Source organism: Arachis hypogaea, chromosome 17 (genome assembly GCF_003086295.3).
Source record: "Arachis hypogaea cultivar Tifrunner chromosome 17, arahy.Tifrunner.gnm2.J5K5, whole genome shotgun sequence".
Taxonomy (NCBI): domain Eukaryota; kingdom Viridiplantae; phylum Streptophyta; class Magnoliopsida; order Fabales; family Fabaceae; genus Arachis; species Arachis hypogaea.
In genome coordinates, this window is record NC_092052.1 from 213,634 (window position 1) to 285,722 (window position 72,089).

The 72,089-nt window shown below is 35.7% G+C and overlaps 4 protein-coding genes and 1 non-coding gene across 13 annotated transcripts; 3 read left to right on the forward strand and 2 right to left on the reverse strand.

Moving 5' to 3' along the window:
* The first annotated feature begins 2,349 nt into the window (after positions 1-2,349).
* On the forward strand, positions 2,350-5,592 carry LOC112765251 (monosaccharide-sensing protein 2). The gene is made up of 5 exons (XM_025811167.3): positions 2,350-2,570; positions 2,651-3,217; positions 3,450-4,390; positions 4,615-4,802; positions 4,888-5,592. Exons 1-5 carry the CDS (start codon positions 2,492-2,494, stop codon positions 5,330-5,332), a joined length of 2,220 nt encoding a protein of 739 aa, XP_025666952.1. The 5' UTR covers positions 2,350-2,491; the 3' UTR covers positions 5,333-5,592.
* Positions 5,593-8,827: 3,235 nt separating this feature from the next.
* On the reverse strand, positions 8,828-12,704 carry LOC112764506 (glutamate receptor 3.2). Its single transcript, XM_025810153.3, has 6 exons — positions 12,112-12,704; positions 10,669-11,996; positions 10,294-10,571; positions 10,140-10,171; positions 9,650-10,044; positions 8,828-9,559 (listed from the first exon to the last, which is right to left on the reverse strand). The coding sequence occupies exons 1-6, from the start codon at positions 12,377-12,379 to the stop codon at positions 9,020-9,022; spliced, it is 2,841 nt and encodes a 946-aa protein (XP_025665938.2). The 5' UTR covers positions 12,380-12,704; the 3' UTR covers positions 8,828-9,019.
* Positions 12,705-13,719: 1,015 nt separating this feature from the next.
* LOC112764505 (uncharacterized) lies at positions 13,720-23,686 on the reverse strand. Of its 9 annotated transcripts, none has more exons than XM_072222120.1 (16): positions 23,472-23,598; positions 22,673-22,804; positions 21,898-21,957; positions 21,205-21,380; positions 19,799-20,972; positions 19,315-19,524; positions 18,952-19,178; positions 18,260-18,334; positions 17,377-17,448; positions 17,201-17,299; positions 17,054-17,125; positions 16,870-16,984; positions 15,754-15,822; positions 15,184-15,538; positions 14,557-14,686; positions 13,720-14,303 (listed from the first exon to the last, which is right to left on the reverse strand). In XM_072222120.1, exons 4-16 carry the CDS (start codon positions 21,343-21,345, stop codon positions 13,872-13,874), a joined length of 3,171 nt encoding a protein of 1,056 aa, XP_072078221.1. In that variant the 5' UTR covers positions 21,346-21,380; positions 21,898-21,957; positions 22,673-22,804; positions 23,472-23,598; the 3' UTR covers positions 13,720-13,871. The 9 variants fall into 9 exon arrangements, with proteins under 9 accessions (XP_072078221.1, XP_072078225.1, XP_072078222.1 ...); XM_072222124.1 differs by having other exon boundaries at positions 17,072-17,125; positions 23,472-23,563; XM_072222121.1 differs by having other exon boundaries at positions 17,072-17,125; positions 22,908-23,562.
* A 5,940-nt stretch (positions 23,687-29,626) lies between these two features.
* Positions 29,627-32,290, forward strand: LOC112764787 (probable serine/threonine-protein kinase PIX13). Its single transcript, XM_025810562.3, has 6 exons — positions 29,627-29,925; positions 30,007-30,386; positions 30,503-30,638; positions 30,722-30,861; positions 31,076-31,199; positions 31,285-32,290. Exons 1-6 carry the CDS (start codon positions 29,835-29,837, stop codon positions 31,683-31,685), a joined length of 1,272 nt encoding a protein of 423 aa, XP_025666347.1. The 5' UTR covers positions 29,627-29,834; the 3' UTR covers positions 31,686-32,290.
* Positions 32,291-55,913: 23,623 nt separating this feature from the next.
* On the forward strand, positions 55,914-56,021 carry LOC112768058 (small nucleolar RNA R71). The gene has a single exon (XR_003185498.1). It is a non-coding gene; the product is annotated as a small nucleolar RNA R71 (small nucleolar RNA).
* Positions 56,022-72,089: the final 16,068 nt, after the last annotated feature.

The following is a 72,089-nucleotide window of genomic DNA, read 5'->3' on the forward strand; positions in this document are numbered from 1 at the left end:
ATAACTCAAATGCCATAGTTTTCCATACTCATTTAAGAAGTCGCGTGTTCTAGTTTTTCTGTCTTTAGTAAATATATATATATATATATATTAAAATTAATTTTTTAAAAAATTTTGATAAAACACTTAGATAAAATATTTTTTCTTTAATATTATATAGTTGTCCTAAATTGAACTCGATTATATATATGTCTCTTGTAAATCATTTCTATATATAATGATTTAACAATAGGTGTGCACACTATAGATTAAAAAAAACATAAATCATTCTAACCCAAAATAATTTAAGATAACAGATGCTTATATAAATTGTTCTAAGGCACAAGCCTGCATAAATAATAAAAACTACAAATAACACAAAAAAAAATTATTATAAGCACTTTTATAAATTTAAAAGATTTTTGCTATGTTTATACAACTTACATCAAGTACAAGTAAAATAATGAGTACAACTAAAAATTTTATAATCATTATAATTAAGCAGTTTGATAAAAAAATTTAAAATTTTTATTATATGTATTTGTTTAATTATTATAAGCACTTTACAAAATTTAAAATTTTTTATTATATAAATAAAATAACGTGATTTAATTAACATATATTTTTAACTCTCGTCTCTAAATAGTAAATCCTAAACTATTTAATAACAAATATAGGGCTATAAATAACATATTATATTTTTATAAAGTTGAAAACATTTATTTTGTATATGTAATTTGTTCCCTTATATGTAATTATATAAAGATTTAAAGATGGGTCCCATGAAAATTCTATCAAATTTAGCTGCTCATAATTTTACAGTAAATAAGTCAAAACAAAAAAAAAAAAATTAGAAAAAGAACCCAAACGGGGATTATTACGGACGACAGAGAATGATGATATGAAAGAAGAAAAACTAAAGTACAAAACCCAACCAACCTAGACTGATCCCATCCGGTCATCCCGATGAACTTTTCCCCATCACATATGAGAATGCTTAGGTGCTCGAAATGCAAATTATAATGTTTGTACTAATTTATTAATTGTATGGTAAATTATTATTGGATATTTATAATAAAAATATTTTAATGTATAATATACAAATTAATTAAAAAGAATGAACTTTTTATTTATTCTGAAAACACTTCCTTCTTTTTAATTTAATTCTTATTTTTTAGACTATATTATAAAGTTCATATTTTTCAAAAATATAGACACAAAAAAAATATAGGTTCACCGTTCACTTAGTTTTAATATAGTATTATTTCTTAGATCACCCACTCAACCTAATCTTATTCACTTGGGAACAATATCTAAAAAAAAATAAAAAATTCATAAATAACACTTAATTGAGAGCATGATAAGTATCTTCAAAGTTAAAAGTAATCACTCCAATTCATGGACTTATCAAGTGATCATGAAGAAAAAAAATTAACTACTAATGTCAATCATGACAAAATAGGTATACTTTTGTAACCAAAAGAAAAAAAGAAACCATGACTATAAGTTTTAGATAAACAAAATAAATAAGTACATTTAACATGATTCTTTAATTTTTTTTTTTGGTGACTACATGATTCTTTAATTAACACAATTAGATAAAGGATATGAACGAAAGAAAAATGTTTAATGCAATTTATATATGCTATAAACAATAATACAATAAAATATTCTTAACATTTTCAAGAAGACTGTAAAAAAGAAAAAGGAAAGTTAAATTAAAATAAAGCAAATAAACTTTTTTTTAAATTGTTATTTACAGTAATTATAAAAAAAATAATCTAAAGTTATTTTATTTAATTTAATATTTAATAATTATAAATTAATTATATCTAAAATTTTTTAATTATTTTAACAATAATTAAAAGATATAAAATAATTTTATATAATTTTTAATCTTTTCTGGACGTTATTATTTTATTATTACTTACTATTTTTGTAAAAAGCAAATTGCGTTTGAAGGGGAAGCGCGAATGTGATGTGATCTATCTTTGTCGTATTGCTAATAACTGAATGAATGCCGATTGAGAAGCGAGTAACAAGGGCAGGTATCTGGTGGAGAGCATCTGTTGCAGAAAGAACAGGGCGACTCATCCGATAGAATTCATTACTTTTTCCCAGTTCTACTTTCTTGCTGCCAAATAGGAATACCATAGCTAATACTACTATTCATTGGACAAGCACTAGTGTGGAAATGCTCTGCTCTGCTCCACTCAGTATTACTGTTATGATTTCTATTACTATTTGTTATTAGTTAATGATAATAATAATTGAATTAAAAGAGCGAGCTCATACTTTTTAGCATTTGAGCTCATGCTGTTACTATCGTGTTCTTAATCTGTCTATATGCTTACATACATTTATACATCATCCCCTTAGCATTAACCCCATCCCGAATTGGTTTCTGATATTGATCCATCAACCTAGTTATCTATTACTATTATTTTGATCTGCTCTTTCTGTTAGTTCCGTTGAGAAGCTGATCGATTAATTACCAACTAAAGTGAAAAAAATGAGTGGAGCTGTTCTTGTTGCCATAGCTGCTGCTATCGGTAACATGCTACAAGGATGGGATAATGCTACCATTGCAGGTGAGCTCAATTCAACTTGTCTTTCCCTTCTTGCAATAATAATAATAATGATAAATTGAGACGCGGATTGATGCATGTAGGATCACTTTTGTACATAAAGAAGGAGTTCAAATTGGAAAGTGAGCCGACGGTAGAAGGTCTAATCGTGGCCATGTCACTGATTGGAGCGACACTGGTGACCACATGCTCTGGAGCTGTGTCGGATATGTTGGGCCGCCGTCCTATGTTGATAATCTCCTCACTCTTTTATTTTTTGAGCTCTCTCGTTATGTTGTGGTCTCCAAATGTTTACATTCTCCTCTTTGCAAGGCTCATAGATGGCCTGGGCATTGGCTTGGCTGTCACCCTGGTCCCTCTCTACATATCCGAGACTGCTCCACCTGAGATTCGTGGACTGCTCAACACGCTTCCCCAGTTCACTGGCTCCAGCGGAATGTTCCTCTCCTATTGTATGGTCTTTGCCATGTCACTTACCAAGGCACCAAGCTGGAGACTCATGCTCGGTGTTCTTTGGATTCCCTCTCTCATTTATTTTATGCTCACACTCTTCTTCTTGCCCGAATCTCCAAGATGGCTTGTCACCAAAGGCCGGATGCTTGAGGCCAAGAAGGTTCTGCAGCGGCTTCGTGGCAGGGATGATGTCACCGGTTGGTTGTTGCTTTTCTTCCTCTTTTTTTTCTTTTATGAATTATTTCTGAAATCACCCTTACATCTCCTTCCTCCTTCTAAGCCAGGTAGGATGTTTTATAGTCACTTAAACTCTACATTCATCCCGGCAGATGCTGGACGTTCAGTTGTCATATTTCCAGAGTAGTATTATTTAGGGTTATATATATGCACGATTTTGGTGGTAACTTCCTTGTCCTTGTCCATGAGCAGGTGAGATGGCTTTATTGGTTGAGGGTCTTGGAGTGGGGGGTGATACGACTATAGAGGAATACGTAATTGGTCCAGTCAATGAATTCAGTGATGTGGAGGATCCATCAGCCGGAAAAGAGCATATCAAATTGTATGGGCCAGATCGAGCTCCATCCATGATTGCGAAACCCGCATCTGGACAAAGTTCCATTGGCCTTGCATCTCGAAAGGGAAGCATAGTAAATCAGAGTGCTCTAGTAGATCCTCTAGTGAAGCTCTTTGGTAGTGTCCATGAAAACATCCCAGAAACAGGAAACACCCTTTTTTCCAACTTTGGAAGTATGTTTAATGTTGGAGGAAATCAGCCTAGGAACGAAGATTGGGATGTAGAAGAAAGCCTTGCCAGAGACGGTGATGATGTGTCCAATGCTGCTGCTGGTGATGCCGATGACTCTTTGCACAGTCCACTCATCTCACGTCAACCAACAAGTGGTATGGATAAGGACGCACCTGCTCCTGCCCATGGTAGCCAATTAAGCATGAGGCAAGCCAGTAATTTGCAGGGGAATGCTGGAGAACCCGTTGGTGGTAGTACAGCCATTGGTGGTGGTTGGCAGCTGGCATGGAAGTATTCTGAAAGAGAAGGGCCAGATGGGTCAAAACAGGGTGGTTTTCAGAGAGTCTATTTACACCAAGACGGGACCCTTGGATCCAAGCGCGAGTCTCAGCTTTCACTTGTAGGTGGCGGTGATGGGCTGACAGATGGCGAGGTTGTTCATGCGTCTGCTCTGGTCAGTCAGCAAGCCCTTTACAACAAAGAGCTTATGAATCAGCAGCCAGTAGGACCAGCTATGATTCATCCATCTGAAACAGGTGCAAATGGGCCTAGTTGGAGTGATCTTTGCGAACCTGGAGTGAAGCAGGCGTTGATTGTGGGTGTGGGGCTTCAAATTCTTCAGCAGGTAATGACTTCATTCCAGTGCTCACTGCCGTTATTTACTTATTTATATTTTTCTATTGCCTTGATGCGACAGCATTACACATTACACTGTTTTGTAGCAAAATCACGCTTACTGATGCTTCAACAGCGCAGTTTGACGCTCCTTGAACATGCATGGCTAACCAGTTATACTGTGTGTTTGTAATGAAAAGTGAAAAGCATCTAACTACTCTTTGAACATTGCAGTTCTCTGGTATAAATGGGGTTCTCTACTACACACCTCAGATTCTTGAGCAGGCAGGAGTTGGTTATCTTCTTGCAAGCTTGGGCCTTAGTTCCACTTCTGCGTCGTTTCTTATTAGCACTGTGATAACCTTGTTGATGCTACCTTGTATAGCTGTTGCCATGAGGCTCATGGATATATCGGGCAGAAGGTATGTCGACATGGTATTCATATGGTTTGTCCATTTTTGTTTTGCTTAAATTAAATGATAAGGTTACTGTTGAATATTGGTTTAGGGCTTTGCTGTTGAGCACAATCCCGGTCTTGATAGCATCTCTTCTGATATTAGTGCTAGCGAGTTTTGTGGATTTGGGGAGTGCCGTGAATGCAGGAATCTCAACAGCAAGCGTGGTTGTGTACTTCTGCAGCTTTGTCATGGGATTTGGACCGATTCCAAATATCCTCTGCGCTGAGATCTTCCCCACGCGAGTTCGGGGTCTCTGCATTGCCATATGCGCTCTTACCTTCTGGATTTGTGATATCATCGTCACCTACTCTCTCCCAGTTATGCTCAACTCCTTAGGCCTTGTAGGTGTTTTTGGTATCTATGCGGTTGTGTGCACTATAGCCTGGGTATTTGTCTTCTTGAAAGTCCCAGAAACCAAGGGCATGCCACTAGAAGTCATCATAGAGTTCTTCTCTGTCGGGGCAAAGCAGGCACAAGCTGCCAATAATATCTGACTTCCCATCACCGCATATGAGTTGATCAGATTCACAAAGGAGAAAGTATGTTCATCTTCAAAACGTTCATTTTATTTTTCTGGCCTTGTAGGCATCAACATACTAGCTCAACAAAGAATTTTAACGAGATTTGAATACAATTTTTAGTTCCCGAAATTGTGATTTTGTTTACCAAAAGAAATTAGTTTACCTCCAAAAACAAAAAATTGATAGGTTCCTATCTCATTATCCTGTATTAAAGTAATGTTTGATTTTTTTTTTAATTTATATTAATTTCTTTATAATAGTAGTAGTAGTACTAGTTTGTTATTTTTTTGGACATGGTAATTTGATCATCTTAAAACTAAATTGTTATAAGAATTCAAACTGACTAGTTTTTAATTTCTCATATCAACCAAAAATAAACGTCACATCTTCTTAAAAAATCCACAACATGTCTAAAACCCAAAAACAAAAACAATATGAAAAAGAAATTTCTTGATCGACCAACGAGGGAAAGCGCAATGGGTATCGTAATGTTTCGGAAGCCTTCACATATTTTAGCCAAGAACAAGCGGCAGATGGGAATGAACTATTGGTATCGGAGATAACCTATAATTTCATTGATTGATACAAGGAATAATTTGATCTATAATGCTTGCACAGTTAAACCACCGTAAAAAATTACTCAATAGTCAATAACGTCATGTTTACAAATTACAAATCTTAGGAAGTGTTTAGTGGAGAGACAGAGACGGACAAATTGAGATTGAGAGACAGAAACTAAGAGATAGGGATTGAAATAAATTTCAGTATTTTTTTTGTGTAAAATGGAAGACAGGAATTGAAACAAAAATGAAACTCTAATTTAATTTGCACAAAGGGTAAAATTGGAATTAATTAATTGAAATAAAAGTATTTTAGGTATAAAATGTTATTAAAGTTTCCGTCTCCATCTCTAAAAATTCCAGTCCCATATGTCCCTACTTTTTTGAGGTACTGAAATACTGAAATTTTAGAGACAAAGACAGAAATTTTAGTAACAGTCTCTGAACTAACAAATACAATACTGAGTCTCAATCTCTCAATCTCTGTCTCAGTACCTCAAAACAAATACTATCTTAATGTTTTCGATAACTAAATCAGTTGATGATTTTCAGTGGCTAAGAGAAGGGAGGTTGAATCTTAACTCCTTTTTCACTTCAGAATATTTGCTAGTCTTTGTAATAGCTTCTGGAGACTTTTTGCTTTTTGTCTTGTCCCTAACCACAAGACTTTTTCTTTTTGTCTCGTTAGTTGGCACGAGATATTTTTCGGTTTTATCTCCTGTGCAGCAGAAACAGAAATGGAGTAGAAAAGAGAGAGAATTACATTCAAATATATCCTGATTCAGCTACTAAGTGCAGTGCAGCCTACATTCAGTCTCTATCACAAAGATGATGAAATTTCACTATAATCATTCTTGATTACAAACACTATTTCTCTCTAGGAACTACCCTTCCTATCTGAGACAAGTCCAGAATCTAATCCCAAACTGAACTTGACTTGGTCACTGCCAAGCTTTCAACTGCAAAGTGCTAACCCAACTTACAAGGGGATTCCCACAGAATCATGAAACACAACACAGATGTACAAAGGACCTCTAAGGACATTTATGCCTTTTTCTTTTAATTTTGCACTCTCTACCTTTTTTCGCTCTATGGCTTTTTTCATACAAACCTCACTATTTGCCTTTTTTCCATGAGACTCAAGACATGGCAAAATTAAACAGAAAAATACAAAACAGAATACATTGAAGGAGAAAAAAATCTGTTAGCTTAGGTAGCTCTGAAAACTCTGTGCCTTGCACTCTCACTCCTTACTTCAAGCCCTGGCTGTTCACCCTTACTTATAGGGAGAAGCCTCCACGGTTGAAACCAAACAAACCAAACTAAACTTCTTCTTCTTCAAGCAAACCGGTTCGGCCAGAGAGAGAAAAGAGGTAACTGAATGCAATGACCAACATGCAATTACCTCTAATCCTTCCTTGGTCACCAATAAGCATCAATCCGAGCCATCTATCTTGCCTTGCACTTCAAGATGAACTTCTAGCCATTGATGCATACTTGATGATGACAACTCCTCCTGCTCCACTTTTGCTTCCTCCTTCACGTAGCCATCCTAGCTATCTTCTATGATGAGTGAACCCAAAAGCAGAGACGAGCCATCCCACCAAAGATCTTCCTCTACTGACCGAAATCTTCTTCATCCATTTTTGGGTATGGAGAAGCCAAGATCTCTTCACCAAATCTTACCATTCATGGTTGAAGATCTTAGCCACTACATACTTTATGTTTTCTTTTTCTTGCCATCATTATGATGGTCTTGAGATGTGCTTCTTCTTCTCTGTGGTAGCTTGCTATAGCTTCCATAGTTGCTACGGTGATATGACCAAAAGAGAAGAGACATTAGAGAGAGAAGAGAGAAGATTTTAAAATGCTTTTAGTGAAGCTAGGAAAGAGAGTGAAATGAATTAATTTGTTTCGAAATCCAAGTCTAGGAGCGCGTAGTGCACTTAAGGCTATCACATCATTTCTTCACTTTTTCTTTCTATTTTCCAATGTCTGCATTAAGTGTAATAGAACAATACTTGAAATCCATCCAAAGGTAAGTTTGACTTCTGTGGAAGTATGCATGGATCTCCTTCTCTCTTTTTATCAATTTGAACAAGTTAATGGATCTTTCCATTAAATTTAATTTGGGCTAATTTAGATCAATTTTGCCCCAATAACAAGAATAACAATTTAGCTACACTTAGTTGAATATTTTTGAACCAAGGCTGAATAAAAATTCACACTTGGACTTGCAACATTTTCTTTCTTTTTCGGCCCATTATAAAATCTGCATCAACAAAATCATTAATTTAGCAAATATTACATGTAAACTAAATTAATAATTTTGTAATTAATTATATTAATAATGTTTGATCATCATCAATTTAAATTAGAATTTTTCAAACTCATCATCGGTCATTATATAAAATACATATAAAAATAAATTAAAAATATATATTTATATATAAATATATAATAATTAATTTGATGACTAATTAATTGACTTGGAAACAAGTTGAAAAGACAAAAATTTCTATAAAAATTATAGTTAAGAGTAAAGAGTCCAAATATGTGTATTTTATATATACTTGTGTGTTACTCTGTGTCTCACCAAACAATGACCACGTTGTGCATGTCATCACTAGACAAACGCTATCCATGTTACCTGACCTATACACACCCAAAGTCCTTCCCTAAGTATTAGATCAAGTAAGACCTATGCAAATTTATCAACACAAAGTTTTAGAGTTATAGAAAATCTCTCTAGTGGAAACAAATAAAAGTTAGAATCCACCTAAACTTTTTAAATTAATAAAATAAAAGCTTTGCTAGATTGACCTAAAATATAAAGGAAGCTAGAGAGAACATTGTTCTACCTTCTAAGAGTAGGTTCTTGGTAAATAAGTACATGGAAGATTGGAAGTTGAGTGAAGGGAAAAGATAAAATAGGAAAAATATGAAGAATAGACATTACTTGGGTGCACTTTAAGATTAAAATTAGTATACAACCCCTGCCAGTCTGCTACCCTGCTGCGATGTCTCACAGTAATATAATTCTACATAAGAAATCGAGATAAGAGGAGCAAGAAACACACAATGACATCCATTATCTATTCTAATTGATTGCTTGATCGGTGGAACCTGAGTATCCGGCATTTGGTCCTGACTGTTGAGAAGTGCCTATGTGTATGTGTAATTTCTTGGGCATGGCCATGGTCCTTAAACGGCTGATTCTGGTTCTGGATCTGGATCTGGAAGATGAGATATCCTCAAGTTTCCTTTTAAACTTGCTGTTGTTGCGTGATGTGTCTTCCTTTTCATCAACGAAGCTTAGAAATGTCTGTATGCGTGCAGAACGTGAGGTGCTGGAATGACCAAAAGGATGATTGCGTCTCTCTCTTTCCGGGGAGTTCTGACTGAATTGGTATGCCACCGAGGGCAAGTAGATAAGGAGCGCCGCCAAACACGCTATCCCGCAGATCAGGAATAGGCCCCGGAAACTGTTAAATTGAAGCTGCTCATCCTGTGCACCGCGAAAACCACAGGCCTTCTTTGAAAGCCACTTATCATGGATCTTACTAAGTTCACCGTTCTCGGATAGACTCAGAATGGCAGTTGACATGTCAATGGCTAAAGGAGAGTCCCTCCGGAATGCCTGCCACCCAATAGCAGCTCTCATCACAATTTTTAACTAACCAAATTTAAATCCAAGGGAATAACAAGAGAGATAGAGATAGATACTCACAAATCCCCATCCACTTTTGGTGAACTCTTGGCCCCTAATTGAGAAATGGCAGTGTTCTGACAGGAAGAGTTCAACATATGGGCGTTCATCTACCACAGCGGCAACAGTTCCCTTCTCAAGGGCAGTAGCATATTCTTCTGGCGAGCCAAGGGGAACAAGCCTATGTTTTGGGATGTTCAGTTCCTGAGTGAGATAGTTCTCAGCAAATGACCCTACCTGGAATCCTATGGGCTTGTTGCTTGTTATCAAGGTGTCAATGCCCGTTATGGGTGAGGACAGCTGCTGCACAGTTAGAATTGACGTCAAGCTTGCCGTGTAACTTGAATTGATTATTAGAACCACAAAAAGCCATATTATCAGCACAACACGACCAAGTGGGCTAACTGTGTTCTCTCCTGAAACAATATGCAAGCTAGCTGGTTTGTTTCTATAGTTTAATTACAGACATGCACTATATATATCTTGGATATGATTCATCAAGTGGACTTACTGTGCGCAAAGAACATAGTTGAGAAACTAAACCTGCAACAACATACAAAGATATGGTGAGGAGGAGTTACATGAGTTATGTTGACAAACTGAACCGACTAGTACAAGCGAGGAAGGAATGTATGACTAATAATTTAAAAGCCAAGCGTGCTTGCCAAAGAACAGTCACTATTTGCGTCTTTGGAGGCCCTCGGAACTCATCGTTGGTTCGGTGTTCAAGAATCCAGATCACTGCTCCAATAAGAAGGAAAAAAAGTGCAGTGACACCCCACATGGGTGCAGTAAATGGTCTCAAGAAAGCCCAAGAACTTGACTTCAATCTTTGAACCGGAGCAACCACAACTAGACCTGACTCTATATATGGTTGAGTAAAATCCACGATCTTTGTTCGGTCAGTGACAATTGCAATGTCACCTATAGCAGCATCAAACACCTGATCAAGGACGCAAGCACAATACTATCAATAAAGAGCAGGATATTTAAATTATGACAACTTCTATGCCGGAAAAAAAAAAAACAGCGTTGCTCACATCCGAAGCAATCATGTTGACAAGATCATAGTAGCTTGGATTCTTATGTCCTTCTCCAAACAGAATGAACCTATATTGAATTGGATATGGAAGCAATTTGATGGCAGCGAGGAATATGTCGATGCAGTATCCTTGAACTACATGGGTGCCATTTATTTGTGAGACGATGCCTTGATAACTGGCTCTGTTGGGGACCCCGATTCTGAGTTGCCTCCCACTATGGGGGAAAACCCATCCACGAGGCCTTTCCCTTGTATTTCCAGGCCACGTCACATTGTATAGATGCTGGTTTGAAACAGAGCGGATGGATGTCTTTCTGTGAAGTTTCTCGGGAGTGGTGACAGAGAGGCCAGAGTAATTGGACCAGTATCCAATAGTCCTGTAGCCAGTGGCATGTACATTAAGGATGTCATAGGATGGATGCAGGGGGGATCTGTTTGAGCTAACAAATTGAATCGGCCCTGTCAATCCAGTGGTGTTTATGCGAAGTATGTTATCGAGTAACTGGTTCCCACCATCAAAGATGCTCAAGGAAGCAAGACCAGCCATACCACCAAAATTTGTATTATTGGAGAAAGAGATGGTCCCATTCTCAGCAAAGAATAGTTTCAATGCGTGGGCAATGGTCCAAACAGCATCATAAGCGTAGAGTCCGTATGGGTTTAATCCAACAGAGCCATTACTAATGTGCTTCCACCTTGAGATGAATGCCTGTTTTGGTCTTGACAGAGGGGTGTGAGGGCGAAGCGTGAGAACTCCCCGGATATCCAGAGAGTTGGAGGTGTTTGAAGTTGAATCTAAGACAGTTGAAAGCCAAGTAGTAGCTATCCACACATAGCCTTGCCTCATCATCCCTAGTCTGTGAGCCACATCAAAAACCAAGAGACCTGTTTGGGCAAAGGTGTGCACTACAACCACCCGAGCTTCCATACTTTGAATCTTGGCCAGCTCAGAGGATACATCGCTTGCGCTGGCCGTTGGATCAGGGGGCAGTGCTGCTTTATAAGACAACTTACAGCGTTTCTCTGCAAGCTTATCCCCCAACACAGTTATGCCATTTCGACTCTGATCATCGTCGCTGAACACCGCAATGACCTCTCTCCAACCATAATAGCTAATCATGTCTGCCACCGCAGTCATCTGGAACTGATCGCTGGGTGCAGTTTGAACGAAATAAGGGTACTGAAGAGGCGACAGGGTGGGATCAAGAGCCGTGAAGGAGAGTAGAGGGACGTGGAGCTCATTTGCAAGATGCGAAAGCACATGGGCCATCACCGAACTTTGCGGACCAATTATTGCTACAGTGTCCGTCACCAACAACTTGAGGGCTGTCATATATTTTACACAATTACGCAACTGTGAATGATGCATGAATCATGATGATGAGTGCTAGCTAGTAGTAGTGAAGAAAAATAAAGATGCAAGTGATTGGTGGTACGGTACCCCCAATGAAGCTAAGAAAGCCACTGAAGTTGGAGTCATGGACGGTGATAGACAATTTACGTCCCCCCAGGATGCGAGGATCTGCATTGACGTCCCTCTCAGCAGCTTGGATCGCAATTTTGGAAACTCTCCCGTTTATAGTTTTTAATGTGAAGATGGCACCGATTTTGACGACTTCACTCTCACTGCTGGATGCTCCGTCTCCATGCAATAATAGAAGCAGTATTAATGTTGTTAATGCATGGCATTGTGGCAGATGATTATTCATCGATGATATATGAAGGCGGCACTGTTTCCGATGGAAATTAGTGATGATTATATTATAGCTAGAAGGAGGCAGGGGTTCGGTTTGTGATAGCCGGATAGGTCATAGTAAATTTAAGTATTTAACAACACCTGACCTTTCAAAGGAAAGACAGAAAAGAGAAGATAATAGTCTACACTGCTCTATTACTCAATAGTGCTCACTAGAGGACCACCTATCCACTAGGACCTACTCTGCTCGTGCACTCCACCACCACTACAGTAAGTGAGGCACTGGCAAGTCGCACTTGGAGATGGAGTGGACCGCACCACTTGGAACTATGTTTTCTAGTCTCTCACTAGGTAGGAGCAATATATGAATGAATAAAACCCAATGGAGAATCCGAGAATGTGTCGAGAAAATATGCCAGACATGCGCGTTGGATAGTGGGTCATGTTTTCATTTCATTTTTCACGATTTCCACGTGGGAGTGCTGTTTGTATCTACAAATTAAATACCTATGTGACTGCCATGGACGATTGGACGTCGGATTCTATGCTTTTCTTCCATAATGCTATAGAAACCACCGTTCATATAACAACATTATTGGATAAAATAGATGAAATTCATTTTATTATTTTTTTATTCTCGTTATCAACAGTAATTCTTTAATTTGACTACTGGTATATCATAGGAGTAGATTTTCTTAATTTTTTTTAATTGTTTGGTAAAATATAATTTTTTATCATTAAATATCTTCTTATATATTTTTTCTTAGTCCTACTCAAAGAATGTAAAATAAAAAATCACACTTTATAAAATAATTGAAAAAAAAATTTGAAAAAATCCATTCTTATATATCATTTATTGCTAAAATTTTTCAAAAAAAAAGGGAATTTCTCAATTTTATTCAAAAAAATGCAAAAACACATAATAGATCAATATGAACATGATGGCTCGGGAGATATAGTTCAATTGGTAGAACTCCGCTTTTGCAATTGGATTGTTGCGAATGAGAATTTAGAATAGATAAAAAAGAGGTTCGTGAAATTGACAAGAGAAAGGAGCTATATTTCTGGAAGGGAACTCTAAGCGAATATGAAGCACATGGAGAGTAAGAAAATATAACCGTGTTTGGAAAAAGTTAGATTCAATTAGATGGATTTGAGTTCAAATTATATTTAGCAGTATGAAATAAAACGCAATCTTTTTTTTTTTTTTTGGTATACAAATACAACGCAATCTATTACCCCAAAAAAGCCGAAAACAAAGAATCACAATGAAACTTCCCTCAGCAGACAACAATCCGATAGTCATCGAGACCACAATCCTCTTCAAGTGGACAAAGGTACCCTACGGAAAAATTACGAACCAACATGGCAAAATTATAAACAGGTTCAGAATAACAAAGAATACACAGGATTAATACAATGAATACAAATGCCAGGTTCCCAACAATGTGACAGACAACCCATTCCATCAGAGGCAACACCGCAAATAGGAAAGAACCACAAAACTAAAAAGCACTCCACTTATCAGAACCTCTTCTGTGAGCTTCGTTTTCTGATGAAGTCCTAAATGGCCCAGAGCCAAAGGGATCTGAGTCTTCAAATGCCGGAAAGCCTTGAAGATGATCAAAGTCCATATCTCTGCGGACTGAATCAAACCGCGCTGGTGTCTCCCGAGTAGATAAAGTGCCACTATCCTCTGAACGGAAAGAATCAAATCTAGAGAAGTTGTCAAAAGAACTGTCCAACCACTCTTTGGGCCTTTGTGGAGAGCTGCTGGAGCTGAAAAGTGGTGTGTTTGGAACAGAATCATCAAAACTGAATCCGCCACTCTTCAGGAAGGGAACACCACCCTGTGGTGAACCTGTTTTAATCGAGCCAAGGCCCAGATCCCCAGAACCAAAGAAATAGTCATCTCCAGCTCCCTTAAGATCTCTCTCCTGTAAACAAAAACACTCAGTGTAATCAGCACTCAGCAGACTGCTAGAGGAAAAATCTCCATTGCTCAAACATGTGGCAGCAAATGGAAATCTTAAATTTAAGAAATAACAAGTAGACATAGAGATGACGGGAATTCAGCAGAATAGAAGGTAATTATCATATCCAAGTTGAAACCACGTGTTGCACGGCTAATGAAAATTTGAAAAGGAAAGAATTTTGCTGTGACAATAAATAAGTTGAGAATTTTCATACCTCGTTTGTGGTGCTACTGGCATTGAATCCCCAAACTGAGTCAATATCATCATTAGCGTCAAAGGTTCCCCAATTTGGTTCGTCAAAAATTTTCTCACCAGAAAAGACAGACTTGACTCCACTATGATCACTGCACATGCAACATTATATAAGCAATTATTCTACAAGATCATAACATTGTATCAACTGAAACAAAGAAAAAATGAAATAACCCATATAAGTATCCGTTTGAAAAATAATATTGTTGGATTTAAAGTCCATAACACGCACAAAATGTTAATAAAATTCACAGCAATTAGCAATGTTGTGAGAGGTGGAATGCAAATTGAAATAGCCTGAAAAACTGCAAGGCTAAAAAGTGAAGGTTTTACGCCGAAAGAATACTTTCATGACTTAGTTGTTAATTGGAGTCCATGGAGCTAACAATAATGTACACAATTTTGCTGCTACGTAGTGATGATGAGGATGATGATGGTAGTAGTAATTGTCTATATAGCAATTACCAAGAACTTCAAAGGCATAAAACCATCATAATCATCGAAATTAAGGATACATCCACTAATATTACAACCCAATCACCAATCACAAACTGACCAACATACGGAAAACTAGGATGCAAAACCATACCTTTGGGTTCCTTGTATGATATCTTGATCACAGGGTGAGCGATCTTCGCCAGCAGCAATCATCCCCATGCCAGAGTCAGCAAAGTCTCTCTGGGGGCTTCCAATAGAACTCCTAGAAAATGGACTGTTAGGAGCACTTTTTGCAGACCCATCTTCACTTTTATTATGAATATTGCCAACTTCTTGCTCATCTGTGTTCTGGGGATTTTCAGACTTTTTATCACTCTTAGGTGAAGCTGCAATTCTGGAACTATCAATTTCTGAATCTTTCTGTTTCAAAGCCAATGGCAATTTTTGTTTCAGAGGTGCGATGATGTTTTGCACATCAAGTGTGAGTTCTTTGACAAAGGCGAATTCTGCAATGAAGAAATACAGTAATAGCCGTTAAACCATAATTCTATTTGCAGTCACTTGAACTGTATAACTGCTTAAAATTAATCCCACCGAACACCCCTCAGAGAAATAATAATCAGCAATGACCTTTAATAACGTTATGTAAAGAATTCTCAAAAGTTTAATGGAAGGTGTTATACGTTATAGACAGCAATATATATAGGGTCATTGTGGATACCTTTATCTTCAAGCTTATCCCAATCTTCATCCCAGTCAGCAGCTCCTTCTTGGATACCAGGCTGCCAGCCTTAAGGGATAAAATTGCATGAGGCCAGAGAATATAAGAATGACATAACATGAACACAATGCAACTGGTTTTTCGATATAAAAAATCTAGTTGAAGAAAGCACATGGAACTCCTGGCAACCACAAAGCGAGGAGAAATAACAGGATGCAAACAAAAGGAGATTACATGATACTATCTATGTATCAATAGGCCAACAATAAATTAAGCAAGACAGCAAAAACTTAGCAACTTTTTTCAACATGGACGGAATCAGTTTTCTACTCTTATTTAATATAGCAAAAGAGAAATGCAACTGCAAAGATTCAGAGAAATACAAAGGATGAGCAGGACACGACTTTACACATGAAAAAGTAGGAAAACACTGAAAAAAATTGGTACAAGTGAGAAAGTCAGTGCAACAAAGCTTCAAACTCAATCAGCATCTGTTAAATAAACCCTATATAAAAGGTCATGAGCTTTGCACCAAATAGAGGGTCACTATGCTACTTTTAGTTTGTGTTTTGATGCTTTTTAAGAGAAATAAATACAAGGTGTGTAGCTTATCTTGCATGTTGTCCCAGCAAAGTTAGTGGGTTACAAGTTGCCCTTCTTTTCATATAATGAATGCATTTATCCAACATTTGGCAACAATTACAGCCGCAACTACAACAAAGAACCACAAAAGTGGCAACACATCATATTTCTTGTTTAAAAAACAACCAAAACACAAGAAAACATTTTTGTTTACAACAAATGAGAGTTTAATGAGATTATATTGTAATCTGTCCATGCATATCAATGACAACAATATTGATAAAGGATACACAAGAAGAGCTGAAAAAATATATGCTAAATACCACTTGATTGGGAAACCTATTTAAGTCTCAATGATTTATGTGATACTCATGCTGAATCAAAAACAGTATTCAACAACTAAAAACCATTTCTAATATTGATACAACAACAAAAGAACAAAATAGAAGCAACAATTCCAAATAACAAAGCTATAGGCATCCAAAAGACTAGGGATTCCTGAAACGAAAAAATAACATATAAATTAAAAATTACCAAAGGGTAGTTCCACAAGTGTTGTTGGCTTTGCACGTAATCCATACTTCTTACACCGGTTGTTTAGAGATTTTACCATTTCATCAAGGTCTGATTGGATACAATCAGCATGAGCCTGAAAATTGTGGATGACTTGATTAGATATGATTAGAATTTCTCAGGATGGATATAACGTCAAACCTACCAGTAAAGAATCATCTACATTTCCATCTTGTTCCATCTTGGCAATTGCTTGATACACTTCAATTTTTTTCTCCTGCAAATCAAATAAATATATAATTTGAGAGTACTTAAGAACAGGCTGGAAATAACAACCTTTTAACATATGCACCTGTATGTCACGAAATGTGGCTTCCTCAGTAGTTAACTTGGATGATACATCTCCAACTTGCTTATATTTATCTTCGTACTTTTTTGCGAGGATCTCAACCTATGAATGATAAATTGAGAAAATGATAAATATGGTTTGGAGGCAAAAAGAACACAGGTAATTCTAAAGTACGATACCTCACGCTTGTCAGCTGATGTCCTTTCTATGATCTCATTAAGACGATTGTCACATCTGCTCTTGTACAGAACCTTAGCCAGAAAAGAACAAGAAATCTTTTCAAAAAGGGAAACAAAAGCAAAAAAGAAAAATTAAGATTTCATTTATCTTAAATTCTTAACCACAAATAGAATGTGAAAGTGGAAGGAGTTTTCACAAATTCTTCTGTTCTTAGTATCCAAATTTTTCAAATAGACACAAAGGAGAGCAACCTGACATTCACACCATTCTTGTCATCTGACATTTTGAGGAAACAAATGATACGTAATATCCGTCATCTCCACAATCCAAATATAACATATCAATGAAACATTTGGGATTAAATTTCCAGTTTTACCATTCATAATATTCCAAACACACCAACAATCAAGAAATGTAGAGAGATATTAATAGAATGAATTAATAAGCTGAAAACTGAACAAGGATCTTTTAGGAAGAATATTTCATAATCATACATTGGTTTCGGGTTATTGGTCCCTATGCATATGGCTACAGTTACAGATGAAAAGGATGGAGGGAGATTTTTTTATTTTTGGCCAGTAGTTATCTAGAGAAATAACCAAAGGCTGACATAAGGGGGAGTCACACCTATTAATGAGAAACATAATACTAAAATCATCACAATGAGTAAAATATCCTTCTTAGCAAGATCCCTTCTTTAAGTGATTAAGAAACCATGGTATCAAAAGAATTTCCTACCAAATTAGATTTTAGATAAAATGGTATATAGCTCAGCCTCAAATGGAATGAACAGTCAAATCTAGAAAGGAGACAAGTAAATATTAAAAGGTACAAACTACAGAGTTTTAATAAGAGATAAAGGTAAGCCAAGAAAATACTCACAAGTTCCTGCATTTTTGCATGGCAGAATTCTATTTTCTCTCTGGACTCCACAATTTCTTTCTCAAGTGCTTCCACCTGCGGTTAACAAAGGAATACAGACATAATAATTAACTGTCTTCAATTTGAAACACAATTGAGTATAATCAGGTATACACAGGCTGACATAATGATATGCATTCAACAAATGACTATTTAGAATATGAACTTTCCATTCTGCCTTCAGAGATACTACTGACACCCAATAATTTTCATATTACAACCAGTATCAGCATAATAGATTAAGGGAATAAGCATTCATTTTGAAATTATAATATAACTCACATTGTCATTTCACCACATCCCAAAATAAGTTGGTTTTATTTATGACCATGGACACAATCAGAAAGAGTTACCTTTTATGAAACTAAAATTTAATCTTTAAACAATGGTAGTCGGATAATAGACAGGCAAAATACAGCTGGCAATAGGTTACTTGTGCTAACTTTTCCATAAAAGCAACAAAGAATCCGCAGCGGCATTAATGGAATACAAAATTCAAAAGTGGAGCCATCAAAACACAAAAATACCAGCCAAAAAGCTGTAGTTCAACTGCCAATGTCGCTGTCCAAGATCATGCACTTCCAAATATGCCCAAACAAATGCAAATTATCGTACAACAATATTAAGCACAGAAACAAAAAGTGAATGGTTACCTTCTTATCAGCTTCTGATGCTTCTTGAAACTTTGAATTAATTGAATTTTGCTCATCTGAACTCAACTGATTGATGACGTGCTTCTCCAACACTGGAACTTGGGACTTTTGCTGTTTTTGAAGTCCTTCATCAGACAGAAAAACAGAAGCTGGCCTTGGTGGCCGGCCTGTAGTTGGGTTCACTCGTTGAGCACCAGGGTCACTCATCCCTTCCTCTTGTTGAAAGCCTTCCAAAAATAGAGGGTATAGAGAAAAATACTAGTTTAAATATTTTCCATTTATACAAATGATTGTGCGCGCGTGTGTGTGTGAGAGTGAGAGGAAAAGGGGGAGGGGGAGAACCAGTAATTCTTGGACACCAACCTGATGGATTTCCCCAAGTTACAGAACTGTACTGAGTAGCAGGTAGGCCAGAAGGTGGTAAAGCAAGGAGAATGTTACTTGGAAGTACTCCTGGAAGAGCACGTCCTTCCCTGTGTCGTTCCATTAGGTACAGTGCAATACAAAACTCCCTGAGAGAAAGCATGCTATCATTATCTTGATCAGATAAGTCCCAAACCTGCTTTAAAACCTCTGGAAAATATAATCATATGTAGAACTCATGATCAGGGAATAAGCTAGCCATTGAAAAATTATAAACATGGAACATGTGAAAAATAGGATGATAGAACAGGCATTGCCTGAAACAAATCCAGAAATAAAAGGGACAAAAATAAAAAACAAATGCTATCAAATGCAAATCAGTCATTCTTAAGCTGACATCCCATGAAATGGAGAAGAAGAAAACATAAAGAAAGCATTTAAAGCCTCCTGTCGAAGCAAGAACAGCAGTATAAGAAAAATATACCCCGTGGTAATCTCCAGCTAAGGAACAAGTTCCGGGCTTGTTCCCCAGTGATTTTCCCATCCCTATCTGTATCTACTGCAACAAATACTTTTGTATACTTCTGAATATCAGTTGAAGTCATCCTTGGCCATGGAGATTGAGGCTGACTAGAAGCAGAATCCTGCAACCTCACTGGATGTCCAGGTGGATTTGGCATATTATGTGTTTGGACCAAGGCATGCTGATTCTGTTTCCCCACTGGTTGGACCTGTGGAAGCTGTGCACCAACAGGCTGGGATGCAATTGGGCTCTGCAAAGATTCAGTCAAGCTAGTCCTAATAGACTGCTGGTTCCCTCCAGAAGAAAATCCTAGTGTAGAAGAATCTTTCTTGGGCTGAAACGAGCTTGCAGAGAACATATCCCCTCCAAAGGCTATATCAGAAGCAACACCATTCCCAGAAGTATCCGCTGACTTAGAATCCTTAGCCGCTTGATCAGATGACTTAGTGCCAGAGGCAGGATATTGTCCCACTGCCAGTCTAACATTTGATCCAGATGTTGCAAGCCCAGACACCTCTTGAGTAGATGTGGGACTACGTCCTCTAGGTGCTATTAGAGAGGATGTTACTGCTGGAACACCAACCATCTGGGGAGTGGACCCATCACTTTGTATGCCATGAGTTTCAGCATGAGGTCCTCCACCAGCCATCACTCCACGGATTCCCTGATTGGCAATACCAGGTGCTAGATTAGAAGCACTATCAGGGATATTTTGTGTTGGCTTCACTAATGGGCTTCCCGGGTAAGGAAGATTTTGCTGGTTTCCACTTAAACTTGGGAGTGGCCCTCTTAGTCCAACATTTTGATGGGGCATAGAATTAATATTACTCTGTGATGCAGATGCAGATGTAGATGCAGGTGCAGATGTAGATGCAGGTGCAGATGCAGGTGTAGCTGTGGTGGTGGGCATAGGTGTAGGCGTAGGTGCAGAAGAATTCAGTTGGGGTGCAACTATGGCACTAAAATTGATTTGAGGTGCAGGTATTTTAGATGTAGCTGGACCATATAATGCTGCTTTTACTATTTCAGGAGTAAGCTCCCGCTTACTTTGCGCTACAGTGACAAGCTTAAGGGCATTGTAAAACTCTGCCCGACCAAGGAATCCACTCTGGCTTTGGTTTGCAAAAGCCCAAATCTGCAGAAGAAGGCCAGCAAGTGAGTGTTAAGTCAGTAACTGCACTCACAAGTAGGCGTAAGAGGACTAACTCAAGTTCAGAGAAAAGCAAACAGGATACTCTAAACCAATAAGATTAAAGCGCAGCTACCAAAGCACAAATAGAGGCAGACGACATATTAAGAAATAAATGAATGAAAGAATGAATCATTTAACAATAATATATGGCTGGTGGGGCTGTAGGTTCTCTTACCTGAGCGAGGACCTGCTTGGGCAAACCAGAGCCTTGGAAGAAGGAGACAGCTTCGGTGCCACTGATGCGGCCGTCGTGGTCCAAATCAGCATGCCGAAAATAAGCATCAAAGAGATCGACATTAGAAGCTCTAGATGCCATTGCTCCACAGACCGCAATCAACAATCAACACAAAGCTGCACCAGAATTTTGTGCTCAAATGAATTCACAGATTGCGCCATACACTATTGGGGTGTGCATGGTTTGGATTTCAAAAACTTTTGAAGAAATCCAAAGCCAATCCAAATTGAAACCAATTATATGGTTCTAAATCCAAACCATAACTGGTTTTATAGACTAAACTGGTTTCAATCAGTTTGAAAAAATAAACATGTTTAAAACTGGTTCTGAATTTTCAAACTGGTTTTTGTTGACAACCAGTTTTAAATCCAGTTTTTGCTGCAAATCTGGTTTTGACTGAAAATCCAATAATAAATCTGGTTTTTAAATCTTTTTTCTAATTGCAAATCCAATTTTTGTTACAATCTTATATTCTGTTTTTAAAACCAATTAACAACCAATCTATACGGAACTATATGTCTAAATGTTCGTTACAACATCAAAAATTAAATCTAAAAAACAAAGATTAATCTATATAACCTTCAGTCTTCATCGAGATGAATGAAAAAGTAATAATGATAGTATGATACTCACTAATCAAGCTCAGAAGTAAGAACCGAATGTTGTATAAATCTGGTTCACAAATCTCAGTACCTAACACAGTGCAGCAGTGCAAGATTCATGGTCATTCATGTATTAGTAGGAAATGTCAAAGCATGCACTCAAAATCTTAGTGCTTAGAGGCAGCTCTTGCATCTTCTAAAATACATCATTTTACTCCCAAAAGAGACTACCAGAATGCCAAAAAATTCCACTCCCACAGCTAATACAAAGGAGCTAACAGGCAAAAGAATAACTTGGAAAACATTTTTAAGAACCAATATTCAAGAGCACAACTTTCTCAAAACACAATTCATTTGATGATTTGGTCAATGCAAAGCCTGGACCATAACAATCTTAAAACTGAAGAAAAGCCTATCTATTTTACATATGTAATGCTAAAAGAAAAAGGTAAAATCCTTTTAGTTAATCAATTCAAGAACCCCAAAACTGTTTAAAATAACATATAATCCAATTATCAATAACAATACTCCGTTTCATTGAATTATCATGCGGATATCATTATGCGTAAAGAAAATTCTATGAATAAAACACACTAGAGTTAAGAAGAGAACAATGAACAATGGTAAGATTTCATGATATTTATAATCAAATTCATTATACCCAAAAAGAAAAAAAAAATTGTGTTTCACTAAAAATTGCTATTCAAGTTCCAGTGTGAATAGAAGAGCGACAGGACAAGAAACATTAATAAAGGTAAGTTGCACAAAGCTCAAGAAATTTTGCTTAAACCAAATGTAAAAGTTACTTAAAATAGACGTATTAATGGTTCTTCAAGTTCCTCCAGAGGGGATATGATCAAGATTGTTGTTATTCAAAGATACACTAGGGAAGCTGCAAAATTTGGAAAGGAATCCAGCTACCCTTGCCCATGCGGCTACTGTAAGAGTGGCAGAGAAGAACAGTTCGTACTAGAAAAAGGTTATTAAGGTACAGTTGAAATCAATAAAGAATTTCTATGCAAAAGAATATAACTATTGTACCTCATAGAATCATAACTTGGTAGTTAATGCTAATAGGTTCATACGGTTTCACACTGGTTCAAGAACATGCCAAATAATCTAACACATTGTTTTGCTCCAAAAAGACACTAGCATTATGCCAGTAAATGAACTCTCTCCCCCCCCCCCCCGGCGCGGGGCGGCGGGGCGGCGGGGCGGCGGGGAGCGCGGAGGGAAACCATAATATCAATTCTATAAGCTCCATTCACATCTTTGCCTATTCCCAGTACCTCCACTAAATATATAGCACACTACACGTATACATATAGAAACACAGAACAACAGCAACTTGGTTCTACTAACATAGATTGGAATCAGTTTGTCTTCTACTACCTTGCTCAATCTATTTTTCAAAAACTTAAAATCAGTTTGTCATTTGATATTTTTGGAGTTCCAACCACCCCCAACAAAAACCCACATCAGAAGTGTCCAAAATCAAAGGAAGAACAGCACAGGATGTTAGATCCACCACCCCAAAACAGAGAGACATCAATCAGCAACATGAATTTGGCGGGTGAAAAAATAAATAAAGCGAAGCATAAAAACCTTGGATCCCGAAACCAGTCTCATTAGATCAATCCACTTTCCACCAGCGATCTTGATTCCCTCGATTCCAATGGCAAAAACATCCCCATTTGCGCTTACGGACAATTTTAATCCTTTTTACGTTTCCATTTTTTCAAAAATACCACTGCCGGTTAATTGTATTTGGACTATTTTCATTTTTCCCTTTTTCTTTAACTAAAACAAGACCGGACAAACACAGTAAATTAACGCTAGTGTATAATAAATCTTAAAAATAGTTATATTTTATAAAATTAAATTAAATATATGTAAATTAAAATTAAATTTAAAAAGTATTTTATTTAAAATAATTTGTAATATAAAAAATTTAGATGTCAAAGTTGTATGATATTTTTATTTAGTGATTTAATTTTTATATTTATTTTAGTTGATGGATTTAGTCTTTTTATGTGACATTCGTTTTTTTTATTGGTTATTATTAGAGTTGTTATTTTTTCTTTCTGTCATAGGTTCGTGTGAAGACATATTCTTTATAAATTATTGAGTTATATGCATTTTTTATTGTGTTGTTTATTCTATTTTTGCATGTATATTCTTCTTCCGAAAATATATCTTAAATTTTTATAGTTTTCTTTTTCTTTAATTTCTTAATGGGTATGTGTTCTTCGTCTGATGATATTAATGTTGGCAAAATTAGTTCCTATAATCAACGAATAATTTAAATTATAAATAAAAATAATATCTTGAATAAGTGATTTTTTTTTGGAGTATTACTTGTTTTTATTTGTTGTAATAGGTGTTAAGAATCAGTATTTTTTGTTGGAATAAATGTCTTAGTGACTGTGTATTATTGAGAATCTTCTTTAAAATTAAAATTATTTATTTTGACTTTAAATATAATTGAGGTTGCAGAAATTTTTTAATTGAGCTGATGCTTCAATGTCATTATTTTTCTGGAGTGTCATTAGATTTGAATTAGTTGGGCTTAACAAATTTTTCGCTTCGCCATTAAATAGTATAAAAGTTGTTGTAGCACTTTGAACCTAAAATAAGTATTGGGTTAGTAACTAATAATTTGATAAATGAGATTATGAAAAGCATATAGAATTATCTTATTGTTGGATATTGTGGTATTTGATTACATGTGCCACAAATGTAGTTGTTTCTTTTTTTATATGCTTTCTTTTGACCCTTTTCACATTCAACATAGTTCCATCCAAATTTGTCATCAATTTCGTTTATAGTTGCTAAAATTGTGAAGATATTTTTCTATTCCAATATTCAATTTATGTTATCAAATATGAATAAATGATGTATGTTGTAAGTTTTTTTTGTTATACATGATCATCAAATTCGCATTGTATGACCATTAGATCTTAGATAGTTATTCGATTTCTAATCATTCTACTCTGAAGATTTGTGTTGGCATTGTCTTGGTTTGGTATCTCCATTACTTCTTCATGTTAATCAGTCCTGTTTAGAATTTTTTTATATTTGTTAAATTGAATAATTAAATAAATGAATTAATTTTTTAAAAACTTATTAGTTATGAATACCCATAGATGAGCTGTATGAATTCTTAAGTTTGTGAATTGATATAGATTTTTGTATTCGAAGTTGTGCTTATTGATAATTACCTAAAATATTATAATATAATAGGTTATACAAAATAAAATTGTATTGTATTTGTCTCATCTAATGTATTATATAAAATATAATTCTTTAAACTAAGAAAAACAATAAATTTAAATTTTTTTGAGAAATGTCCTATTTTTGTATTCACTAACCAATGTTAATGTGAGTATAACAATTTTTTTACCCTTTATTTATGTTGTAATTTCTTTGTTTACCTGACTTGAGAAATTTCTTTCAACGAGACTTTTAACACAATTTTCTTAAAATTATTAGTATTTTGTTAATAACTATATATGTAAATGAAAAATGAATTGTTTATATATTTTTTTATTCTTTTAAGTATCAATTCTATTCTTCATATTTTTATGGGTTTTTCTTTAATATCTACTTGTTCTTCTTTTTCTAGTGCATGTAGTTTTTTAATGACATCTACAATAAAAAGAATAAAAATGTGTATAATTTTTTTTGAATAAGTTATTTTTAATAAGAATAATTAAAATAGAATAAAGTAAAATTATCTATTAATATTTTTCTTTGGCCTATTCTAGCAGACAATGTCTCAAGTGATACAAATTTAAAGTAGTGTTAAAAAATGTTCAAAACTGAATCTCTAATTTCTTTCACAATAGTTGTGAGTAAAAAGTTTGCTTTCATTATATCTTTAATTGATCTATACGAATTATTTACATCTTCTATTTTCAATTTTTTTATAGTATAGATGTTTTCTTCTTGTAACAAATGTTTAAATTTGTTCATCATATTTTTTTTACAATTACACGAAGAGATGTTTCCTGCAGTATTAGTAAATCACAGTTAATAATTAATTAAAAAAATTGATTACATTTTTTTAACTCATTAGAAAAGGAACAATGAATAAAATATTGAAAGAAGTATCATTTTAACAATATTAAAATACAATTATATATAAAGTATTATAAAATAATATAAAAATTATAAAAAACAAAAATAATTAAAATATTTTTTCATAAATTTATTTTAAAAATACAATAAATATGTTTGTTTCGTATCTTTTTATCTAATATAATCATTTCTAAGCAAATAGACTCCTCTTCATTTGTGGGTGTTAATGTTTTTCATAGACAAATCACATGAACTTTGATAAACGAATTGTCTATTTGTTTGGGGATATTGTCCAAAGAATGATGATCCATTGAATAAATTTGAGATGTTGTATAGTTCGAAAATAAATTTTTTATGCTAAATTTGATGTTATTTGAAGGAATAGTGATAAGAGACTTATATAAGTAGTTCAAATAGTATGAAATTTGAATATTTGTAACATAAAATTTATTATGATTAATATTATTATTATAAAATTTGTAATATGTATGTTTATTATATTTAATGAGTTATTTATATTAATAAATTAATTATTGAGGTTATAAATTTATTGTATTGTTTATAACAGTAAGATATAATAAATATAGGGATATGGATTCAATGTCTTTATAAGTTATAAATTTTTGTTTTTTTTTATTCATTTGAAAATAATAGTTGATTTGGCAAAAATTAAGTGATTGATTCTAAAATTTTATCATATAAACGATGTTGCAAACATAACATTAGTAAAAGGAGAAAAATTTCTTAAAAATAATATGGGTAACCTTATTCATTCACTTTTATAGATTAAGAATATATTTTTATCATGAATTTTGTGAATTTTTAATTTTGATATTGAGTATATAGTAGTATTTTTTAATAATGTATAAGATTTGGTATTTTTTTAGTCATATGAAGATCACAAATATAATCTTTTTATTTGTAAAGTTTTTTTTTTATTTTTAAAACATAAAATATATCCTCCAATTTGTGGAGTGATACAAAATGTCAAAATCTATTTTTCGATTTGTGAATTCATATAAAATTTACACTCCGATTTGTGAACTACTTTCGATTCATGAATTTTAATTTTTTAAAATGCAAAATCTATCATTTGCTTTATATTTCAGTATTAAAAAATTTTTAAATATGCAATTTAAACCCTCCAATTTATTATTATTTCCATACTAAATTAAAATATACCACTTTTTATAAAAAAAATAATACAACAATAATTTTTATATAAAAAAAGCAACTAAATTTTGTATGTAAAATATTTACGTAGTGGGGTCAAACTAGTAATCACATTAATTTTTTGAACATGATTCATATAGATAATATAAAAAATATTTATTCTATTTCTATTTTTTAAGATATATTTAAAAAAAATAAATTTAAAAAATAATAAATTATATAATTATTAAATTTTGTATATATTTACATAATAATCGCTCTTCTTTAAAGAAAATGGTCCGACAAACAGACCCGTTTTGTCCCATAAAAATTTGGCAATTTTTAAATTTTAGCTCGATTTATTTTTTGGTGAGTTTAAAGGGTAGATCTGATAAGTTCTGCATGGCTACATTTATGATATGGAATAACTAAATAGTTAATAGTGTGAATATTTTATTATAAAAATGGTCTAATAATTAATTTATTAATTTAATTAATTAAATAAATATTAGAAAATAAAATTTTATTTTATATATCTAATAATTTATTAATTAATAATAAATTAAATAAATTTTAATATTATAATAAATTAATCATTAACTTATCAAATTAAAAAATAACGAAAAAAAAAGAAAGTGCGAATGTTTACCCAAAAAAGAGTGTGTCAGTGATTTTATTTGTGGATGTGCTTTCTCGTTTTCCTTTCCGATTTATTTGAATGGGGTTGTTTGTTGATTCTTCTGTTTGACTTGACTAACCAATCCCATCGACACGGAAGTTGACTTTAGAATACTAACATTAATTATATTGTTATTTTCCTTATTATTATTATTATTATATTATATTAACCATTGACGGGTAGCAATTAACCGGGAAACTCCCGTAACAGTTAGGACTTAGGACTGAGTCCGCTGTCCGCTGTTCGCGTATCGCGTGGCTGATTGTATGGCCATTCTACCATACTGATATAAAAATGTTAAGAGTTATTATAATAGGATTAGTTAAGTAGACAATAATTTTTATAAATAATGTGATGAGTTTTAGAATTAACCTAATAAAATAAAAAAATATTTTACTCTCAAATTATTTTATAAATTTTAATATTAGAATAATATTTTTAATCAAATATAGGAGACTCAAATCCGTAACCTCTTAATTGAATATGTGGAGACTATGTCATTTTAACTATTACTCATTGGCTAATATTAAGATAATTATTTGTACATCTAATAAATTAAATATTCGACCATTATTAATTGTACATGAGTAAATCGAATAAAAAGAAATAACCATTTAATTAAAAATAATAAACATAATTATTTGCATATCTATTAAATTGAACATCCGATATATTTATTATTCACATTGTTTAATATTCTCATTGTCTACTTATAATTTTTTTATCATAATTTATTATTTTTAGTTATTAATTAATTATTAATATTTAAAAATATAAATTAAAATATATTATTAAATTAAAAATTTTAATTAAAAATAATTACAAAAAAATAAATTTTGATAATTTTTAATATTTTTTTAGTATAGTTTATATAAATTTTGATAAGAGAAACCATTAAAATAGATATAATATTTCAATTCGAAAATAAATAAATTTGTATTAATAAAAAATATAAAAATATTTTTTATTTTTTAAAATATAAAATATTTAAGTTTTCTTAAAAAAATTATTCATCTCTATATATTTAGAATAAAAAATTTAGAAGTTTCATATTTTTAAAAGATAAATATTTTTATATTTTTATTTATTCAAAAATTTATTTATTTTTGAATTAAATAACTAAATATTTATTTGTTTTTTTCTATTTTAATAATTATAATATATAATAATAGAAACATCAATTAAATTAGAATACACGTTAAAAATAGGATAATTTATATAAAAAATAAAATGAAATAAAAAATTATATAGTTCTCCTAAAATAAAAGGCATTACGTAGTTGTTCTAATTTTATGTGAATAGAATGAAGGTAAATTATATCAATTTACCTTTAGATAATATAAATCGAAATAACTCAATTCGACTTATTACCTTTTTAATATAATCGAACGAACTCAATTTAATTTAAGTTAAATAAAATAAATACATGCAATTCGAAACATGTTGCGTCAGTTTAAAAAGAAAGACGTTCATGTAATTTGAATAAGGGTGATTCGATTTATAAAATTAGAAGTACATATATAATTTGAAGCACCGAAATTTAATTTATCATTAACTTTCATAAATCGTATAATCTAATTAGATTGATTTACATAAAGTTGTGTAGTATTAAGGATTCTACCAAAATTTTATTGTCATTTATTTCTTTAGATCATTTGTCTTTAAAAATAAATTAAATTAGATATAATAATAAATTATATTAAATATAGATTAAAATTAATACTAAAAAATCAAATACTAAAATAAAATATATATTAAAAATAAATTAAATTATACATATTGATGTAAATTAATTTTAATAATTAATTTTGATGTATATAAATAATATTTTTGTATAATAATATATATTAATATAACAGAGGAAAGAAGAGAGAGAAAAAGATACAAAAGAGAAAACGGGGGTGGGTGGGTGAGTTTGACGACAGTTATCACTGGAACCTGGAGGTCAGCTGTATTGTGGTGAGAGCTGAAAGAGGGGAGGAATTAATAAGAGAACAGGGAAAGTACCGTCTTGTCATCAGATCAGGCTCAAACTCAAGGGTTCTGGATTATTACAAATGGGAACTTGTTGGGGTTCTCCAAAATTACCACCCCACAACTCCAACCCAACCACCACCACCACCACCACCACCGGTAACCTCAGCGGAGGTACGTAGGATTCATTACTTTTCCTTGGTGTGCTGCTGTTTTGTTTAATCTTCTGTCAGAATAATTAATTTATGCATGCAGGTACGGCATCAACGTCAACGTCAACGTCAACGTCAACGTTAACGTTAACCTCAACGGGGACATCCCGCGTCACGAGCAGCAGCTGCAGCTACACGACTTCGTCGGGAAGTGGGAACATCAGCTCCGTAAGCAAGTTCTCCGATGATCATTATCCCGACGGCCAGATCCTACCTGCCGCAAATCTCAGGATCTTCACCTTCGCAGAGTTGAAGGCTGCCACTAGAAATTTCAGACTTGACACCGTGCTTGGCGAGGGAGGTTTCGGCAAGGTCTACAAGGGGTGGCTCGAAGACAAGCCATCCTCCAAGAATGCAAATGGAACCGTCATTGCCGTCAAAAAATTGAACTCCGAAAGCTTACAGGGGCTTGAGGAGTGGAAGGTAATCCATCCTAAATCCTACAACTACAACACCTTGAAGGACCAACAAACTTAATTGAGAATTTGCTGATACACATATACATTTGATAATTCATTTATGTGGATCGAACGGTGCAGTCAGAAGTAAATTTTCTGGGACGCCTCTCTCATCCTAACCTTGTTAAGTTGTTGGGATACTGCTTGGAGGAAGCAGAACTTCTTCTCATCTATGAATTTATGCAGAAGGGCAGTTTGGAAAACCACCTATTCGGAAGTAAGTGCTCTGTTGAATTAAGCTATTGGAGTACTCTGTTGAGAAGTGTGAATGAAGCTAACTTATTTTAATTTGTTGCACAGGGGGCTCTGCTGTTCAACCACTTCCATGGGATATTAGGCTTAAGATTGCAATCGGAGCAGCTCGTGGCCTTGCCTTCTTGCATACATCCGAGAAAGTAATTTACAGAGACTTCAAGGCCTCCAATATACTGCTCGATGGGGTGAGTATCGTCGTTGAGTTATATATATAATCACATGAAGATGAACTCATACAATACAAATTGTTATTAGCAAAAATGGTGAATAGTTGAGCCATATAATTTGTAGAATTGTTGTCACGATGAGTTATTTTCTGTGATGAACATCAAAATACATCTTTTACTTTAGGATGCACTATATATTGGGTCTATAACTTAAATTCTTGTTATGCTTCAGGCCTATAATGCAAAGATATCAGACTTTGGCTTGGCAAAACTGGGTCCTTCAGCTAGTCGATCCCATGTGACAACTAGGGTGATGGGCACATATGGTTATGCAGCTCCTGAATATGTCGCTACAGGTGAGGTGATCTACTTGGAGGAGGTTTTGGAAACTGAATCAAGTTGATTAATGTAGAGCCTTGACATGTTATTACTATTGTACAGGGCATCTGTATGTGAAGAGTGACGTGTATGCATTTGGAGTAGTTTTGGTGGAGATGCTAACAGGGCTACGAGCACTTGACCCAAACCGCCCAAGTGGGCAACATAATCTAACAGATTGGATCAAACCATACCTGCATGATAGAAGAAAGCTGAAAAGCATTATGGATTTTCGGTTGGAAGGAAAATATCCATCCAAAGTTGCATTTCGTATAGCTCAGCTTGCGCTGAGATGTCTTGAAACTGAGCCCAAACAGCGGCCGTCAATGAAGGAAGTTTTGGAGAGCTTGGAGCGATTTCATGCTGCCAATGAGAAACCTATGGAGCCCAAATCTGGTTCTAGTCATACTCATAGCCGTCGAGGTCAGCAAGCTGTGCACCATCGTTCTCCACTCCATCCATAGTGTAGCAGGACGCAGGTTACTAGTTGTTGTTGGTCCTTCCAAAACTCATTCCACTGAATTGCAGGGTCGGTGGTCAGACTGTCAGAGGCCATTGGCCAATCGATGTTAGGCTGTGTCATGGGTCTATTCATTGAAGGATTTGCCACTTGTTTCATTTTTCTATTTCCTGCTCTCTAGTCCGAAACTGAGTAGCAAAGACACTTTTCTGGTAAATCATATAGATAGTTGGTTGTAAAGTGTAAATGACAGTGTGTTTTAATCGAAGTAACATTTTAAGTTGCTTCGCTGAGTTATGATTTTTCTGAATAGGTGAATAGGTAGTCCTTCTGGAGTTAAACTTGTTCGCCGCCTGGTTAATGTTATATAAGGGGCTTGTTCATTACTACATTTCTTTTGTATCGAGTATTTGTGGCAACTAGAACCCACCCATAATAAGGATGCTCCAGATACCAGTATTATTCAAGCTCTGTCTGTTGTAAGCGCGTCAATGTACAAGAAAATCTCCTCTTCGAGAGAGACTAAGGTTACTAGTTAAGTCATAAGTCTACTAAAACATAATCAAAATCTTCTTATAATAGTGTAATAGTGTAATACTTTTTCTTTAATTTCCTTTTCGTACAAAAATTCAAAGTCTAACAATCAATCAATGTTATAAAATCAAATGAAAATTTTTTATATTAGTGATTGTTAGTGATTCCATTTTACTTACATACTGAAATCGAATGTTATTGGCTCTTCAATATGCGAATTGTTTGTAGATGAATATTAGGGACCAACAAGTTTTGTAAATTGTAGTCATCAATTAGTTTTCATTAATGTTTTTGTGAGATTATATCTAATGATGTGAAATTATTTATTTTTTTGTTGGTTAAGTATTGGCAAAATTTTAGTAAAACTACTCACCCTTAAACTTTCTCTTTGTTTGTGTTAAATTTAAGAATTTAGATCTTCTAAATTTTGAATTTTTATTTTAGAGGGTAAAGTGTGATATCTCACCCTTGAATAGTTTCTCTCATATTTTCTCTTGGTCCTACATATGAAATAAATGGTGAGAGATCACACTTTACTTTACTTTACTTTTTAAAGTAAAATTCAAAATTTAGAGAATTCAAATCCTAAATTTAATGGTAAGATAACATTGAATCTGTTTCAAAATTTTTATGATTGAAATAGAATATTTGAAAGTTTTTTAAATTAAAATATGACATTTGAAACCAAATTAGGATTCGACCCAAATATTTGAAACCAAAATATGAAAATAATACTGTGTTCAAAATATAATTATAAAAATTTAATTGTGATAATAAAAAAATGTTATATTTCTGTTATGTGTTTTTTTGTTTTTTTCTAATAAAAAGAATATAAAATATACTAATTTAATATTTTAAGATATAATATATCTATTAATATCTCACATGTTAAATACAATTTTATATCTTTGTATTTATATTTCAATATCCTTTCTTTGTACACAAAGACAACCTTTGTATTCTCTAACTCATTGATATACAGATGATATTTTTATAGTTTTACTGTGTGGTGTATTAAGTTCTGATCATTTAAGTTATTCAATGCAATTTAACTATGTTGGGGTGCACGAAGGTAGTAGTATGTATTACTAAAAGTAAGAACTAACAAGTTATAGAAAAATAGATAAATAACTTATAACTAACTTTTGCCGAATAAGGGTATTTGAGTATTTCTATATTTTGGAATATTAATTTAGCATTATATAATGCTTACTTCTTTGCATCATTTTTTTTTAGTAGCATGGAATCATTCTCTTTTTGTTAAAAACTATATGTATAGATCAATATAAAAGGGATTGATATCTTTTAAAATAAAAAATTGATAAAATGATAAAAGTAAAAAAGTAATCATTCTTAAATTAAAATAGTGAATATATATTTTATAAAAATTATAAATTAATAATGATTTATTCTTCATTTTATCATTTTATTATTTTTATTATTTGAGAGAATCCAAATTTAGATAAAAAAACCAATGAAATAATTAATGTCCAACACTCATCAAAAACGTTTTAAACTTTTGGAAATAACTAAATTAATTTTAAATTTTATAAATTATACATCTGTATTTGTTTTTAATTCAACTATTATTAAAAAGCATTGAAATATAGTATTTAATGCCAGTGCGATATCTCTAATTGGTCTTTTAATATGATCAAACAAATATTATAAATTTGTTAATTAAACTTATTTTGGTTAACTAATTTTGGATGATAACTCACGTGTAGTTGTCTTTATGTGAATTTGTTAATTAAAAATTGTTAGATGATTTAATATATTTGACTAAATTATTATTTAACGTCTTTAAACGGTCAATTTCACATGAAAATAATAATACGTAAGTATTCACTTTAATTCTATATTATGAATAAATTATCATTTTTGTCCCTAATGTTTAGGATAAATTCTATTTATATCTCTAATCTTTAAATCGTCTTATTTATATCTATAACGTTTATAAAAGTGATTCAATGTTATCCTGCCGTCAATTATAATAACAAATCAGATTGTATTTTATAATTGTTCTCATATTTATTCTTAATTAGGTTTTACTTGGATGTGTTTGATTTTAATATTGTATCCACTATTTATGTTAGGTTCAATTATGTCCCTAAATAAGTGAATTATGTAAATGTTGCAGGAATTAATTCAACTTTTGATGAACTATTATTCGGAGTAGATCATCGTTCTGTTCTAGATATTTGTATTCTAACTTTAAAAAGAGATTTTTCATAACTCTAATTAAAGTTTATAATGTATAATTAACGGCATCATAACAATAAATTACTTTTATAAACGTTAGAAATAGAAATAGGACGATTTAAACCTTAGAGACATAAATAAAATTTACCCCAAATATAAAAATAAAAACGATATTTTATTCGAAATACAATTAATTAATAAGTCTTAGCCATATCTATTTAGTATTGAAGAATGAAGATGTCATATTAGTACTATAAGTCTATAACTTTCTATCAACACTTTATTAATAACAGTTAAATGAAATTATGAATGAATAAAGATTTATGATTTATAAATTTAAAAATTAATTTAATTATTTAAAAATTAAGGACTACCTTAAATAAATATCAATGGATAATTGGATACTAAAATATAGTTTTATTAAAAACAAAGAACCTACATACAACATAATAAATTTAATTTCTTTTTGGATGGGATTTCAGATTTTCAGTATGTTAGAAATCTACTTAATATACTAAAACTGGGTTTTTCCTCAACTACTAAAGGTGACGTGTCGATCTCTCATGCCTCCGTTTTTCCTCCAAAACGAATAAAAATTTTTTTTCTATTCTAAATTATTTTATTGTAATTATATTAAAAAATTAATACTAAATGAATAATATATAATTATACTAATTTAGCAACATATTTTCATTATAATTATATCAAATCAATATTTAATGCACTATTAAACTATTTATCAATTATCAATTAAAAATACTTTTAATAATTTTAATGATAATAATAATATCAATAATAGTAATAATAATAATAATAAATTTTTGTTACCCGATTCACGTATATCAAATAATTTTTTTAAATTATTTTATAAAAAATATCTTTAATATAATTATATTGTAATTAATATTTAATGAATAATATATAATTATACTAATTTAGAAACATATCTTCATTATAATTGTATCAAATCAAAATTTAATACACTATTAAACTACTTATCAATTATCAATTAAAAATACTTTTATTCATTTTAATGATAATAATAATATCAGTAATAGTAATACTAATAATAAAAAATCTTTGTTACCCGTGATATGATGAAATTAATATATAATTATACTAATTTAAGAACATATATTCATTATAATTGTATCAAATCAATATTTAATGTATTATTAAAAAATTACTTTAATAATAGGTAATTTACATATTTATTTTTGTTTTACTAAAGTCTATATATAGTGTTTTCCTGTGGTACATGAATCTAAATTTGAGAGTCAATTCATAATTTTATATTTAGTATTTTTTCTTTTTTACTACTTCATAGAATAAGAATATATTCTTCATTTTTTATTGAAGTTGATCCTTTTAAGGTACAATTTATAATTTTTTATAATATTTTTCATATACTCATTCTATTATATTATTCTTTTAATAATTTTTTATTTGTTGTTACTCTAAGTTATTCTTATCGTCTAATGTTCCAGTTCGATTGTCTTTTGCCACAATCATTTACAATGCATCACATCCATGAAATACCTCATCGAGTTGTCTTCACTGAAACTTTTTTTCCCGACTAATGAAAGTGAGGTGTCACTTTCTCGTGAACCCATTTTCCCTCCAAAATGAATGCATTTAATGAATAATGCATAATTATACTAATTTAGGAAAATATCTTTATTTTAATTATATAAAATCAATATTTAGTTTATTATTAAACTACTTATCAATTATTAATTAAAAATATTTTTTATTATTTTAATGAATAATACATAATTATACTCATTTAAGAAAATATCTTTATTATAATTATATAAAATCAATATTTAATGCATCATTAAACTAATTATCAATCAAATATTTTTAAATATTTTAATTATATTCATATCCTTCTAATTCTTATTCATTATCCAATGATTTTATTAGTGGCAAGTTGTTAACCCATTTATATTGATAATAATAATAATTTTATTAAGATAAATATCAAATTCTATTCCTAATATAAAAATATAAAATTTGATTCCTTCTATTTTTATTTTACCACTATAAAAGACCATGTATGCTAGAAGAAAATATCATTCGTTTACCAATTATCCTTTCATTTGATAGCTTTTACAACAATTTTTTTCTTCCTATGAGGCATCGTTACAAGAAGACAACTATCGTGGATACAAACTACACACTCTCCAACTTTCGTGCTTATCATTCGGAGTTCTATAAGATATGTTATCTATGAAGTATTTATAGATCATGTATGTATAAATAAAAACTGTTTTGTATTTAAATTTAAGTTATTTACCTGTTTGTGATATATTGTAATATGAAATTACTTTCAATATGTGTTATGTAATGATATTATGTTCTAATTTAAGCTTTTACTTTAGAACTGTATTATGATTTTATCTCATCATTTTTTCTTAGATATCAAGTTGACATATTTTTATTTATTATTATTATTGAAACGAATGTGATATGAAATGTACCAAAAAAACTCTCACATTTAATTTATTTTATTGTAGTCTTCTATCTATTCTATTTATTTTTATTTTCTTCTTATTCATTTTATTTTCTTTTCAAATGTTATGTAATCTATCATAATTTATACCAATCTACTTCTATTTAATATACTAAAATTGTATTTTTCTCCAACTAATGAAAGTGAGGTGTCACTTTCTTGTGAACCCAGTTTTCTTCCAAAATGATTACACTATTCTCTCTTTTAAATTTATTTTTAAAAATTATCTTTAATTAATATAATTATATTATAATTAGTATGTAATCAATGATACATAATTATACTAATTTAAGATAATCTCTTTATTATAATTATACTAATCTCTTTTAAATTTATTTCAGAAAATTATCTTAATTATAATTATATAACAATATTATACTTAGCATTTAATGAATAATTCATAATTATATTAATTTAAAAAATATCTCTATTATAATTATATAAAATTAATAATTAATGCATTATTAACTTAATTATCAATCAAAAATATTTTAACTATTTTAATTATATTGATTTTAATTATATTAATATAATTCTATTTTTTATTCATTATCCTAAAATTTTATTAGTGACAAGTTATTATTTTAATGGTGACCTATATAATAATAATAATAATAATAATAATAATAATAATAATAATAATAATAATAATAATAATAATATAGGAATTATATTTTAGAGAAATATAAATTGATTATTAATAATTAGTTATTAATAATAATGATAATTATATGATTAATTTTTAGTAATCATTAAATATATTTAATATAAATAACCAAGTTTAATTAATTAACAAATGAAAGAAAATATTATTGGACGATTGTAGAAGCAACAATATATATATATTAATAACTAATTTAATATTAATAATGATAATTATCGTTATTATTCAATAATAATAATAATAATAATAATAATAATAATAATAATCTTTTCTTTTATTAAAATACTCATCTAATTGAATTAATATAAATATTTAATGAAAATAAAGAATGGATTTTTTGGTAAATTTGTTAGTTGCTCAACCGATTTATCTTATTTATTGTGATTGAGATTGATATATAATCATAAAGATTTTTTTCCTCCGTTAATTTTAGTAAAGAAATCCATGACATAAAATAAAATAAAATAAAGTCAGTATCTATTTTTTTCTCAATATTTTTTATATTTACGATAAATATTAAATGTAAAAAAGAAAAAAATAATATTAATTATTATCACTTTTATTTGTTTACATTCATAATTAAATTTAATATAATTATAGTAAGTCTTTATAATTATAACAATTTATATCTGTTACATATATAGCAATTATATTATATATAATTATATATCTCCTCTTTTATATATACTTATTAGCAAGTATTTCTATTTATATAATCTACTTAATATATTAAAATTGAATTTTTTTCAACTAATGAGTGAGGTGTGAATTCCTCGTGAATTCATTTTCCCTCCAAAATGAATGCATTTAATGAATAATGCATAATTATATAAAATTCATATTTAATACATTATTAAACTACTTATCAATTATCAATCAAAAATATTTTTAATGATAATAATAATAATAATAATAATAATAATAATAATAATATACTTCTACTTAATATACTAAAATTGTATTTTTCTCTAACTAATTGAAGTGAGGTGTCAATTTTTCATAAATTTATTTTTCTTCTAAAATGAAAGCACTATTCTCTCTTCTAAATTTATTTTACAAAAATATCTTTATTATATTTATATTACAATTAACATTTAATGAATAATGTATGATTATACTAATTTAGGAAAATATATTTATTATAATTATATAAAATTAATATTTAATGCATTATCAACTAATGAAAGCGAGGTGTCAATTCTTTATAAATTTATTTTTTCTCCAAAATGAAAGTACTATTATCTCTTCTAAATTTATTTTAGAAAAATTAAAATTCCATGCTGAATATAGGTGGCAAGTAAAAAAAAAAAAAGCAAGTTCATGGAATCAAATCATATTTCTATAACATATATAAGAATGTATATTTTTATTATATAAAAATTGAATTTCTGCACTTCATGATGGGCGTGACATACTTTTTAGCGTGTTTCTTAATTTATTTTTTATAACTCATTGAATACAATTTATTATAGCAAATTAATTATATCAACTAATTGATTTGATTATGTATTTAAATATCACACTATTTATTATAATTTATATCAATCAAATAATTGTAATTTATTATATCAATTATTTTAATTCATTAATTTATAAGGTACATAATAACATAGATGATTTATTACTTATAATGATTAAATACAATAAATACATATTAATTTAGTTAAAAAAATCATTGTCTCCTATATTTTCCTATTTATTTTTTCTAATTCATTAAATCCAATCAATTATAATAAATTAATTATATCAACTAATTAATTCAATCAATTATTTTTTAATTTATTTTTTGAATTCAATACAACAACAACAACAACAAAGCCTTGTCCCACTAAGTGGGGTCGGCTACATGAATCAAACGACGCCATTGTGCTCTGTCATGTATCATGTCTACAGAGAGACCGTTTACATGTAGATCTCGTTTGACCACCTCATGGATGGTCTTCTTAGGTCTTCCTCTGCCTTTCGCCCTTTGTCCATCTTCCATCTCATCCACCCTCCTGACTGGATGTTCTATCGGTCTTCTTCTCACATGTCCAAACCACCTGAGACGCGATTCAACCATCTTTTCCACAATAGGTGCTACTCCAACTCTCTCCCTTATATCTTCATTCCTTATTTTATCCAATCGCGTATGACCACTCATCCATCTCAACATCTTCATCTCTGCCACACTCAGCTTATGTTCGTGCTCCCCTTTAGCCGCCCAACACTCCGTACCATACAGTATAGCCGGTCTTATAGCGGTGCGATAGAATTTACCTTTAAGTTTTAAAGGCACTTTTTTGTCGCATATAAAACCAGATGCACTCCGCCATTTTGACCAACCTGCTTGGATCCTATGATTTACATCATGTTCAATCTCTCCATTATCCTGTATGATGCACCCAAGATACTTAAAACTTTTAACTTTTCGTAGGGTGTTCTCTCCAATTTTCACCTCTATATTGGAGTTTTCCCTTCTCAGACTGAACTTACATTCCATATATTCCGTCTTGCTACGGCTTATGCGCAGACCATACACTTCTAGAGCTTCTCTCCATAACTCCAACTTCTTATTTAGGTCTTCCCTTGACTCTCCCATAAGAACGATATCATCGGCAAAAAGCATGCACCATGGCACAGGCTCTTGGATGTGCTCTGTGAGTACTTCTAAGACTAATGTGAAAAGGTATGGACTTAAGGATGATCCCTGGTGTAATCCTATACCAATAGGGAATTCCTCTGTCACACCACCTTGAGTCTTCACACTAGTTGTGGCCCCATCATACATGTCTTTAATTGCCCGAATATATGCGATCCTTACTCTCCTCTTTTCTAAAACCTTCCATAAGACCTCCCTTGGTACCCTATCATACGCTTTTTCCAAATCAATAAACACCATGTGTAGATCCCTTTTATTACTACGATACCTCTCCATCATCCTTCTTAATAGGTATATCGCTTCAGTGGTAGATCTGCCTGGCATAAATCCAAATTGGTTCTCTGTTACTTGTGTCTCTTTTCTCAACCTCCGTTCTATCACCCTTTCCCATAACTTCATAGTATGACTCATAAGCTTAATCCCTCTATAATTTCCGCAACTTTGTATATCCCCCTTATTCTTGTAGATAGGTACCAAGGTGCTCTTTCTCCACTCATCAGGCATCTTCTTTGACCTTAAAATCTCATTAAAAAGCTTGGTTAACCAGTTGATGCCTTTTCCTCCAAGACCCTTCCAAACCTCAATCGGGATATTATCAGGTCCTACTCCCCTGCCATTTTTCATCTGCTTTAGAGCCTCTTTTACCTCGAAGTCTCGAATCCTTCGATAGTAGTCAAAGTTTTGATCTTCTTCCCTTGTGCATAATCGACCAAGGCTCGGAAGAGTCTTCTGTCCCTCATTAAATAACTCGTAGAAGTAGCTCTTCCACCTTTCATTAATCTTCTCCTTTTGAGCCAACACCTCTCCATCCTTATCCTTTATGCACTTAACCTGATCCAAATCTCTCGTTCTTCTCTCCCGGCTCTTTGCAATTTTATATATACCTTTTTCTCCTTCTTTCGTGCCCAAAGACTGGTAGAGACCCTCATATGCTCTTGTTCTTGCTTCACTTACAGCCACTTTTGTCTCTTTCTTAGCCGCCTTATATTTTTCCCAGTTATCTGCATTGCGGCATAAAGACCAGTCTTTAAAGCATTCTCTTTTTATCTTTATCTTTTCTTGTATACTCGCATTCCACCACCAGGACTCCTTGTCTCTTGGTCCTATTCCTTTAGATTCACCAAAACTTTCTTTTGCTGTTCTTCTAATAACTTCTGCCATCTCCCTCCACATCTCTTCCGCGCTTCCATTCCCATCCCACTTTGCCTCTTCTCCTACCCGTCTTAGGAAGCTTCTTTGTTCCTCACCTTTCATCCGCCACCACCTCGTCCTTGGGTTCTTCGTATGATGTCTTTTCCTCAACTTTTGCTCAACGCGAAAATCCATGACGAGCACCCTATGTTGTGTTGTCAAACTCTCTCCCGGGATAATTTTACAGTTAATGCAAAATTTCCGGTCGACTCTCCTCAACAAGAAGAAGTCGATTTGAGAGCTTGTCATGCCACTCTTATAGGTTATAAGATGTTCGTCTCTCTTTTTAAAACATGTATTTGCGATGAGAAGATCAAAAGTTGAGGAGAAGTCTAAAATAGTTTTACCCTCGGCATTGATCACCCCGAAACCATGGCCTCCGTGAATACTCCCATATCCAGTCACTTCTCTCCCAACATGGCCATTTAAATCTCCTCCTAAGAAAATCTTATCTCCCAAAGGTATGCCTTGAACCAAACTCTCTAGATCCTCCCAAAACCTTATCTTGTGTTGTTCGTCCGAACCCACTTGCGGTGCATAGGCGCTAATCACATGGAAAGCACCTCCCTCCACCACAAGTTTGATAGAGATGATCCGATCTCCCACCCTCTTGACATCAACTACGTCCTTCTTCCACTGCTTATCCACAATTATTCCAACTCCATTCCTATTCTTCACCTTTCCTGTATACCAAAGTTTGAAACCAGAAGAATCCAACTCCCTAGCCTTTGCACCAACCCATTTCGTTTCTTGTAGGCACATAATGTTAATCTTCCTCCTTGTCATGGTGTCCACCACCTCCATAGACTTTCCTGTTAGAGTGCCTATGTTCCATGTCCCAAATCTCAACCTTTTGTCGCTTCGACCTTTACCTTTTCCTTTGTGAACTAGCTTATTTACCCTCGTCCGTTCACGAAAACGCGAGAACCCTTGCTCATTTAACACTACATCCGGGCACCGATGCAACGGCTCTTGCTTTGACACCGTACTCGAGCCATACGGCGCGTTACTTCCGGGTAACGACCTAGCTTTAGCGCAATAATGTCTTTGATTCATGTCATGGGGGGTTCGGCTATATTTTTACGTTGGTTGCCGAAGACCTAACACAACCCTCCTCCTTTATCCGGGCTTGGGACCGGCTATGTACCGCAAGTGTAACATAGGCGGAGTTATTTTTTGAATTCAATAAATCAAATAAAATTAATTATACTAATTATTTGTATTGACTAATTAATTTGATTAATTCTTACAAATATTTTTGTTTAACTTATTTTATTTATTTAAATATAACTAATTTGTTATTTAATTTTATTAGGATAAATATTAAATTCTATTTCTAATATAAAAATACAAAATTTCATTCATTTCATTTTTATTTTGCCACTATAAAAAATCATATATGTTAGAAGAAAACATCATTCATTTATCAATTACTCTTTTATTGGGTAGCTTTTACAACAATTTTTTTCTTCCTATGAGACGTCGTCACAAGAAGGTAACTATCATAGATACAAATCAACACACACTCTTCAACTCCCGTGCTCATCATTTAGAGCAATATATGATATGTTATCCATTAAGCATTTATAGACCATGGTGTTATCATGTTTGCATAAATAAATAAAAAATTCGTAATTAAGTTTAAGTCATTTACCTATTTGTGTGGTATATTGTAGTGTGAAATTACTTTTAATAATTGTGGTTGTGGCTTAAATAATATAATGTGCTTCATTGGATTTTCATACACTAAACTTCGTCTCCATTTTCTTGTTAGGTGAGCTATATCGTAATGTTTGGTTATATATCAGTGACATTGGGAGACACTCCATCTCGTCAATCTTCTTTCTACCTCTCGTCCAAGGTATGATTTTAAATAATTTCCTTATATGCTGGTTTCATTATCAAACGCATGCTTATACAAGTGTTGTACTTTTGATGTGCAGTTAATTTTGCTTTTGCTGTGAATACTCTTGAACTACTGCTAATAATAAGGGTTCTATGGTTGATATTATTGAGTGCCACGTGTTAATAAATCCATTTATGTGCTTTCTCCTCATAATATCTTATGCTTTTAAGTGAGTTGGTCTTTGACTGCATTAGAGCCAAGATGAAAACAGTTAAAAGAGGAGATGAAAATAGAAAACAAAATTTTATTGATTTCACTTTTTCTCTTTTTTCTTCACAAAATCCTGAAAAAGAAAATATTGAAAATAAAAATAAAAACAGGAAATGAAAAACACAAACCAGACACACCCTTAAGTTTCGGACAAAATAACTCTTCAAAGAATTACGAATACATCATAGTCCCCTAAAGATTTACTCTCTTATGACAAAATGCATCAATTTTTTTGCAAGTGCCAAAATGGCTCGTGCATTTGATCCAAATTTTTGGTGGGAACATTAGGATAATTATTTAGAAGTGCATGCAAAAGCTTGGGGCAAAATTTGATCTTTATCCATTTTGTTTTTGTTTTATTTTTTGAATTTTTCAGGAAGATGATCAAGTGGAAAATCTTCAAGGCCTAATGTCACCAAGAGTATGAAACCGGAAAACAAAGATTTTACCACAGATTCTGAAAGTTCTTCAATGCCACAACTAATACAGGATCGCACCCGAACAAAACTTTGATCATTTCCAATAAAAGCACTTTTGTCAATATTCTGGATTGATATACGCCTCGTCCATTCATAAAATCCGAACTGTTGCTTGCTCACCACTTGGCAAAAGTTTAACTCCTCACTTTCTGACAATAAAGTCATGCATCAAATCATGGACCCTGCAACTTTTAACCTTGCCATTGACAAACACATTGGAGACTTTAACCAAACTTCTACGAATGAGCTCAGCTAAGTAGTCCTCTGCTGCTTCCTCAAGTGTTTGAGCACCAAACATCTCATTTTCATTCACGAAGCCCTCTGCTACCCATAGCTGAGTAAGTGTTGAACACTTGATGGAGTAGTCTTGGGGAAAAAGGCCAAAATACAATAGGCATAACCTGAGATGGTAAGGAAGATCATGATAACTTTCTAGCAAGACTAGATAGAAGCTTCTGAGATGAGGATCACTGGAGAATTTCGAGCGAAGGCTATCATATACCTTTTGCCATTCAGATATAGTTTTCTTCTTAGTTGAAAGGAGGCCTGAAATAACTACAGTGGCAAGTGGCACTCCCTCCACCTCTTAACAAATCTTTGAGACAATTCATTCAGATCTTCAGGACAACCATGATGGTCAAATTGAAATGTCTTCAAAAGAAAAAGCTTCAAAGCATCATCAGCAGGCAATGGTTTTAGCTCGTGGATATGAACCGGAGCAGAACGTCGACAAAATTCAGCTATTCCTCTGTCCCTTGTTGTGATGATGATCCTGCTTCTGATGTTGGTATGATCAGGTAAAGCATATTCCATGCATTCCCAAAAGTTTATTTCCCACACATCATCAAACACGATCATGTAGCTCTTTCCTTGCAAGTAGTCTCTTAGTTTTTCTGTCAAATTACACTTGTCCACCTCTTTTTCCCTGTTCTCCACAAGATACTTTTTACCATCATTCTCATACAAAGTTTGTATTGTAGTCAGCAAATGTTCCTCTTTGAAGGAATGAGACACAGTGATCCAAGCATAACAATCAAAATCCTCCTTGTGTTTGTTGTAAAGATTCCTTACAATAGCTGTTTGCCTTTACAGAGATATTAATAACAAAAGAAAGAAATTAAGTTAGGAAATGGTTATGATATTAGAGAATAGAGAGAATGTTTGTATTTAAATATAAACTATTCTTACATGAATACGTTCCATAAGGGGAAAAGAGTATAAACCATAAAGCCACAATAAACTTTAACGAATCACTAATATGGAATTTCAGATCTTTCAATTAGTCCCTAATCCAATTCATCTATAGTAACAACACTCCAGTAACTTAGATAAACTCTTAAGTATAAAACTACTTGTAAAGTCTTCCAAGTAATAACTGAGAAACATGAATATTACCGAGTCCTCCTTCACCGACAACGGAGATGATGGTGCGCCTGGCTTCTCTATGTATAAGCCATTCAGTGAGCAACTTCTTGGCATAATCAACTCCCACAAGTTCATCATCTCTAATAAAATGGGCACCCATTCGAAGGTCATAGCATGTTCGTTCAGCCACATTTTGTTCTGATGATGGACTGAGCTCAAGAGCTTGCTTATCTTCATAGAGCTTCCGTATGGATGCTGTGACATTCTCAATCTCAGATGCCATCCGGTGCCGGGGTACCACACTTGTTATCATGAAAACTAACTTGGAGAGAATGCTGTGGCTTACATAACAAGATTCAGAGAAGAAACAAAACTTAGTTAAATCCAATTAACAGACAACTAGCCTATAGCTTATATAATTCCCTCTTATCAACTAAAATTTAAGTGGCTATTTGTATGTGCTAATCTATGTTATGCATGTCAACTCTTTTTTTATCAGGTCATTAGGTGTAAATCCTCGAGTATGTATCAACCAGGAGCCAACCATCCCTAACTTCGTCAGACTTCAACCTTCAGTGGGTGATGGGAGACTGGCTACGAAAACTGCTGCATAGGTGCCATTGAGTTAATACTCAGATTAGTCTTTGAAGTTACACTCGTACCTCAATTTAGTTTTCAAAGTTTTCAATTTAGTTTCCCAACTTGGTATAGTGCCTGGCCCTTTTTCCGTCATAGAATAGAACCGTAGCCTGCTAAGATAGGCTAACGCCTGTCACACTTAAAGATTATATGAAGTGTCAATTGAAACTTTTTACCAAGAAAGTAACCAGCAAAACAATTAGCAGAAATATAGGTATGTAGTATCTTAGCTTCTTCTATGGCTTTTCTCACTACCATTTTGTCATCAAATGTTACTCTTCCTGGCTCCAAAGCATGTTCCATTCTTCCTGGGTCCATCCCAAACTCGGAAGGCAAAAATCTCTATTATCATAAGTAACATTTTTACAATTAAATTAAGGAAAAAAGACAGATAGGTCCCTGACTTTTCAAACTTTTGACAAATACATCCCTGACAAAATTTAAATACAAAAAAGTCCCTGACTTTAACAAACGGAGGACAATTTAGTCCTTCCGTCTATTTGCCTCTCATACACCTAACCGAACTGGCTGACGTGGCTGAAACGGTGTACAGGTGTCCGTTACGGTGCCACGTTGGAAGGGGAAAAAAGTTCGAAGGACAAATAAGTCCTTGACGTCATTTTACAAATAAAGTTCGAAGGACATATAGGTCTTTGAGAATTTTTTTTTCATTATACTTCTATTATGCTTCTATTATGAGAATTTAGTTTATAAAATTAGGCTAATTTTTTTTTGTATGGAAAAAATATTGGTGTTTTTGTTGAAAATGAGAGAATGTGGTGTAATTATAGATGGGTGGATCTTTTTTGTAGGAAGTCAACACGTGGGGGGCGTGGTGAACACGTGGGGCGTGGTGAACACGTGGCATCATTCTGACCAACACGTGGCAGCATCTTAGCCAACACGTGGGGCGTGTTGAATAATTTCCACAATACTGTAATACACTTCAAATGTCAATATTCAACCAAAACACCAATTTTCTTTCCATATTAAAAATAATTTCTGATAAAATTATGCTTGTATTATGAAATCTAGTTAACTTGTTTTATTCTACAATTTAAATTATTTGTATTAAAATTGTAGAAATTGGGCTTGTTATGTTTCTACTCTTTTTCTTAAATTGCATTAGTTTAGTTTTAGTGCATTTGTGTATTATATTAGAATTTGTTAAATTGCATTAGTTCAATTTTCATCATACCAGTGGCATTAGTTAGCATCAGTTCATTTATGCATCAAGTTAGTATTAGTTCATTTGTGCATCATTCATGTATTAAGTTAGCATTAGTGCATTTGTGTATTATATTAGAACTAGTATTTTTATGCATAATAACATTACGAGAATATTTTTTTAAATTATAGTTCACTTTGTTCTAACAGTATAAATTATGCATGACACAAAAGATTTATAAAATCAAACTACTTTTACAAAAAAGTCGTAAGTTGACAAAAGTTTCTGACTAAGAAGACTAAGATATCTGCAGATAAAAAATTAAATAATAAGATTTTTAGTTATTATTTTTATATGAAAAAGTCTAATTTTTTATTAGTAATTAATTTTAACATTCGTTATCGAAAATTTAAAATAATTTAATGTGTATAATTTTACATTTAAAATATTTTAATTGTAAAAAAATATCGAATGACATATTTTGATTTGTCAAATTACTAATATAAAATATAATTATATATAGAGTAAAAATAGTAGAGAAAAATATAAAAATGGAGAGAGGTAGATGAAAGAATTTAGAAAATGAGTTTATTAATTTTGAAAAAAAAAATTCTCAAGGACCTATTTGTCCTTCGAACTTTATTTGTAAAATGACGTCAAGGACTTATTTGTCCTTCGAACTTTTTTTCCCTTTCAACGTGGCACCGTAACGGACACCTGGTAGGTGTATGAGAGGCAAATAGACGGAAGGACTAAATTGTCCTCCGTTTGTTAAAGTCAGGGACTTTTTTGTATTTAAATTTTGTCAGGGATGTATTTGTCAAAAATTTGAAAAGTTAGGACCTATTTGTCTTTTTCCCTTAAATTAATTAAAGATTAGTTTAACAAAATTTAATGATTGCCCTATACAGCAATTAAGAGGATCAAACTATCGAAAATGCACAAATTCATGTAAAATGAGTTATTTATATAATTAAAATAATATTTTTTTATATTTAAAATATTTTTGAATTTAAAAGTAAAAGTAAAAAATATTGAAAAAATGTAAAAAAATATAGTTTTACTTTTAGCAATAATTTGTAGACGTTACAAAAATTACATAACCATCCTAGCCACGGTAAGCTCCACCTTATTAATATATATAATACACAATGTTCTGAAAATAAAATCCACTATTTTAGTTATTGATTATTAGTTTACTTTAATTAAAAAACTGCTTCATAAATAAATAATAAATAAAATATAAATAAATACACTAAAATATAATTATAGTTTATATAAATGTTAAAACGTCATGTAAATTTAAAGTATTATATCAACAAAATTTTTTATAATATTATTAAAATACAAAGACAAAACTTAAATAATAAAAAAATTCAAATATAAAATACCAATATTAAAATTTATCATCAATTATTAAAATACATAAAAACTTGCTGCAAATTCGTTATTAAACTCATCAAGACAGTCATAAAAAAACAAGAAAAATTAATTGAATTAACTAAACTAACAACAAATATTTGATCATTTACTTATTAAGATTTTCAGTATAATTTTAATAAGGTTGTCAGCACAAATATTAACAAAAATTTATCTTAATTTTTAACTTAAAAAATGTGTGATGTATTGTTCATACTCTGACTCAATAATAAAGGTCCAGGTCCAAAAGAAAGGCTTAGTCCAGAGGATTGAGCCTTACTACGCACCGACCTGGTGTCAAGAAGTCGGTGTTGACTACGATTTGTCCTAAAGAAGTCGGGCACGAGATTAGCTGGCAGATAAACACTCATTCAAATGAGTAACCGCCCCTAAAATCTCTCTAACCGCTTCATCAAGCCATATCTTAACCTCCCTAAGATAATGGGACGGTTAACACCCTAAAGATATGGCACTACTCCAACGGTGGTTATTGGCTCACCACTATAAATACACTGACACCCCTCAGGTATCTCTAAGCCCAATACTCTCTAGACCTGCTCACACCCTTGCTAACTTAGGCATCGGAGTGTCTTTGCAGGTACCACCCCCATCTCCTCATACAAACAAGTCGGACGGAGTCCCCCGAGTTGCACACTCATTCGGAATCCTCCTCCTTCACACATTTAGGCCAACCAACGTCGTCTAAACCATCAATCTCCGGTTACCCACCGTAACATTGGCGCCGTTGCCGGGGACCTGAGAGATCATTCACCGATGGCGGACAAATCCCACGAAGAAGGTCATGTGGAGACAGACTCTGAGCAAGAGAATCTGGACACAGCAATAACGATGTGGACCTCGCCCTCCACCAGGAAATTGATAATCAGCACAGAGAAGGCACCTCCGGAGTAAAGAACCCGAAGGTAAACTCCACAGAAGGGCGCGAGTCAGAAAAAGAAGGACCATCCCATGTAACTGAACTCATGGGATTAGTCCACAGCTGGTGCGCGAAATTGTTGATCACTACAACTTCGCACAACTAACCAGCAAGTGTACTGGGTCGTCCAAGTAATAAACCTTACGCGAGTAAGGGTCGATCCCACAGAGATTGTTGGTATGAAGCAAGCTATGGTCACCTTGTAAATCTTAGTCAGGCAAACTCAAATGGTAATGGGTGATATATGAATAAAAACATAAAGATAAAGATAGAGATACTTATGTAATTCATTGGTGGGAATTTCAGATAAGCGCATGAAGATGTTGTGTCCCTTCCGTCTCTCTACTTTCCTACTGTCTTCATTCAATCCTTCTTACTCCTTTCCATGGCAAGCTTATGCAAGGGTTTCACCGTTGTCAGTGGCTACCTCCCATCCTCTCAGTGGAAATGTTCAACGCACCCTGTCACGGCACGGCTATCCATCTGTCGGTTCTCAATCAGGCCGGAATAGAATCTAGTGATTCTTTTGCGTCTGTCACTAACGCCCCGCCCTCAGGAGTTTGAAGCACGTCACAGTCATTCAATCATTGAATCCTACTCAGAATACCACAGACAAGGTTAGACCTTCCGGATTCTCTTGAACGCCGCCATCAGTTCTAGCCTATACCACGAAGACTCTGATCTCATGGAATGGCTGGCTCGGTTGTCAGGCGAGCACTCGGTTGTCAGGCGATCAACCATGCATCGTGTATCAGGAATCCAAGAGATATTCACCCAATCTAAGGTAGAACGGAGGTGGTTGTCAGTCACACGTTCATAGGTGAGAATGATGATGAGTGTCACGGATCATCACATTCATCAAGTTGAAGAACAAGTGATATCTTAGAACAAGAACAAGCGGAATTGAATAGAAGAACACTAGTAATTGCATTAATACTCGAGGTACAGCAGAGCTCCACACCTTAATCTATGGTGTGTAGAAACTCCACCGTTGAAAATACATAAGAACAAGGTCTAGGCATGGCCGAATGGCCAACCTCCCAATGATCTAAGATAGCATCAAAACAAGGATAGCTACCCCGATATGATCTAAGAACTAGATGTCCGAAGATGAAAATACAATAGTAAAAGGTCCTACTTATAGAGAACTAGTAGCCTAAGGTTTACAGAGATGAGTAAATGACATAAAAATCCGCTTCCGGGTCCACTTGGTGTGTGCTTGGGCTGAGCAATGAAGCATTTTCGTGTAGAGACTCTTCTTGGAGTTAAACGCCAGCTTTGGTGCCAGTTTGGGCGTTTAACTCCCATTCTTGTGCCAGTTCCGCGTTTAACGCTGGGAATTCTGATGGTGACTTTGAACGCCGGTTTGGGCCATCAAATCTTGGGTAAAGTATGGACTATCATATATTGCTGGAAAGCCCAGGATGTCTACTTTCCAACGACGTTGAGAGCGCGCCAATTGGGCTTCTGTAGCTCCAGAAAATCCACTTCGAGTGCAGAGAGGTCAGAATCCAACAGCATCTGCAGTCCTTTTCAGTCTCTGAATCAGATTTTTGCTCAGGTCCCTCAATTTCAGCCAGAAAATATCTGAAATCACAGAAAAACACACAAACTCATAGTAAAGTCTAGAAAAGTGAATTTTAACTAAAAACTAATAAAAATATACTAAAAACTAGCTAGATCATACTAAAAACATACTAAAAATAATGCCAAAAAGCGTACAAATTATCCGCTCATCACAACACCAAACTTAAATTGTTGCTTGTCCTCAAGCAACTAAAAATCAAATAAGATAAAAATAAGAGAATATGCAATGAATTCCAAAAACATCTATGAAGATCAGTATTAATTAGATGAGCGGGGCTTTTAGCTTTTTGCCTCTGAATAGTTTTGGCATCTCACTCTATCCTTTGAAATTCAAAATGATTGGCTTCTTTAGGAACTCAGAATCCAGATAGTGTCATTGATTCTCTTAGTTAAGTATGATGATTCTTGAACATAGCTACTTATTGAGTCTTGGCCGTGGCCCAAAGCACTCTGTCTTCCAGTATTACCACCGGATACATACATGCCACAGACACATAATTGGGTGAACCTTTTCAGATTGTGACTCAGCTTTGCTAGAGTCCCCAATTAGAGGTGTCCAGGGTTCTTAAGCACACTCTTTTTGCCTTGGATCACAACTTTATTTCTTTCTTTTTCTTTCTTTTTCTCTTTCTCCCTTTCTTTTTTTTTCGAATTTTTTTCGTTTTCTTTTCTCCTTTTTTTTTGTATTCACTGCTTTTTCTTGCTTCAAGAATCATTTTTATGATTTTTCAGATCCTCAGTAACATGTCTCCTTTTTCATCATTCTTTCAAGAGCCAACATTCATGAACCTCAAACTCAAAAGACATATGCACTGTTTAAGCATACATTCAGAAAACAAAAGCACTGCCACCACATCAAAATAATTAAACTGTTATAAAATTTAAAATTCATGCAATTCTTCTCTTTTTCAATTAAGAACATTTTTCATTTAAGAGAGGCGATGGATTCATAGGACATTCATAACTTTAAGGCATAGACACTAAGACACTAATGATCACAAGACACAAACATAGATAAACATAAGTATAATTTTCGAAAAACAGGAGAATAAAGAACAAGGAAATTAAAGAACGGGTCCACCTTAGTGATGGCGGCTTGTTCTTCCTCTTGAAGATCCTATGGAGTGCTTGAGCTCCTCAATGTCTCTTCCTTGTCTTTGTTGCTCCTCTCTCATGATTCTTTGATCTTCTCTAATTTCATGGAGGAGGATGGAATGTTCTTGGTGCTCCACCCTTAGTTGTCCCATGTTGGAACTCAATTCTCCTAGGGAGGTGTTTAGTTGCTCCCAATAGTTTTGTGGAGGAAAGTGCATCCCTTGAGGAATCTCAGGGATCTCATGATGAGTGGGATCTCTTGTGTGCTCCATCCTCTTCTTAGTGATGGGCTTGTCCTCATCAATGGGGATGTCTCCCTCTATGTCAACTCCAACTGAATAACAGAGGTGACAAATGAGATGAGGAAAGGCTAACCTTGCCAAGGTAGAGGACTTGTCCGCCACCTTATAGAGTTCTTGGGATATAACCTCATGAACTTCTATTTCTTCTCCAATCATGATGCTATGAATCATGATAGCCCGGTCTATGGTAACTTCGGACCGGTTGCTAGTGGGAATGATTGAGCGTTGTATAAACTCTAACCATCCTCTAGCCACGGGTTTGAGGTCATGCCTTCTCAATTGAACCGGCTTTCCTCTTGAATCTCTCTTCCATTGGGCGCCCTCTTCACAAATGACTGTGAGGACTTGGTCCAACCTTTGATCAAAGTTGACCCTTCTAGTGTAAGGATGTTCATCTCCTTGCATCATGGGCAAGTTGAATGCTAACCTTACATTTTCCGGACTAAAATCCAAGTATTTCCCCCGAACCATAGTAAGCCAATTCTTTGGATCCGGGTTCACACTTTGATCATGGTTCTTGGTGATCCATGCATTGGCATAAAATTCTTGAACCATTAAGATTCCGACTTGTTGAATGGGGTTGGTAAGAACTTCCCAACCTCTTCTTCGGATCTCATGTCGGATCTCCGGATATTCACCCTTTTTGAGTTTGAAAGGGACCTCGGGGATCACCTTCTTCAAGGCCACAACTTCATAGAAGTGGTCTTGATGCACCCTTGAGATGAATCTCTCCATCTCCCATGACTCGGAGGTGGAAGCTTTTGCCTTCCCTTTCCTCTTTCTAGAGGTTTCTCCGGCTTTGGATGCCATAAATGGTTAAGGAAAAACAAAAAGCAATGCTTTCACCACACCAAACTTAAAAGGTTTGCTTGTCCTTGAGCAAAAGAAGAAAGAAGAGAGGAGAAGAAGAAGAAATGAGAAAGAAGGGAATGGCTTTGTGTTCGGCCAAAAAGGGGAAGAAGTGGTGTTTAGGTTGTGGGAAAATGAAGGAGTGAAGATGGGTATATATAGGAGTGGGGGGAGGGTTATGGTTCGGCTATGGGAGGGTGAGTTGGGGAGGGAAAGTGGTTTGAATTTGAAGGGTGAGGTAGGTGGGGTTTTATGAAGGATGGATGTGAGTGGTGAAGAGAAAGATGGGATTTGATAGGTGAAGGGTTTTTGGGGAAGAGGTGTTGAGGTGATTGGTGAATGGGTGAAGAAGAGAGAGAGTGGTAGGGTAGGTGGGGATCCTGTGGGGTCCACAGATCCTGAGGTGTCAAGGAAAAATTATCCCTGCACCAAATGGCATGCAAAAATGCGTTTTGAGCCAATTCTGGCGTTAAACGCCGGGCTGGTGCCCATTTCTGGCGTTTAACGCCAAGTGCTTGCCCTTTTCTGGCGTTTAACGCCAGTCTGGTGCCCCTTTCTGGCATTAAACGCCCAGAATGGTGCCAGACTGGGCGTTAAACGCCCATCTGCTAGCCTTACTGGCGTTTAAACGCCAGCAGGTTCTTCCTCCAGGGTGTGCTATTTTTCTTTCTGTTTTTCATTCTGTTTTTGCTTTTTCAATTGATTTTGTGACTTCTCATGATCATCAACCTACAGAAAACATAAAACAACAAAGGAAAATATATAAAATATAACATTGGGTTGCCTCCCAACAAGCGCTTCTTTAATGTCAGTAGCTTGACAGAGGGCTCTCATGGAGCCTCAGAGATGCTCAGAGCAATGTTGGAACCTCCCAACACCAAACTTAGAGTTTGAATGTGGGGGTTCAACACCAAACTTAGAAGTTGGTTGTGGCCTCCCAACACCAAACTTAGAGTTTGATTGTGTGGGCTCTGTTTGACTCTGTTTTGAGAGAAGCTCTTCATGCTTCCTCTCCATGATGACAGGGGGATATCCTTGAGCCTTAAACACCAAGGATTCTTCATTCACTTGAATGATCAATTCTCCTCTATCAACATCAATCACAGCCTTTGCTGTGGCTAGAAAGGGTCTGCCAAGGATGATGGATTCATCCATGCACTTCCCAGTCTCTAGGACTATGAAATCAGCAGGGATGTAATGGTCTTCAACTTTTACCAAAACATCCTCTACAAGTCCATAAGCTTGTTTTCTTGAGTTGTCTGCCATCTCTAGTGAGATTTTTGCAGCTTGCACCTCAAAGATCCCTAGCTTCTCCATTACAGAGAGAGGCATGAGGTTTACACTTGACCCTAGGTCACACAAGGCCTTCTTGAAGGTCATGGCGCCTATGGTACAAGGTATTGAAAACTTCCCAGGATCCTGTCTCTTTTGAGGTAATTTCTGCCTAGACAAGTCATCCAGTTCTTTGGTGAGCAAAGGGGGTTCATCCTCCCAAGTCTCATTTCCAAATAACTTGTCATTTAGCTTCATGATTGCTCCAAGGTATTTAGCAACTTGCTCTTCAGTGACATACTCTTCCTCTTCAGAAGAAGAATACTCATCAGAGCTCATGAATGGCAGAAGTAAGTCCAATGGAATCTCTATGGTCTCATTTTGAGCCTCAGATTCCCATAGTTCCTCATTGGGGAACCCATTGGAGGCCAGTGGACGTCCATTGAGGTCTTCCTCAGTGGCGTTCACTGCCTCTTCCTCCTCTCCAAATTCGGCCATGTTGATGGCCTTGCACTCTCCTTTTGGATTTTCTTCTGTATTGCTTGGAAGAGTACTAGGAGGGAGTTCAGTAATTTTCTTGCTCAGCTGACCCACTTGTGCCTCCAAATTTCTAATGGAGGACCTTGTTTCAGTCATGAAACTTTGAGTGGTTTTGATTAGATCAGAGACCATGGTTGCTAAGTCAGAGTTACTCTGCTTAGAACTCTCTGTCTGTTGCTGAGAAGATGATGGAAAAGGCTTGCTATTGCCAAACCTGTTTCTTCCACCATTATTATTGTTGAAACCTTGTTGAGGTCTCTGTTGATCCTTTCATGAGAGATTTGGATGATTTCTCCATGAAAGATTATAGGTGTTTCCATAGGATTCTCCCATGTAATTCACCTCTTCCATTGAAGGGTTCTCAGGATCATAAGCTTCTTCTTCAGATGAAGCATCCTTAGTACTGCCTGGTGCATTTTGCATTCCAGACAGACTTTGAGAAATCAAATTGACTTGCTGAGTCAATATTTTGTTCTGAGCCAATATGGCATTCAGAGTATCTATCTCAAGAACTCCTTTCTTCTGATTTGTCCCATTGTTCACAGGATTCCTTTCAGAAGTGTACATGAATTGGTTATTTGCAACCATTTCAATCAGCTCTTGAGCTTCTGTAGGTGTCTTCTTCAGATGAAGAGATCCTCCAGCAGAGCTATCCAAAGACATCTTGGATAGTTCAGAGAGACCATCATAGAAAATACCTATGATGCTCCATTCAGAAAGCATATTAGAGGGACACTTTCTGATCAATTGTTTGTATCTTTCCCAAGCTTCATAGAGGGATTCTCCTTCCTTCTGTCTGAAGGTTTGGACTTCCACTCTAAGCTTACTCAATTTTTGAGGTGGAAAGAACTTTGCCAAGAAGGCATTGACTAGCTTTTCCCAAGAGTTCAGGCTTTCTTTAGGTTGAGAATCCAACCATGTCCTAGCTCTGTCTCTTACAGCAAAAGGGAATAGCATAAGTCTGTAGATCTCAGGGTTAACCCCATTAGTCTTGACAGTGTCACAGATTTGCAAGAATTCAGCTAAGAACTGATGAGGATCTTCTAATGGAAGTCCATGGAACTTGCAATTCTGTTGCATTAGAGAAACTAATTGAGGCTTAAGCTCAAAGTTGTTTGCTCCAATGGCAGGGATAGAGATGCTTCTCTCATAGAAGTCGGGAGTAGGTGCAGTAAAGTCATCCAGCACCTTCCTTGCTTTGTTGGCATTGTTGTTGTTTTCGGCTGCCATGTGTTCTTCTTCTCTGAAGATTTCTGTTAAGTCCTCTACAGAGAGTTGTGCCTTAGCTTCTCTTAGCTTTCGCTTCAAGGTCCTTTCAGGTTCAGGGTCAGCCTCAACAAGAATGCTTTTGTCTTTGTTCCTGCTCATATGAAAGAAAAGAGAACAAGGAAATATGGAATTTTCTATGTCACAGTATAGAGATTCCTTGAAGTGTCAGAGAAAAATAAGAATAGAAGGCAGAGGTAGAAAATTTGAACTTATCAAGAAAGATGGAGTTCGAATTGTGCATTAAGGAATAGTGTTAGTCCATAAATAGAAGGATGTGAGAGGAGGGGAAGTGATTTTCGAAAATTAAGTAAAAGATTTTGAAAACATTTTGAAGAACACTTATTGATTTTCGAAAACCAAGATTGAAAAAGAAGTAAATTGATTTTTGAAAAAGATTTTGAAATTAGAAATCAAAAAGATTTGATTGAAAATTATTTTGAAAAAAGATGTGATTAAAAAGATATTATTGGTTTTAAAAAGATGTGATTGAGAAAATTTGATTTGAAAAACATTTTAAAAAGATTTGATTTGAAAATTAATGACTTGGCTATCAAGAAAAGATATGATTCAAACATTAAACCTTTCTCAACAGAAAAGGCAACATACTTGAAATGTTGAATCAAATCATTAATTGATAGCAAGTATCCTTGAAAATGGAAAGAAATTTATTTTGAAAAAGATTTGATTGAAAGGATATGATTTGAAAAAGATTTGATTTTGAAAAGATTTTGAAAACTAAAAAAAAAATTGAATTGAAAACAAAATCTTCCCTCTTGTGTCATCCTGGCGTTAAACGCCCAGAATGGTGCACATTCTGGCGTTTAACGCCCAAAACTCTACCCTTTTGGGCGTTAAACGCCCAGCCAGGTACCCTGGCTGGCGTTTAAACGCCAGTCTGTCTTCTTCACTGGGCATTTTGAACGCCCAGCTTTTTCTGTGTAGTTCCTCTGCTGTATGTTCTGAATCTTCAATTCTCTGTATTATTGACTTGAAAAGACACAAATTAAAAATATTTTTGGATTTTTTTAATAATAAGGAATAATCAAAATGCAACTAAAATCAAATAACAATGCATGCAAGACACCAAACTTAGCAGTTTGTATACTACTGACACTAACAAAATGAGAATGCATATGAAACACAACAAAACACTCAAGTCAAGAGAATTCAAAGATCAGAGCACGAAAATCATCAAGAATTTCTTGAAGATCCTTAAGACACATGAATGAATGCACTAAGAACAGAAACATGCAATTGACACCAAACTTAACAGGAGACACTAAACTCAAACAAGAAATTTTTGGATTTCATGATTTTGTAATTTTTTTTTCAAAAATTAATAAAATAAAGATATCAAAATTCTTAGTGAGAATTCCAGGAATCATGCAATGTTTAGTCTAAGACTCTGGTCCAGGAATTAGACATGGCTTCACAGCCAGCCAAGCTTTCAAAGAAAGCTTCGGTCCAAAACACTAGACATGGCCAATGGCCAGCCAAGCCTTAGCAGATCACTGCTCCAACAGCAAGATTGATAGAAATCAACAAGCTCTTGTGATGATAAGTTGAAACCTCGGTCCAATAGAATTAGACATGGCTTCACAGCCAGCCAGACATCAACAGATCATCATGAAACACTAGAATTCATTCTTAAGAACTCTGAAAAAAATACCTAATCTAAGCAACAAGATGAACCGTCAGTTGTCCATACTCAAACAATCCCCGGCAACGGCGCCAAAAACTTGGTGCGCGAAATTGTTGATCACTACAACTTCGCACAACTAACCAGCAAGTGTACTGGGTCGTCCAAGTAATAAACCTTACGCGAGTAAGGGTCGATCCCACAGAGATTGTTGGTATGAAGCAAGCTATGGTCACCTTGTAAATCTTAGTCAGGCAAACTCAAATGGTAATGGGTGATATATGAATAAAAACATAAAGATAAAGATAGAAATACTTATGTAATTCATTGGTGGGAATTTCAGATAAGCGCATGAAGATGTTGTGTCCCTTCCGTCTCTCTGCTTTCCTACTATCTTCATTCAATCCTTCTTACTCCTTTCCATGGCAAGCTTATGCAAGGGTTTCACCGTTGTCAGTGGCTACTTCCCATCCTCTCAGTGGAAATGTTCAACGCACCCTGTCACGGCACGGCTATCCATCTGTCGGTTCTCAATCAGGCCGGAATAGAATCTAGTGATTCTTTTGCGTCTGTCACTAACGCCCCGCCCTCAGGAGTTTGAAGCACGTCACAGTCATTCAATCATTGAATCCTACTCAGAATATCACAGACAAGGTTAGACCTTCCGGATTCTCTTGAACGCCGCCATCAGTTCTAGCCTATACCACGAAGACTCTGATCTCACGGAATGGCTGGCTCGGTTGTCAGGCAAGCACTCGGTTGTCAGGCGATCAACCATGCATCGTGTATCAGGAATCCAAGAGATATTCACCCAATCTAAGGTAGAACGGAGGTGGTTGTCAGTCACACGTTCATAGGTGAGAATGATGATGAGTGTCACGGATCATCACATTCATCAAGTTGAAGAACAAGTGATATCTTAGAACAAGAACAAGCGGAATTGAATAGAAGAACACTAGTAATTGCATTAATACTCAAGGTACAGCAGAGCTCCACACCTTAATCTATGGTGTGTAGAAACTCCACCGTTGAAAATACATAAGAACAAGGTCTAGGCATAGCCGAATGGCCAGCCTCCCAATGATCTAAGATAGCATCAAAACAAGGATAGCTACCCCGATATGATCTAAGAACTAGATGTCCGAAGATGAAAATACAATAGTAAAAGGTCCTACTTATAGAGAACTAGTAGCCTAAGGTTTACAGAGATGAGTAAATGACATAAAAATCCACTTCCGGGCCCACTTGGTGTGTGCTTGGGCTGAGCAATGAAGCATTTTCGTGTAGAGACTCTTCTTGGAGTTAAACGCCAGCTTTGGTGCCAGTTTGGGCGTTTAACTCCCATTCTTGTGCCAGTTCCGGCGTTTAACGCTGGGAATTCTGATGGTGACTTTGAACGCCGGTTTGGGCCATCAAATCTTGGGTAAAGTATAGACTATCATATATTGCTGGAAAGCCCAGGATGTCTACTTTCCAACGCCGTTGAGAGCGCACCAATTGGGCTTCTGTAGCTCTAGAAAATCACTTCGAGTGCAGGGAGGTCAAAATCCAACAGCATCTGCAGTCCTTTTCAGTCTCTGAATCAGATTTTTGCTCAGGTCCCTCAATTTCAGCCAGAAAATACCTGAAATCACAGAAAAACACACAAACTCATAGTAAAGTCCAGAAAAGTGAATTTTAACTAAAAACTAATAAAAATATACTAAAAACTAGCTAGATCATACTAAAAACATACTAAAAACAATGCCAAAAAGCGTACAAATTATCCGCTTATCAACAGCCGCCTGGAACAGTTAGAACAGGAGCGGGAGCGGCAAAAGGAAACTGAAAAGAGCCTAAAAGAGGAGATGGAACGACGAAAAGAGTTAGAAAGAAAACTCTTAAAGTTGGAATCTTCCCTCAAAAGTCGCAACTCCCGTGACGAACAAGAAGAGCCGCCCTTAGTTGGGGAAGATCCTTTCAGCAAGGACATAATGAGAGCAAAAGTTCCGAGGAACTTCAAAAGCCCCGATATGGACCTCTACGATGGAACCACGGATCCAAAGCATCACCTGAGCAACTTCAAAAGTCGGATGTACCTAGCCGATGCTTCCGACGCTACGCGATGCAAAGCCTTCCCGACCACTCTATCGAAAGCAGCGATGAAGTGGTTCGATAGCCTCCCTCCGAGGTCGGTTACTAGTTTTGAAGACCTCTCAAGGAAGTTTTTGATGAGGTTCTCAATCCAGAAGGACAAAGTGAAACATGCACCGAGCCTCTTGGGAATAAAACAGGAGGTCGGAGAATCTTTACGAGCCTATATGGAAAGGTTCAACAAAGCATGTTTGGAGATTCAAGACCTGCCCACAGAGGCAGTCATAATGGGATTAGTCAATGGACTCAGAGAAGGCCCCTTCTCGCAGTCCATATCTAAAAGACACCCCGTTTCTCTAAGTGATATACAGGAAAGAGCTGAAAAGTACATCAGTATGGAGGAAAACGTCAAATTAAGAGACCTGAGTTGGCGACCTGGGCCCCCTCCCTCAACAAAAGAGAGGGAGAGGGAAACCAAGAAAAAGGAAGAACTCGGTCTCGAAAGGCCAAGAAAATATCACTCTTATACTCCTCTGAAAGTTTCCACAGTGGATGTATACAGAGAGATTTACAACACTGAGAGATTGCCACCCCCTAGACCCATTAAAAATAAAAAAGGGGGAAGCCGCAACGATTACTGCGAGTACCATAAAATATATGGTCACTCCACAAACAACTGTTACAATCTTAAAAATGTGATAGAAAAGCTGGCTAGAGAAGGTCGGCTTGATAGATATCTCATAGAAAGGTCGGACAGTCATGGAAAGAGAAAGCGAGACGAAATGGATAGAAGAGACCCACCACCGCAGACACCAGAGAGACATATCCATATGATCTCAGGAGGATTCGCGGGAGTGGGACTTACCAAATCCTCTCGCAAGAGACATCTCAAAAGAGTCTACCAGGTCGGGGAAGAGTCACCCGACCTCCCTACCATTTCATTCACAAAAGAAGATGGGCAAGGAATAATCCCTGGACACGATGATCCAGTAGTAATAACTATGATCCTAGCAAATGCCCATCTCCACAGAACCCTAGTAGACCAAGGAAGCTCGGCGGACATTCTTTTTAAGCCCGCTTTCGACAAGCTAGGGTTAGATGAGAAAGAATTAAGAGCCTACCCCGACACCCTATATGGATTAGGGGACACGCCAATAAAACCACTAGAATTTTTGCCCCTACACACCACTTTTGGAAAAGGGGAAAAATCAAAGACTCTGAGTATAGACTTCATAGTCATTGATGTGGGGTCAGCATATAATGCTTTAATCGGCAGAGCTACCCTTAATCGGCTCGGAGCAGTAGTATCCACTCCCCACCTTTGCATGAAATTCCCGACCTCAGTGGGAATAGCGACGGTAAGGGGAGACCAAAAATTGGCGAGGAAATGCTACAATGAAAGCCTAAATCTGAGAGGAAGGGGCAGAGAAGTTCACACAATAGAGCTCGGTGGCGCAAGGGCCAGAGAAGAGTTGCGACCACAACCGGGTGGAAAAACTGAGGAGATACAGGTCGGTAAAGAGGAAGGGAAAAATACTCATATAGGAGCCAACTTGGGGGAAACCCTAAAACAAAAATTGACCAAGCTCCTAAGAGATAATTCCGACCTCTTCGCCTGGAAGGCCTCTGACATGCCAGGGATAGACCCGGAACTCATGTCCCACAAGCTCTCGGTTTATCCAGGATCCCGACCTGTACAACAAAGAAGACGCAAGCTCGGTCCAGAACGAGCCCTAATAGTAGAAGAGCAAGTGCAGGCGCTCCTGGAAGCTGGCTTCATTAGAGAAGTCCAGTACCCAACATGGCTAGCCAATGTAGTGCTAGTCAAAAAACAGAATGGCAAATGGAGAATGTGTGTCGACTATACCGACTTAAATAAGGCATGTCCCAAGGACCCTTATCCCCTACCAAGTATTGATACCTTAGTGGACTCCAGCTCGGGGTACCAGTACTTATCATTTATGGATGCCTACTCGGGATATAACCAAATCCCGATGTATGAGCCAGACCAGGAGAAAACATCATTCATCACACCCAGAGCTAATTTCTGCTACGTGGTCATGCCATTCGGCTTGAAGAATGCAGGAGCCACATATCAAAGGTTGATGAATAAAGTGTTTTCCCCTCACCTAGGGACCCTAATGGAAGTATACGTCGACGACATGCTGGTAAAAACCAAGAAGGAAGTCGACCTCTTGTCAGACCTCTCACAAGTCTTTGACACCATAAGGCTGCACGGGATGAGACTAAATTCCGCAAAGTGCGCCTTCGCGGTGGAGGCAGGGAAGTTTCTAGGGTTTATGCTAACACAAAGAGGGATCGAAGCCAACCCCGATAAGTGTAGAGCCATCCTAAAAATGAAAAGTCCGACTTGTGTGAGAGAAGTCCAGCAGCTCAATGGCCGACTCGCAGCCCTCTCTAGATTTTTGGCAGGATCGACCCTAAAATCCCTTCCTCTGTTCTCCTTATTGAGGAAGGGATGTCAGTTTGAATGGACTCCGGAATGTGAGGAGGTGTTCCAAGAGTTCAAAAAGTTTTTAAGCCAACCTCCTATTCTGACTCGACCAGCACCTGGAAAAGACCTCGTCCTGTACTTATCCGTAGCGGACAAAGCTGTTTCATCAGCCCTAATAAGAGAAGACGAGGTCGGACAACATCCAGTTTATTTCATCAGTAAAGTTCTACAGGGCCCTGAGCTAAGGTACCACAAACTAGAGAAGTTTGCCTACTCCTTAGTAATAGCCTCACGAAGGCTACGACCTTACTTTCAGGCTCACACAATAAGAGTCCGTACGAACCAACCCATGAAGCAAATCCTCCAAAAGACGGATGTTGCAGGGAGAATGGTTCAATGGGCAATAGAGCTCTCCGAGTTCGACTTAAGATATGAAACTCGGACAGCAATTAAAGCCCAGTGCCTCGCCGACTTCGTTGCAGAATACGCAGGGGATCAGGAGGAAAAACCGACTACATGGGAACTCTATGTAGACGGACCCTCCAATAAAACAGGAAGCAGCGCAGGCATAATATTGGTAGATGAAAGAGGAACCCAGATAGAGGTTTCCCTAAAATTTGAATTCCCAGCTTCAAATAATCAGGCAGAATATGAAGCCTTAATTGCCGGATTGAAATTGGCAGAAGAAGTCGGTGCTACAAAGGTGATGATATACAGCAACTCACAGGTGGTGACCTCCCAGATAAGCGGAGAGTATCAGGCAAAAGACCAAAACATGAAGAGGTACTTGGATAAAACTCTGGAGCACCTTGGGCACTTTGCAGAAACCGAGGTTAAACACATAACTCGGGATTTAAACAGCAGAGCAGATGCCCTGTCTAAGTTAGCAAGTACCAAACCAGGAGGGAACAACAGAAGCCTGATTCAAGAAACCCTCCAGGAACCCTCAGTAGCAAAAATAGAAGACAAGCAAGAAGTACTTGAGGTAGCCGGTCTAAACCTCGGATGGATGAACCCTGTTCTTACCAGCTCAGGCCGAGGTATAGGTCGCTTTCTTTATAGGTCGGCAGACTCCTGAGATGCGATCCGGAACCTCGTCCACCAGAAGGAACACGGGGTGCGGGTACCTGCAAAGGCACTCCGACGATCAAGTTAATAAGAGAATATGTATGAGGGTTATCTTTGTGAAAGATTGATTACCTTCTCCTCCTTTTGCCTTTCCTTTTAAATCTGTTTGTTGCCGAACGTTAGACTTGGGTCGTAACATTTGGAGAGGTGAGTTATTGCTCATCCGACGTTTTTGAGTGAGAATGAATGCTGATTGTAACCGAAGATCGGTTGTGATGGTGAATACGTTACCGAGCTTATAACTCGTAACCGACCATACAGCTCATATCACAGCCCCCAAGCTTGGCCTGACTTAGAGGAGACAGGTTGAGCTTTTAATTGGCGAGTTATAGCTCGGTGTGTGGAGCCCCCAGGTCAACGTGTCTCGTTTCGCCACATATTGTTGACATAGGTATAGATGGGATTGCTTGTTGGGTGTTGTGTAGTGTAATTATTACTGCTTGGTTCAACTTCCCATAAAACTTGGTAACCGTTTAGTATGGCTTTTAAGTTAACGGCCAGGATGTTATAATTGAACTGAAGAGTTAAATTAAAATTAGTGGCTAGGGAAGCTTGTGGAATTCTTAAGGTTTTTGAGTGGGAGGCAGAAATTGTTATAGCCGAAATGAGTACTAGAGGTCAGTAAAAACTGCTTCTTCTTCTTCTCTAATACTTTTACTTTCTGTTTTGTTCTTTGAAAATGAGTGACAAAAAGAAAATTTTTTTTGCTGGTGTTGAAAATGACGAAAGTTATGGTTGGGTTAATCAAGATGTACACATACGTGCATCTTTATTTTCTGATATGGAGAGTGTAAATAGGGTGAACTTGGGAAGGATAGTTAGGAGTGGGTTTCGGGTGGAGGTGCTGCCATGCAGTCGATCTGACCGGGTTTTCCATAGAAAAACTGATTTTGAATACTTTTACATGTATAGTTGCGTAATGGAGGAACTGGGAGTTAAGCTTCCTTTTTCTGCTTTCAAATGCGATGTGATGAGACAGTTGAATTGTGCTCCGTCTCAAATACACCCGAACGGGTGGGCTTTCATCAGGTGCTTCCAGGCTCTGATGGATTTCCTTGAGATTGAAGCGGAGTTGGAATTGTTTTTTTGTCTGTTCCAAGCCAAGGGGGTTTGGAAGGGTTTGTGGGTCAATCTAAACAGTACCCCAGGGTTTTCGATTTTCAAACTTTACAAATCCTCTTTCAAGGATTTCAAAGAGATGTTTTTGAAAGTGAAATCAAAAGATGAAGATTTTCCTTTTTATCTAGACGAAAATTTGGGGGAAAAATTTCCCATGTATTGGTGCTGTCAACCGCAGCATATACTGGGTCCGGAACTCATTAATTCCCGAAATGAGTCTATTATCTCATTTCTAATGGAGATGGTTGATAGGGGAGGGTTAATATCTGTGTCCGACCTACTCGTGTGGGAGGAAAATAAGTCTGCTGTTATAGAGTATTTTGGTAAGGTATTTTTATTATGAAGGTTTGTTCGAGATTTTAGCTGCTTAATGTATGTACTGAAAAAATTTTATCTCTGAGTTGCAGCTGGAAATTTCCCTGGGGTTACTGCTTCGAGCTTGAGATCACGTTTTAAGGCGAAGAATTTTGATGGTTCCTCGTCGACTGCTGATAAGGCGGATGGCGGCACCGAGGTTAACCAACCTCAGCCAAAGAAGAAGGGGATTGTTTTCAAAAAGAGGAAGTCAGAGTCTAGTACTGCCGAGGAAGTGTTGGCTAAAGACAACAGCATTCCTCTTGAGGATTTATCAAGTTTTATTGTGAATCAAGAAAAGCTTCATGTTTTCGAAGAGGAAGGGGAGGCTGGTTCAGTATGGAGTAAGAAGTTCCCTTTTAACGTGGTAGCTGATGAGGTTGTACAAACTGTGTCGGATATAAATCGGGTGGGAGAGGTTGGAGATGTGGCAGTAGATCAGTTTCTGCAGGTTTGTTTGTGATATTCAGGTCTTGGTTCTTTTGATGATTTTTTTTTTTAACATTTATTTTTGGTTTTCAGGTGTTAGGTTTCCGACTCGCCAGTATTGGGCGTACTCAAGAGAAAAAACATAGGAGGCTGGCTTCTGAACATAGCAAATTTACTGAACTGAAAAATCAACTATCAGAAAAAGAGAAGAATTTGACTGACCTGAAAAAGAAGCTCTCTGATGTTGAGACTGATCTGAAGGTTGAACAAGAGTGTCGTGAAAACCTTTCTGGTTTGCTGAAAAAGAAAGAAAGTGACCTATTGGGCTTTACCGACTGAGTTATTGATTTGTCGGCGAAAATTAAAGAGCTTGAGAGTAGCAAACAGGGTGACATTTTGGATGCATTTGCTGAAGGGTTTCAGAGGGCTGTGAACCAGGCAAAGCACCTTGCTCCTGATGTTGACTTTTCTGCTATGGATCCCGGGAAAATAGTTGAGGATGGGAAACTTGTTGATGATGAAGAAACTCCTGAGGAGGGTGGTGATAATCTGGCTGACTGATTTTTATTTATTTTCTGTTAAAAGACACTTTATTCGCGCTTTTTGTAGTCTGTACGATTAGGGATTTTCTGTTTCCTAATCGTTTGTTCTGTAGCCTTTTGTTGGCGTGATAACTGATATGTCTGTTTGCGCATCCGTAGTTAAATGATGCGACTTTTCGCGTTTAATGGTATTCTTTGTTAATGGACTGTAGTTTGTTTGGAACTTCAAATAGAGATAGATGCTTACTAAAATTACTTGAAAGGATTTAGACTTTATTGATAGTACCTGTACAACTTTGCACCAGCCTCATTAAAACCTCTTTGAGTAAAAACCTTTCGGAAAAAATCCTCAAAGTAGGAAAAAGAGTACTGGGTTATTTTCTAACTGTAATATCGTTTCAAAGATTTGACATTCCATGTGCTTGGAATTTTTGTGCCGTCTAATTGCTCCAACTTATAGGCTCCTCGTCCGAGGACTTCGTATACTCGGTAGGGGCCATCCCAGTTGGCGGCGAGCTTTCCATGCGAAGGAGGTCGGCGGGCTTGCTCAGTTTTCCTTAAGATCATGTCGCCGACGTTGAATGTTCTCGGCTGAACTATTCGTGAATATCGTCGGCTTAACTGTTGTTGTAGTGCTCGGTGTCGAATAGCTGATGTTTCTCGAATTTCTTCAATCAGATCAAGCTCTGCCTGCCGAGCTTCATTATGATGCTCGGACTGCGTTCTGAGGGAACTTTGTGATATCTCCATAGGGATCATTGCTTCGGATCCGTAGACCAAGCGGAATGGCGTTTCTTTTGTCGTTGAATGTACTGTAGTGTTATACGCCCATAGCACTTCTGGTACAAGTTCGGCCCATAATCCCTTTGCGTCGTCAAGTTTCTTTCGCAGCGCCTGAAGGACGACTTTATTCGCGGCCTCCGCTAGGCCGTTTGATTGTGGGTGCTCCACCGACGAAAAATGCTGCTTTATTTTTAAGTTCTGCAAAAATTCCTTAAAATTATGGTCAGTAAACTGCCGACCATTGTCAGTAACTATATGGTGTGGTACACCGAATCTACAAATTATGTTTTTCCAAACGAAACTTATCATTTGGGATGATGTGATTTTTGCCAAGGGTTGTGCTTCAATCCATTTTGAAAAATAGTCTATTGCAACCACTAAATATTTCACCTGTCTTGGGGCCGTGGGGAATGGTCCAAGAATGTCCATTCCCCATCTGTTGAACGGCCAGCTTACCTCGGCCTGATGAAGATGTTCTGCTGGCATATTAATCATCGGTGAGTGTTTCTGACATTTGTCACAGGATTTGACTTTCTGTTTACTATCGTCCCATATCGTCGGCCAATAAAAGCCTGCACGGAGTACCTTTCGTGCTAAAGTCCGAGCACTACAATGTATTCCGCAAATGCCCTCATGGGCTTCTGCCAAGACAATATCAGCTTCTTCCCTGTTCAAGCATTTTAGCAAAGGTCGAGAATATCCTCGCCTATAAAGAGTGTTATTTACCAGCGTGAAAAAGGAGGCTTGTCGTTTAAATTTACTCTTTTCTTGAATTTCTTCTGGAATAGTACCGTTATGAAGATAGTGTATGTAAGGTTGTTGCCAACCTTTTTGATTAATTGTGCTTAGGATATTAGGAATATCAATGCTTGGGCTGCTTAGAGTTGATTGTAATAGAGTTGAAGTTTGTGCTTGTGTTGTGGCCAATTTTGACAAAATGTCGGCTCTGTTGTTCTGTTCCCTAGGTATATGGCTTATGTCAACTTTTGAAAAATCATGTAATAACTTTTGGACAATGTCTAGGTATTTTACCAATATCTGATCCTTTGTTTGAAAAGCATTGTTTACTTGCTGCACAACTAGTAATGAATCGCAGTGAATTTTTAGAGATTTGACATGTAAATCTTTAGCTAACCTGAGCCCGGCTATGAGGGCCTCATATTCAGCCTGGTTGTTACTTGCTTTGAACGAGAATTTGAGAGAGTGTTCGACTATTATGCCGTCCGAGCTTTCAAGTAATATGCCTGCGCCTGCCCCTTGGGGATTCGAAGCTCCATCAACGAATAATGTCCAAGTTTGTTCTTTATCATCGGGCTCTGAAGATGTAAGTTCGGCCACAAAGTCTGCTAAATATTGAGATTTGATCGACCCTCTGGGCTGATATTGAATGTCAAATTCGGATATCTCTATGGACCACTTCACTAATCTTCCTGCTAACTCAGGTTTAGAGAGTATCTGACGGAGCGGGTGAGATGTTCGGACAATGATCGTGTGACTCTGAAAGTATGGTCGGAGTCGCCTGGCTGAGAAGATTAGTGCGAGGGCGAGCTTCTCGAGCATTGGGTAACGTAGCTCGGCGCTCTGTAGTGACCTGCTCACGAAGTAAACCGGCTGTTGTTCCTTGTTGCTCTCTGTAATAAGAACAGAACTAATAGTCGCATCAGTCACAGATAAGTACAGATATAAATGTTCGCCGAGCTTTGGCTTTTGCAAAACAGGTGGTTTAGATAAAAACTGTTTTAAATTTGAGAATGCCTCTTCACATTGTTGATCCCACGAAAATTGTTTTGTTGTTTTCTTTAAGCATTGAAAAAAGTTAAAGGATTTAGCTGCCAAACACGGCAAGAATCTGGATAATGCGGCCAGTCGGCCTGTTAGCCGTTGAACGTCCTTTACTGTAGCGGGACTGTGCATGTCAAGGATAGCTTTGCATTTCTCTGGATTGGCCTCTATTCCTCGGCTTGTCAGAATAAACCCGAGGAACTTTCCTCTACGGACGCCAAAGGCACATTTCTCAGGATTTAACCTCATATTGTATTTTCTGACTTGGGCAAATATTTCATCAAGGTCGTTGGTATGCTCGTGGCCGACCTTTGTTTTGACGACCATGTCATCCACGTAGACTTCAAGGTTCTTGCCTATTTGTTGTTCAAAGATCTTATTCATTAATCTTTGATATGTTGCCCCTGCATTCTTTAAACCAAAAGGCATGACATTATAGCAGTAATTACCATATTCGGTTATGAAAGCTGTTTTTTCCTGGTCTGATGGATGCATAAAAATCTGGTTGTAACCAGAATATGCATCCATGAAACTCAGTGTACCATAACCGCATGAGTTATCTACTAAGCTATCTATGCAGGGTAAGGGATAGGCATCTTTAGGGCATGCTTTATTTAAATCAGTGAAGTCGACGCACATGCGCCATTTACCGTTTTGTTTTTTTACCATAACGATGTTAGCTAACCATGTTGTGAATCTGAGTTCCCGTATGAATTGAGCATCGATGAGCTTTTTGACTTCTATGATGGAGGCTTCTCTCTTTTCGTTTCCGAGATTTCGCTTTTTCTGAGAAATTGGTCGGGCCGATGGATCGACTGCTAATCTGTGTGTTATTACTGATGGACTAATTCCCGGCATATCCCCTGAGGTCCACGCAAATAGATCGGCATTCTGACGTAAGAATGTGGTCAGCTTTTCCTTCGCGTCTTTGTGCATCGTTGCTCCGATGAAGGTGAACTTCGTTTGATCGTCAGTCAAGGTGACTTTTACTAGGTCTTCATTTGGTGTAGGTCGTTCCTGAAAGTCGGCTCTTGGGTCCAGCTCGGGTAAGGTTGGCTGCTCTGATTGTATAGAATTGACGTGAACTTCGGCAGTTTTCCTTATAGGCTTTAGGCTTGTATTATAGCAGCGGCGAGCTTCATGTAAATCACTGTGGATGGTTGCGATGATGTTATCCTGCAGAGGAAACTTAACACAAAGGTGAAATGTTGAAACTATTGCAGTGAATTTATTGAGAAATGGCCTTCCTAATATAGCATTATAGGGACTGAAACAATCAACCACCAGATACTGGATGTCTTGTGTTTTAGACAAGGGATGTTCTCCGAGGGTGGTTTGCAACCACACCGATCCCATCACCGGAACTCGCTCTCCCGAGAAACCAACTAATTCTCCCGAGTATTGCTGTAAAATGTTAGTGCTCAGTTTCATTTTTTGAAATGTACTAAAAAAAAGGATATCGGCGCTACTTCCTGGATCAAGTAGTACTTTTTTTACTATAAGGTCGGCCAGTTGGATAGAAATGACCACGGGATCGTCATAATTGGTGTAAGCAGCATTAAGGTCGGCATGTCCGAAGGTCAACTCGGGGATGTCCTGCACCGGGGTGGGGCTATGCAGAGTATCTTCGACTGCTAGCATGGCCCTGTAAGTTCTTTTTCTAGCCGAGCTTGTATGGCCACCGCCAGCATAACCGCCAGAAATGCAATTGATCACCCCTCGTGGTTGAGTAGGAGTTTTCTCCTTGTCCTTTGATGACGGACCTGGCGTTAGTTGCTCGGAGCTCGATGCCGCTCTCTTTTGCATATGTCCTGCAATAAACTTGTCAAGATGTCCCTGGCGTGCCAAGCGCTCTAATAGATCTTTGGCGATGACACATTCGTCTGTTGTGTGGCCATGCTTCTGGTGAAAACTGCAGTATCGGGTTTTGTCCACGTTCTTTGCTTCTGGATAGGTGCCTGCTTTCCGAGGGGGTTTGATCAATTTGGAGTTCAGTATCTCCTTGATTATATCGTCCCGTTTTGTATTAAACTGGGTATAAGATTCATATCGCGGGACAGGCTTAAAACTCTTTTTGTTGTCTCTTGGCTTTTCATCATCTTTTGGGGCCGACTTGTCTGCCTTTCGTGCCTGGCGAAGCTCCTCAATATCAATCTGTCCTTTCGCTTTTTCTCGAAACTCGGCCAAGGTTTTGGGTTTGGCAACGGCGATGGTCTCTTGAAATTTTCCTGGGCGCAGACCGCTCTTAATTGCGTGCAAATGAACCTCAGGATGTAGGTCAGGGATCTGCATGGCCACTTTTGTGAATCGAGTTATATAATCTTTTAAGCCTTCTTGTGGTCCTTGCTTAATTGTCGTCAGATAATCTGAGTCGTGGAGGTATATTGCAGATGCTGCAAAATGATCCTCGAACAGACTTGCTAGCTCCTGAAAGCGGGAAATTGAATCTGCAGGCAAAGAACAAAACCAGTCAAGTGCAGGACCATCTAAAAAAGATGGAAAACATCGACAAAGAATTGGATCGGATGCACCATTAACAATCATGATAGACCGGAATTTTTTGACGTGTTGCTTTGGGTCACCCAATCCGTCATATGGCACTAAGGTGGTCGGAAGGGTGAACTGTCTGGGGAGTTGAAAGTTCATTATCTCGGCTGTAAACGGTCCCGCCGAGTTGTCGGGTTGCTCTTCCTCATTATCAGGGTGAGATTCTTCGTTTCGTCGGTTTTCTTCATCCCTGCTTTGTGGCGTCTCAGAGACATGAGTTCTTTCGTTGTTCTCATGATCATTGTTGTGATGTTCTAGGCGAGCTTGCTCCAGTTGTGCAATCTGGTTCTGCATTCTCTGATTGTCCTCCGCCATCCGTTGATTTGCCTGCTGAAGCTCGGTCACCATCCTTAAAAGCTCGGATGGGGTGGGTGGGGGGACATCAGCCATAGTGGCACGTGAAGATTTCGGGGTTTAGTTCTAACGATGTTTCGAACTTCGGCCCCACGGTGGGCGCCAAATGTTCTTACCAGCTCAGGCCGAGGTATAGGTCGCTTTCTTTATAGGTCGGCAGACTCCTGAGATGCGATCCGGAACCTCGTCCACCAGAAGGAACACGGGGTGCGGGTACCTGCAAAGGCACTCCGACGATCAAGTTAATAAGAGAATATGTATGAGGGTTATCTTTGTGAAAGATTGATTACCTTCTCCTCCTTTTGCCTTTCCTTTTAAATCTGTTTGTTGCCGAACGTTAGACTTGGGTCGTAACGTTTGGAGAGGTGAGTTATTGCTCATCCGACGTTTTTGAGTGAGAATGAATGCTGATTGTAACC

Excerpts from the sequence above, each read along its gene's own strand:
- LOC112765251 (XM_025811167.3), top strand. The coding sequence starts at position 2,492 with ATGAGTGGAGCTGTTCTTGTTGCCATAGCTGCTGCTATCGGTAACATG. Across the intron at positions 4,391-4,614 it reads GGCTTCAAATTCTTCAGCAG|TTCTCTGGTATAAATGGGGT; the intron begins GTAATGACTTCA and ends TGAACATTGCAG. Across the intron at positions 4,803-4,887 it reads ATGGATATATCGGGCAGAAG|GGCTTTGCTGTTGAGCACAA; the intron begins GTATGTCGACAT and ends ATATTGGTTTAG.
- LOC112764506 (XM_025810153.3), bottom strand. The coding sequence starts at position 12,379 with ATGAATAATCATCTGCCACAATGCCATGCATTAACAACATTAATACTG. Across the intron at positions 10,572-10,668 it reads TCAACATGATTGCTTCGGAT|GTGTTTGATGCTGCTATAGG; the intron begins GTGAGCAACGCT and ends GTCCTTGATCAG. Across the intron at positions 10,172-10,293 it reads CAAATAGTGACTGTTCTTTG|GTTTAGTTTCTCAACTATGT; the intron begins GCAAGCACGCTT and ends ATGTTGTTGCAG.
- LOC112764505 (XM_025810149.3), bottom strand. The coding sequence starts at position 21,345 with ATGGCATCTAGAGCTTCTAATGTCGATCTCTTTGATGCTTATTTTCGG. Across the intron at positions 17,300-17,376 it reads CATCAGCTGACAAGCGTGAG|GTTGAGATCCTCGCAAAAAA; the intron begins GTATCGTACTTT and ends TATCATTCATAG. Across the intron at positions 15,539-15,753 it reads GGATAAGCTTGAAGATAAAG|AATTCGCCTTTGTCAAAGAA; the intron begins GTATCCACAATG and ends TCTTCATTGCAG.
- LOC112764787 (XM_025810562.3), top strand. The coding sequence starts at position 29,835 with ATGGGAACTTGTTGGGGTTCTCCAAAATTACCACCCCACAACTCCAAC. Across the intron at positions 29,926-30,006 it reads CACCGGTAACCTCAGCGGAG|GTACGGCATCAACGTCAACG; the intron begins GTACGTAGGATT and ends TTATGCATGCAG. Across the intron at positions 30,639-30,721 it reads GGAAAACCACCTATTCGGAA|GGGGCTCTGCTGTTCAACCA; the intron begins GTAAGTGCTCTG and ends TTTGTTGCACAG.